Below are 72,089 nucleotides of genomic sequence, written 5' to 3' on the forward strand. Positions count from 1 at the left end.
TTTGTCCAGAACTATCAAGCAGATTTGCACCCTCTCTACACTCTGAATTTTACAGGTTACTGAATAAAGATGAATGAATATCTTATATGGCAGGTATAATTTTGATCTTCATAAAATAAACATGTAGTTCCACCACTGTACACAGAAATGGCACGAACTAGAGTTTGATGTGCCATACAGTATCTTTGCAGAAGTCTGTAATCTCTTGTTGGATGAGGAAAATAAAAGCTCTTTTTAACCAATCCACTCAATCTTTTCTTCAAATTCTGTTTTAACTGTGAAAACTGCATCTGGAAAGTCTCTAACATGTTCATATATAACTGGGAAACGATTAATTTTATTTTTAATGTGATTTCGTGACTACCTAAATAGTCTAATCAATTGTAAACTAACAAGAAATATGTTAGAAATCAGTCTTACACAATTAATTCAGCAGTAGCATTAACTTCTGTCTCTATATTTAACTGGCTGTATTCAACAAACATTCAGGGAGGTCACGTATCTACTTCTCTTGGTTGAAATTGGCCAGTAAGTTTAAAAACCATGAAGGCATTGATTACGGGATGACTGAAAGTCTTACTGAAATCATCATTTTTCTTAAAAAAAACAAAAGACCAACCAGTTTTTATACTGTAAAGTTTTTCAAGTGGTAAAAGATGCTTAAATTTAAGTTGCACAAGCTCAATAATGTATTTTGTAGATTTTAAAACATTCTGGGTAAGCATTGGGCAAATTTACATCCAGAAATTCTGCAAGTCTCAGTTTACCTTCTAAGATGTCTCAAGGCAGGCACCTGAAATAGCAACTACCAGAAGAGACAGCAGACTTTTGAAAATATAAGCTTCTATTTCCAAACCACAGGATGTTATTATTCTTACCAACTTTCAGACATGCAAAAGCCTGAGTTATTCACCACACATACTCAGAACCACATCAAGTTTCTTTGCTCTTGTTTAGATTGAGTTGGTTTCTCAGTGTCTTCATTTCTGTCACTTGAGGCTGCCCGTATGTGTCCTTTTGTGTTCTTTATTAACATTCAAAAAAAGTTGCAGAATTCAAAATAATAAGTGAGTTTTTCAACAGGATTATCTCTAGTATTTACCATTATATTAGCATGAAAAGACCTCCCTGCTATCTAAGGAGTTGGCAATTCTTAGTTTCATAAAAGACTTCTGAATATTGAGGACCTTCTTGTGTTCTCCTTCTGCTTAAAGGGAAATAGTTTTCTAGAGAACTATGAAGAGCATTGGTTTATGAGATTTTAAGGTACAGGCACAGTATGAGATTGGTCCTTATTCATAGACTGCCCATTCCACAGTTCCATGGCTTTTAGGATGTAGCATGTCCTGGGAGTAGGTGAAAAATAAGACAATGACTAACTTTAATACTAACAAACAGCTCTGACCAGAAAGTTCCTCTACACTAGTGGATTATTTATTTATGCTACTGGGAGACATGTCAAGCTTTTTATCCCCATCCTACAGATGGAAACACTGAAGAAACAAGACTATATGGCTTAACAAATCTGTGGGTGGTATCCATACCAGAAGCAGAAGTTCATAAATTCTAAATCAGTTCTTAGGCTACTGGCCAGTCATCTCAAATTGTGATCATGAGCACTAGTAAAAGTAAAATTGTCCATACAGTCCTAATAACTATGCATTTAAATTACAATTTGTTATTAAATTTAATCTGAATTCCGTATGCGTAATAAAATATAGGTCTGCCCCAAATATGTTTATTATAGCAGACTGCAATTTTTAATTTCCTGACACTGTGGATGGTTATTGTGATCCCTATGTCTTTTAATATGCCCTAAAGATGAGTGAATCAAGATGAAAAAATACATGAACCATAGGCAACCTCTTCATACATACTCTCTGTGCTATTCATTTCCTAAGGATTGTTCTATATGAGGGAAATTCTCTATATTCTATGTATGCTGTAGAAGGATAGATCTGTTTTCCATCTGCTACGTTCCCCCCACCTCTAAACGGTACTCCCCCTGTTGGTATAATCAAAAGATGGCCATTTGTCCACAAAAATATAATAAATGTCTACATTCATATATTTCATTCTATATTTTCAGCAAAATACACAAAAATTGAACATAATTGTTAGATATTCTTAAAAAAGGAATTAGGCCTTAACAGTTAGCTACCTTATTTTTTTCTAATATTCAACAAACTCTAAGAAAATCTCTTTTTATACAATCTTTTGGATATGTCATTTGCTATTTATATTTGATGGCCTTAAGGAAAAAAAAAGTTACAAAAAGGTATTAATGCAAGTAGATAATAAAGCTGCATTCTATAAATCTATAGCAGCTTACAGTAATCATTAAAGCATGCAAAACTCTTTCATCTATTCAAAAATATGCAGTGCACAGAATGCCTGCTAAGGTGCATGACAAGTCAGAGTTAAATATATATTAATAAATGAATTAGCTTCATAAATAATAGCCATAATGACATTTTAGGAGACAATAAGTCTGAGGATTGTCAGAAAATGGTTGATGTATGAGCTTCACGTCTCAGTGATTCTTCAAAATGAATAGGCTTTGCGAGATAGTTCAGACCCACGACCAGCCTATTTCCTTGAATAATTTACTTGTTGTCAATTTGTACAGCCACATTACACATGCAAATTGTGCTGCCTGTGCAAACACCACTTGGAGATGATAAAAACAAATTTACGAAGGCTATAGAGGAAGGATTTATTTCACTTTCTCGCCCAGGTCAAGCAATACATGTATCTGACGATTGTGTGTACCCAATTTTGTTGTAATTATATCAGCAAATTATTCTTTATAATCTTATTATTTTTAGCAGTCTCCTTGTGCTTGGGATAATTAGCTTTCTTCACTCAGTGTAAAAACAATTCAACTTGCCAGCTAGGCAGGGCACAGCTCCATTATCTGTTTTGGGTTTAAATTTATTCCCTATATTCTTGGACACTTTGTGTAAATTAAAAATTTCATAGTCCCTAATACTGTACACGCTGTTCATTCAGTGATGAATTAAGGTCCCTAAACCTCTACGTTTGCTATTAGATATCTCACCCACTTTATATGTTAATCTGTGCTAATGAATTCCACAACCCCTAGCCACAGCGAGATGACTAAAATTATTACCACTTACAGAGATATGCCTTTTTCATTTAAAGTTCAATTCAAATTGCTCCCATAAACAGTCTGCCACACAAAGATACCTCCTTTAAAGAAGAGTTACTTACCTGTAAGTAGAGTTCTCTGAAGGTAGTATTATCTTTGGATACACATTCCTCAGACACGTGGCCTCTGGTTTGTGGCACGGGGGAGTGGATCCACCCCTTGATAGTTCAGACTTTTTCCTTAAGGCACTTCATTACCTCTGCAGCTCCTGAGCCTCAAGGGTTATTCGTGCCAGATCCTGGCAACGTAGCTGCCCGTTGCCTTCTCGGTAGGCCTTGAACCCGGCTGAGGAGCCAAGAGGCTCTTCGGAGAAGAGGCTGTGCTGCCGACAGAACGCCTGCACAGCAGCTTTGTACTGAACAAGTTTCAGGTAAGTGCTCTCCCTCTCAAAACAGCCACCTACAATCCTGACATTCATGGGAAGAGTAATAAACCCTGTGAAACAAACAGAAGTCTACAGGAAGCTTACCTGGGTAGCACAGCTATAGTCGCTTGGGCATCAGCTTGCCCATGGTGCAGCTTCGTGAACCTCACAGACAGCCCGGATACACAACCACAATTTTGCTACTCTGAAACTCGTAAATTACTCATTTAAACATTACAGTTTCCCCAATAAAGGAAAATAGCAATACCCTCTGCTGAGCAATTGTGCTTCAAACCAGTAGAGGGCATTGGTACGCATACGACCTAAATAGGTTTGTTACTTTTGCTTGAAAAGTCAGATGTTTTTATATAAAGGAAACAATAGCAGATTTCAAATACTCTTCAGAGTAGCAAAACTAGTCCTTCAAAGTTAAATCAGTGCAAAATAAAACTAAAAAGATCAAGATTTTCATAATACTTTTTAATTATATAGACCTTTATTGAAGTACAAATACAAAACTAATTAATTTTGAACCAATGGCCTTGAAAAGTAAATAAAACTGAGCTGTTTGTTCCACAAACCAGAACAAGGAGAGGTAAAGTGACTTGCTTCAATGCCATATCTGAGTGCAACATGAAGGAACTCCTAGCTGTAAGTCTCACTATTGCGCTTCTAAATCATGTTTAAGTTAATACACAAAGGAAAACTCTTGAAGAAGTCAAGCAAACTGCTTTCTGACTCTTCTTGGGTAAAAACAATCAGGTTATAAATATTTCTTTTAGTGATATGACAGAAGAGTGCTTCTCTTCTATTGATGGAGCAGAGTAAATGTGTCCAGGACTTCAGTACAGTATACAGAGCTCGTGTCCATTACAACAAAATTGGAACTGATGTGGTTGGATCCCTGAGATTTGTGCGATAACAGGAGAAGACCCTAAAATAAGGGTGATATCTTCATTGTAGATGATATGTAGATGAAGATATGTAGATGAATACATGACTGCGGTTCGCATAGAAACATATGCTATATTCAAAGTAACTCATGTAGTTGTGGCAACACAGGAGTCAGGTCAGGAAGCAGCCATCAGGTCCCAAGGAGATGAAGAAGTGCTATGGAACTGAACAAGAGCGGACATTCAGGCCCTCATTGCCCTGCCACTACAAGTACCCAAACAAGTCAGCTCAGGGTTAGGAGGTACGTCTACAACACTTGTGTTCAGTGCACTGTTCCCCATCCACAGCTTCAGTATCACCGCTTTCAAAACCAAATCTGACCTGCTATCAAATCAGTTCCTGGACTGTCATAGTATTCAACAGCAGCATTCGGAATTAATACACCCAATTTATAGGACTGAAAGCTGTGGTGTCTTCATGATTTGAGCAGATATCCCTAACTGAGAGGAAGGTAGCATCTGTTATGAATGCGGGCCCATCAAAAGAAGGCCTGACAGTTTTGGCCTTCCAATTCAGTCAGCAGACAGTCTCTGTCAATGCCCTGAACAGTCCAAGTGGGATTGAAACCTTCAGAGGTTATGACTGCTGAGAAAGGCTGATGAAAGCTGTGGAAGCATTTTAAATTCTATCTTTGAGGAAATAAGCTGAAAATATTTTGCTCGTTTCTCACAGGAAGACTGTGGTTAGGATGATAACTGAACGTAGATCATCCAAGCCCATTTTTCTTCATTTTCCTTCAGAATAGTACTCTTTGTTACATCCTTTTCCATTTTTTGCTTAGTATCCTTGGGACCATGGGAATGAGAATGTGATAGGACTTGGGCCTTAGATCGACTGACTAGCGACAGTGCCTAGTGCACGAACCAACTGAATGCCTGTGCTGCCAATTTGTGCTCTTTGTGCTCTCTTGCTGCACACTCTTGGCCTACTCCAAAACTAAATGAAGCCAATGAAAATCTTTCCACCAACTTTAACAGGCTTCCGATCAGGGCTCAGGCAAGGGCTTGTGTGGGTTAAAGTCTTACGTTCGATGAGGTAAAGAAAGCTCATGTTACAAAACATCATTGCTACTTAGAATATATACTATAGAATATTTACTAATATACTTTAATGTACTGTCTTAGATAACATTCTTTGGAGATTTCCATTAATTTTCTCTACGATGGTTCTTGTAATGTTTGTTTAGCAAGAATTAATTTGGTTCTTATATGGCACAGTATGTGAAAAAAAAACTCTTTAATCCTTTTAACTGACTTTAAATGCTCATTTGAATATAATTATTTAAAGGATTAATAAAAAGTATTTTTAAGTTAGCTATGAATTAAAAGTTTGGGAAAAAAACAGGTTATTTTATTGTCTTTACATATCTTTTTAAAATCATATTAATTTTCCTTTCCAATACTATTTTATTGTATTAAAATATAATCATGCTAGAAAAAATTCTCATTATGTTAGCAAAAATGAATACAAGGTAGATAGTATACTAACACAATGACAGTAATCTGCTAATACAATAAGGCCTTCCTATTATGTTTAAACAAGAATTCAGTTCTTGATCATTTTTAACATATTTCCAAAACAGTGTCTCAAAAGGATAAGAAGTAGCATATTTCCATGCTTAAAGAAAAGTTCTTGATGTCCTCATTTACTGCTAAAAACAAGAATCAGTTAATAATGCATAAATTATGTTGTAGCAAATTCTATTTCTGTATTAGGAAACCATTTGCATATACTTTGTGGAAATAAGCATGGATATGATTACTTATGATTAGCTAATCAAGGCTTCCAGCATGTGTCTGAGAAAACACTTCAGGCTTCCACCGTGTCATGAAGTCCAACAGTCCATGCTCCAGCCAGACTGAAGGAGAGAATTTCAGTCTCGGAACCTGCCCTGGGAAACAGGCAGCTACATGGGTGTTAGCTCTTCTGATATTTGACAAATTTGACTACTGTTGTTAAAGTTACTCATTAAGAGAGTGTTCCAGAAAGACCCAAAGCAATACCAAGTTCTGTAGATCATAATATTTTTTACCCAGAAACTATCAGAACGTTCCCCTTCTGTGCTGTTACAGAAGGTGTGGATAATTCTTCTATCCAGGCTTCTATAGCCTAGAGGATATTTTATGTCCCATGTACAAGTCCTGGGTATGGTGCACACTGCAAAGGTGGTGGTACTTTGAGACACCATCCAAACACTTCCCAAAGGAGTACAAGTAGCACCTGAAGCACAGACTGGTTTTCTGAAAGAATACAGGATTCCTATTCTCAAGCAAATTTGCTTGAGACTACCTCATCATGAGACTACCTCAGGACAGCATGGACTAAAAGTACCGTAGTGCTATAGACTGATTTTTGATTACTCCACAGTATCAATAGAAAAACCAGCCCACAGAGCTTCTGTGATCAGCTGCTGAGCAGACCGTCTATTTTTCCATATAGAGATTCTTGTAGCAGGAACCTGATATTCCTGTTGCCAAAAGACAATACATCTGACCATATTAAATATCAATTCTTATTAGAGAACCTAACCTATAATGATTGGGACTCAAAGTATCATCTGTAAATATCCAACATCAGAAGGTAAACACAAGGAACACAGAAATATAGAAAATTGCCTAGAACCTGGCAATTCATAGAGATCCTGAAACATTCAAATTACACTTGATGTTATAACTAATTGCAGTAGGCCTTCCTTCAAGTAATTTTCAGTAACAGCATCAAAATATTTAGACCATAGCGTCTGTGTTGGACTAATTTGGTGTTCTATAGGAATTTCAGAGGCATGGCTTGTTTCATTCATAATAGTCATTGTTGGCAAGTCCCCAGGATGGGAATTTAAGTGAGAAAGGAAGTTAGATCAGCTAACCAAAAGGCAGTAAATCAGATGATTTGAATATTTGTTAGACAGAAAACTGGCACAAGAATTTTCCTCACTGAATTCAACACTGAAGCAAGTTTTGGACACAGTATCAGCCTTCACAAAGTTTGAGGTAGGGACCTGGGTGCTGGTCACTAGGCAGTGCTCCCTCCTCCTTTCCTTCCCCACATAAAAAGACCCTGTACGCATTGTTTCAACAGCAGCAGCAGCAACAAAACCAACCATTTGAATACAAATGCTTCTGGACTGCTGAATGCCAGGCAGGAGCTCTTTCCAGATCCTTTCTTATAGAAGAACCCGTGAGAATTCAGAATTTGTTGTGGGAAAACCAGTGAATATTCTGAAATTCAGCTTTTTAAATTATATTATTTCATTTGTGTGGACTACCTCTGTCAAAGTGTGTGCCAGAAATTGGATTGTGGATACCAAATTAGGAGCACAACTTTTAGATACAAATCGTGTCATGAAACGAAGCTTACCCTTTTAAAATGTATCCCTTACAAACATGTAAATTTACAGGTCATAAAGATGTCCCTAACCTTTCAATTTTTGGAGGGTTCTAAAATTAGTTCAAACTAAGAAAATATGATGCAGCCTAATGGTCTAACATCTAGGTAGAACAAATGGTAAATGAATTTCCAATATCAATATATTTATCAGTTACCACTTATCTGTATACCAAATACAATCAATTATTAAATGTAAATAAAATAAATCTCTTAAAAATTGATTTCCCAGATGAGAGGAAAAGCTAGTTAGCAAGCTGAGTGTGAAATTTACATGTAGTTCATGAAAAAGTGATTACTTACGGAATTAATTGATTTCAGAAATGAAACTGAGGACATAAAATTATGGCATAGAAAGGAAATGAATCAGAAGATCTGTTTTATAAGAAAGGTGTTTATTTTTCCATTCACAGCCATTCCCAGAAGCTACTCTACACAAGAAATCTCTGCTCAAAGCCATAGTCTCTATTGTCCATCTTTATCTTTCATAGCACTTGAACTCTTGCCCGTTCTTCGTTCCCCCCATGGCTGAATGTTTGTCCACAACTTGGCCATGTCTTGATTTGGTGTCAGCAATTTCTTTCTCAGAGGGCATGATACTGAGAGTTACTTTTCAACCTGTCAAAACGTCACTCCCCAAATGCATCTTCCTGTGGATTATTTCAGTTGTGAACCGTCCTCTCTTTCAGACACATTTGAGTGCCAGCGAACCCTTCATCTCCATCACATCTTTCCATCTTTTTCCTGCAATTTCTCTGTGTCACCTTTCCTGTTGCTCCTTGTATGTGAGATTTCTTGCTGAATCATATTCAGGCTGCTCCTAAATACCTATTTCATCTGTCTCACCTATGTAGGCTGAGAGGACAAAGAAGAGTATCTTCCAAATAACGAAGTACTGTACTGAACGCTCTCCAGAGTTAGTATTTGCCTTTGAAACACTTCATACAGTGTTACTTCGTTCATAGTTCCAGGCTGGTTTCTGAGAGGACAGGTGTCTTTTCCAGGTTCTTGGTGCAGTTTAAGGAAAACTTGAGCTCTGAAGGACTGGGTTGTTAGAGGTTTTCTCTTTACCACCTTCCTACAAGACATTAGGGGGAACTTTGAAAGGATTTTTCCATCTTTGAAGAATAAGGTTGTGGACCCTCATCACTATGTCCCATGGTACCCCCACTTGGGTGTTGTGATAGGACCAGAGGGAATGGCCTCAAGTTGCGCTAGGGGAGGTCCAGGTTGGAAATGAGGAGACATTTGTCAGAAAGAGCAGTCAGGCGTTGGGACGGGGTGCCCAGGGAGGTGGCGGCGTCACCGTCCCTGGGGGTGTTCAAGGAGAGGTTGGACGTGGTGCTTGGGGACATGGTTCAGTGGTGACATTGGTGGTAGGGGGTGGTTGGACCAGGTGATCTTGGAGGGCTTTTACAACCCTAATGATTCTGTGGTTCTGTGACTCTATTCCAAGGCTTAGTGGTTGAACAGATTCTACACTTCCGTCACAGCTAGGATTGCTGGAACAATCCGCTTTCCGTGCAAGCACTGCTGTTCATTCTGGCAGAGGCACCCGAACCGCACGTTTGGGGACATCGGGACCGCCCCAGGGCTCTGTAGGTGAAGCGAACTCGCCCCGTTCCAGGCCCGGGGCCCGCGCACCCGCCCGGTTGTCGTGGAGACCAGCGAGGCCGGGCCCGGGGCAGCAAAGCTGCCGTTGATTGGCTGAGGGGCAGGGCCCAATCGGCGGGCGGGGTGTTGCGAAGGTGCTAAGATGGCGGCCAGGTAAACACGGCCGCTGGCGGCTGCCGGGACTGGGGGACGGCCGTGAGGGGAAGCGGCCGGGGGGGGCATGGCCCGGCCCGGCCCGGCCCGGGGCGAGGGGACGCGGCCACCGGGAGGAGGTGGCGTGGAGAAGGGCTGCGTGTGCGCCCCGGCGGGCTGCCGGTGTTGCTGCTGTGGAAGCTGCTGTAAACAAAGCCCCAGTGCGAAGGCTTTCAGGAGTGAGGGAGGGGAAAAACTAATAGCGTTATGGTCGTAATAGCGTTAATCTGTGTGCTTAAGTCCTGTACGTGACTCCTCTCTCAAATAGCGAGTATTAGCTTTCTAATGAGCTTCTCTAAAACACCTGATGGTAGTTACTTTTCTCAAGAGAAATTAAAATGTTTCTGATGACGTGTTCTGCTGTTTCTGATTCTTATGTAAGCTAATTATGGATTTATCTCAAAACAGATCTGCTTGTGTGGCTCTTTGCGTCTTTGCGATGACTTGGAGTGGCCCCGTTTAAACTGGAAGATGTGGAGCGGGCTCTTGCCCCCAGGACTGAACGAAAGCGATGTGGACTTGAGTTCGGACGATGGAGATGAATCGCGTTGTTCCCCTTCAAAGGAAGATGCAAATGAAGATACTGAAAGAGTTCAGCTTTCTGAATTGCAGGAGAATGGACCTGAAAGCAGTGCCACCAGTGAATCACTTCTGACATCTGTGACTTCTGACACATCTGTGACAGATGGAGAAAACACATCTGAAATGCGCCCTCCTGGAATTTCTTTAGATATGTGGAATGTGGGTATCTGAGTATGCTCTGGATGTTTGGAACCATGTTACAAGTTGAATGGCTACTTCTTAAATTAAAATAACTTCAATTTGGGTATTTTAGGTAGTATGCCGAAAGAAACAAAATACAATCAAAGTGCAGTCACCTTACTATACCTTAAATTTTCTCAAGTAGGGTGGACAGGAATTTAGTTAGGAGTTTAATGTAACTTTTGTTTCCTAGTGCAGTGGTGATTAAATGCATAGCAGGGGAATGTTTGTGTAGCCATGCAGTTATACAAAGACTTGTGGTAGTGTATGGGCTCAGAGCTTCGTTTTTTGTGTTAGTAAGGAATTATATCTACGCATGTTTGTTGCTGTGCTGGTGGTTTGTACCTGTGAAGTAGAACTGTACCCTTCTGCTTTCTGTAGGGGCTAGGTGCAAGCGTTAAGACTCCTAGTTGATTATACCCTATCTTTATATTCCCATGGCATGTAAAGACTGAAAAGATTAAATATAAACAAAGCAGTCTGTGTTTCGGGCTTTTGAATCAAAATAAAAATTGGAAAAAACTAGCTGCTGCCCTCCATCCTACTGTGTAGCTAGTCTGATGTGCAAGGACTGTGCTGTTTAGAATCCTTAACTTCTAAACTACCATTTATGTGATAACAAAACATTGAATAGCTCAAGAGCACGCAACCATCATAAGTGTATTCAGTATCATGTTCCATGGGAAATAGAAGTGATAAAAATACTAGAGGCAATTACAGTTTAACACTATCAGAGTTGAATACTCTCAGTACATACATTTTAGTGTAATGGATACAGGAAGCTACTATGGGTAAATGAAATATTGGGACAGCATTTCTCAGCAAATTATTTAACTTTAAAAAAAAAATAGGGAAAGAAAATTTAAAAAAAAAAAAATGCTGATTCTTGCCTTTTCTTACCCTTGTAGAAATTTTTGGAGCTTCAGAAGAAAAACCGTGAAATGAAAATGCAAGCAAGTCAGGAAAGCAATGGCCGAAAAAGAAAGCGTGGCAGAAAAGGTGTTTTATATAATCCCAGAATTATTTCTTTCAAAATGGAATTACTATCCAAGTACACTGGAAGTGCATTTTTATTTTTGCCAAGAACAGAATGCCTGAATAGATGTCTTGTGTTATCTGGGACTTTATTTCTCTGGCTGCTATGCTTCCCTTCTAAGACTAGGTTGTACAATGCTACTTAAAGTTCAGGTAATATGTTTATTTCCTCAAAAAGGAGGTAGAACTCATTCAGTCAGTACTGGCTTAAAATGGCTAGGCACATTTCAGTAATTTTATAAAATTATTCTTTGTACTCTGATTAGAGCTCTGCAGAAATGTTGTAGGAGGTTCCTCATATGAAAGCCTGGCAGCAGAGTGATTTAAATCCACGTGATCATTGGGAATAGATCCTAGTGTGTTGATCTTGTAAAGGAAACGTGACCTATTAGTAATCTGTTAACTTTGTTGGGTGCCATAGGGTATTACTGTGTAATCCTGGGTTTCTTTTTCTTTTCTAGAAAAACTGAAAAAGAACTCTAACGAAGTGACTAAGAGGTATAACCAGGTCAATGTGATTATCTGAGGTCTGTTTTTAATATCAGGCAAAACTGGTAAAAGCTTGACCACGTACATAGCCAAATGCTAGCTCTGAGTGTCATGGAAAATATCTGCTGAAGTTGCTTGGTGTCTCTGTCACACAGGCTCAGTTTGATTCCAATTGAGTTTATTGCTCGATTTAAAAACAACACAATTGGTTATTTAATGCAACTTACAATGAACTTATTGTTATTCTTGATAGTGTTTGGCATAAAATTGCGTACAAGCTTGCTTTCAAGATTGTGACATTGCAATTACAGAGGGAAAAGAGTAATTTCACTTGCATTAAAAACTGTCAGTGTGTGAAAAAGGCATGTCTGCCCAATAGAAAAATTTCTTTTAGTTTTGAAAAGAGCATTACAAGTTGTGGGAAACAAACTGGTTATATTTATGTTTATTTTTGGGGGTTTTAGTGTTCAACAGTTGGCCTGTGAAGACCAGTGGAAAGAACTTACACAGTATTTTGGAATCAATGATAGATTTGAATCACCTGTGGATAGCAGGGCTCCACAAAAGGTAATTATTGTTAACAAAAGAAATGTCCTCTTCTACTTGGTAGAAAAAAAAAAGTCAGTGTTAACTGAGATAAAAACAAAACTGAATCTAATTGAAAGTAGGCAAATGACCAAGTCACTGTAAGGAAGAATAATTTTGTGAATTTTGTCCTAGGTTTCACATAAATTCTACTTTGATCAAGAGGTTACTGTGCATTCTTTTGGGACAATATTCAGGTCTATTTTCCTGTTTGGTTTTGTATTCTATTGTTTATGAGAGGCAAGAGACTTGATATACGTTATTTGATTATAGTAACTTTTTTTTTAAAATCATGCTTTAACTCCAAAATGTGTCAAGTCAGCCCTTTAGTTGAAACCAGTAGCTCTTGGAATTAAGAAACTGAATCTGCCGTACAGTTTCAATGGATTTATAACATCCTGTTCGTAAATATTACTGTAAAGCTAATCATATTTGAAGTAACTGCTACAATATAACAGACAAGTTACAGATGTATTATATCTTGAGTTTCTTCTGTAGTTTTTCATTTGCATAATGTAAATGTCTGCCTTGACACCGACATTGGTAGCTTCTGTCTGAGCTCTCACTTTTAGTGGGTGTTTGCTTGTCATTAAGCTGTTCAGGCTAGCTCTAGAGTAAGGCCTAAAAAGTTAACAGGAAGCTGCTGTCCGTGTAAGTCAAGAGACTTAATCGCTAGTGCAATGTCTCGTTAATTTCAGAAAAGGCATCTAACAGTTAGGTATCACTGCAACTTTCAGCTGTACACTCCCTTAACTTCCACATGAATAATTAAGTGTGGTGTTTGCAGATCCCTGTTTCTCAAGAATTGTTTTTTTCTATTTTCTTAAAAAAAGTATATGTTTTGAAACCATTGGAAGTGTTTTCTGTAGCATCATTACTATTTACCTCTAGTGAGGCTACAAACTGTGTGCTGTGATGAATGAATGATCTTCTATGAAATTCTGAAGTTTCCAGTTATAGTTTCTGTTAAATGTTTTATTGTTGCTTTATATGTAAAAGTCATTTGATGAGTTGTTTTGATCATAAAGGTTGAATTTTGAAGTATTTTCTCGGTTTTCCATAGGATAGTTAGAATTCTGAATGTGTTAGTATTGTGGAGTGGCACAATGCCAGAACTCAGTTTTTGGTTAAAGATAAGATCTTAGAACTGTAACGATACAGTGGTAATTGCCATTCTTCATGTTACCTGACACATATATTGCACATTTTGTTTAGAAAGCTCCAGGGATGGAAGAGATAAGCCAGATCTTCAGATGAATTTTATTGTGACAGGCATAAACTAGTCTGTGTAATTTTTTTAACCCGCAGTATTATCCTGCACATAAGATGGAACTAATGCAATGATTTGTGCTCAGGCAGCCTTTCGGTGAATTCTTAATTATGCTGTCCATTACAATACATAGACAAAGTGATTTGTGTTACGTAGAAATTACAGGTTTATGTACTGTCTTAAAATGAAGAATTTTATTAAAATATTTTTAAAAAGAAGATCCTCCCTTTTAGACATATTATTTCTGTTTATTTCCCCTAAAGATATTTACTTCTCTTTTTCTAGTCTGGCCTTGAACTTAGCATAGAGAAGTCCGTGGCTGAAGGTGACATTGATAAAGCTGAGGAGCTGAGTGATAGATTAGCCATTCGTGAGGTAAGTGGACTACTAACAAAAGCTTTTAGGAAAAAATCAGTACATCTGTGTTGTTTTTTTTTTTAAGTTGTAACTAAAATAGCATTGAATGTTGCTTGGGGCATATTTTCCTAACCAGGTTTTTTTCAACGATTGAGGTATTTTGCTGCTGACCCAGTAATGGTTGGCCAACTGTAGCTATGTATAAGAATTGAAAATACAACTGTGAATGTTCCCAAGTAACCTTACCTTGAAGCCTTGATAAAGACTCTGCGAGTCAGAGTTGTCACTAACTAGCAACCTGTATTGAGCTTTTGATTTTTCTGCACATTGCAAGCCCAGAAAATAGGGATAGGATGTTCCCTTCCTGTCAGTTCCTAGTGCATCAGATTTTTCTCTGCATTGCCTCAAAAAGCTTGGGAAGCCTTGCAAAAGATAAGAGATTGAGGAAGTTTAGAGCGTGATCTATCCAAATAAGGACAGATTTACCTAAGCTGATGATGATGGTCAGCCCTTTTTTTTTTTAATTCCTGTGTCTTCATGTCTTCAGGTGTTGATGGCAGGAAGAATTCTAAAGAAGAATGGGAGCAAATGAATGCTAAACATCTTTCTGTAGCTTTAGAATTATGTTTATAGAATGAAAGGATATTTTTTCATCAAAAGCTAAAATTTTTGAGTATAAATGCATATCTCCAAATAAATCCATGTGAGAGAAATGCCATTTTCCTGAAGAGGCTGTATTGTTAGTTGATGTATTTGAGTAATTTTATGATGTTTTTTTGTCTACTTGCTGCAAAAAAATGGATCCTTTAAACTTGTGTGTAGTGCTGTGTGAATACTTAACCTGCTAAAGAATCACAAACCTCTGGGAATGGATATTTCTAAGGGAAACAGTGCTATTGCTGTGTAGGTGGCAGCAACAGAAGTATGTCACTGAAATTCATGTAGGCTCTTGTGCCCACTGCAACATGTGCATAGGGGAGAAAGTGTGAAGGAAGAAAAATGAGGAGATACAGTTGGAATAGTTTTGAAGCTAGTTTAGAAAAAACATCCTAAATCTAATGCTATTTGAGATGAGTGGAAGAGCTATCCTTTAAATCATCTGATTTATATAATTTCAACAAGGGTTTTACATTTTCATCTACCTTGCGCACTGTTCTATGTTCGCAGAAGTAATTTTGTGCTCACTGCATATACCTGCAAAATTCAAAGGTATTAGAAAAGCATTTAAAAAAGGCATTCTGAATGCTTCTCATTATCATGGAAATACTTGGTGTTTCAGTTAATCTTTAATGTAAAATTACAGGTTTAAATTTGTTTTAATGCCATATAATACAATATTTTGATGACTTTAAAAAAGAGATGGCTTTTGAAATGAGAAATACAGTTCTTCAGTTTCCATAAATACGGTTAGGGAAAACTAACTTCCTCTGTGCATGTTCTTATACATTCGTTAGAAACTCCTATGCCTAGTCACTCAGGGCAGTTTTTAATTACTAAACTCAGCCTTTTTTACTTGTGATCACAGAACTTCACAAAGGTAACAGCTACTGACAGTGATAAAACATAGCCTAATGTTCCCATTAAGCCCAGCCGCCTTCTCATGGTGATGCTGTTATATTACCTTTTGTGTACAGCATTAAACACTCTTGCTGTTCTCCTTCACAAATGTCATTATTCCATCTACTCTGAAGTGGGTAGAGTATCATAATCAATAAAACATACTGAGGTTCTAGTGCAAGTTGTTTGACTATAAAAACAAATTAATGTAAGAAGTTTTAAGGTTTTGTAATATTTATGATAAACTATTATCTGATTTTGGTAGCCATGGGATTGTACAACATCTAGCATATCCCAGGTGCTACAGCAATATAATATTATTTGTGGAACATTAACTCCAAATTGTTGACTTTCAAATATTAGCATGTTGTAATTCTGAAAACAAAATGCTTGAAGCGTTATTAGTATTCACAGCCTTGACTTGGTTTTGGTTAAGTGGGTTTATCTGAATAAATAGCATGCTGGAAGAAGGAAAACTCAAATGACTCTGACTTGATCTCATGAGGAGTTCTGTGAAGGCAGAAACTCAGTGAATTCACTGGGGTTCTCTGCTGGTTTAAAGATGTGCTATGTAGCCTGCTGCAAGATTTTATTTTTCTGTGTGATCTTAAGAGCCTGTATTTTATATTGTTTAGTGGATCTTTTAAAGTACTTCTTATTTGAAGGAGATCCTTCTAACAGTGGCTAATTCTGATTCAGTGAAGAGCTATAGAAAAGGATTCAATTATGGGAGAGGCTGATTAAAACATCATTGTTTTGTGCACAAGAACAATTAATAAAATGTCTTCATATTGTGCAGTATTGATTCAATCACAACTTTCCTCCTCTCTTTGCAATTTAGAGAAATACAACATTTAAAAGTCATTTTATGAAATACTTTTAAGAACTGAGTTTAGTTAATTTTTAGTGTATGTGGTTATTTGTGTTTCTAACTTCCAAGTGCAACACAACACTGGGCAAGTCAGGCATGGAACAGTACGATGACTGTATTGAAGTACAACACTTCTGAAGTCTAGAGCAATGAGTGGATGAATTATTGTTCTTTTATCTCAACCTCATCTTTTTATGTATGGCTTCCATTTTTCTTGAGCAATGTTGCGGGGTTATGGGTATGTATGTGAGAAATAGCTGCCTTCCGTTTGGGGTACAGCCCCCCTTGTAGCCATGTGAGAAAATGTTCAGTGAGTAGGTGTTCTTTTTGAAATCAGGTGTATGGGTTTTTAATCGGCACCATTTTCTTTTGCAAGAAGCAGTGACTGGAACCTGCTGATAAAGCTTTTGCTTTGAGGCACAGATCCCAGAGTTCTTAAAGCCGTTTCCTGCCTTAATAAGTGAAACTAATTTTTGATGTATAACATTTATAAGCCTGTGAAACTGATAGGGCAGCTTCAGTATTTAGAAAAATGAAGCCAAAAATAAACAGATGACTGAGAATGGGCAGGAGAAGCACGTCCTGAAAAGCAAAGGAATGCCAAAAAGATGCTGTCAATACACTATCATTATGACATGGTGAGAAGAGTTTTTTTTTTAAATCAGATTCCCTTAAAATCAGTGGTGATTTGGGCAATGTGCATAATCTAGCAGCTGTGAGTGAATCACTGAAATGTATATCCTTAAAACCTGAATGATATTGTTACAAGACTTTAGATGTTTTGGTTTCCATTTGGTGGTAGTTGCAGGTTCCTTAAGGAAGATGTTACTGTACTGATGTAAATGAGGCTTTGGGCTATGTGCTATTTGTTGCTTTCTTCTACTTTGTCAAATACACCCAAATGCTGACTTCAAAACAAAGTGTCTTCATTCGTAGTGCTCAAGGTTTTCAGCTGTGGGAGGCTAGAAGTTACAACTCATCTATGTTGTGCACAAGGCTCTGTGTTTACTGGTGACACGTGGATTTGTATGGAGCTTTGGAGTGTGGCTAAAAATGTAATTGCCGGAGCAGGGCTAACGCACATCTATTAAAAAAGAATTGTACATCTATGATAGTCTAATCCCGTGGCTAACCTCACTGCAAAGTATTACCCCTTGTCTCTTGTTGTCAGCCCGGTTTGTAGACTACAAAAGTGACCCCCGTTAGTTTGGATGTTATCAAGCTAGCAGATATCTTTTAACTATAGGACCCTGGGCCATCCCCACAGTATGTCCTCTTGTGAGGTGTTCTGCTTTGCGAAGGAGTTGTGGCGGTCCTGAAATTCTTGATTGCGTTATTTGTGAGTGAAATTATTCCTGAAAGAACATGGGGTATGTCTGCATTTACGCTGTGCAGAATAACTTGGTCTGTCAGTAACTCCCTGCCTCTTTGACTAGACTGCTTCTAGAACCTGGTCTAGTTTGAGCGTTTCTGTGCTGTGGTGCAGTTACAGCACGTAAGATCAGCGTTCCTTTGATGGATTTTTGTTGAGCATTCACGTAATGCAGGTAGGTTGTACTGCTTAGTCATAATGCACTGTGGGTTTTTAAACATCCTGCTAGAGTGGAAGTTCTTCCTGTAATACCTATATCATAACACTATTAGTATTAAATAACTAGCAATTCAGCGCAGTATGTGTGACAACACACAATTAAGGTTCATTATTATAACCTGGTTGCTATTATCTTTTTTTATATTGTAACAAGCCAGGGCGTTCTGCTTTTTAAATGGGGAATGGCATACCTAAAGCTCTGGTTTGAACACTGTGTTTAATTACAACTTGCTCAATTTGAGAGAGATCAAGAAAAATGGTAGTAGTAATATAGGAGTTGCCCAAAAATCCTGAACCTTTTAGAATGAAATTTGTAGTGACGTTGAAGCTTGTGTACGCTTAGCTGAATTACAATAAAAATGGCTTTCTTGGGAATACTTTAGGGTAGGCTAGCTGAGATTCAGTGGTAGCAAGTACTTGAAGGTGCATGTAGGTGGGAACAGACACTTATGTGGACTTTTCTAGCACTTTCAAAAAAGCTTTTTGGAATAATATCTTCAATTGTACTTGAATTGTTCTTACTGTGTTTGTGGGACTTTGTCCAGATTTTTTTTAAGAATGAAAGTTGAGTAGTTAGAGCACAGTGGCTTTGTAGTGTGAGGTGTTTATCCTTTTGAGTAAAGACAGTATCTGGAGATGCCTGGTAATTTTACCTTCCTGTAAATAGAATTCACTTTGGAGTGATACCTTATAAAGTTCTGTTCCTTGTTCAACCAAATAACTCTCAAACATTTGCCCTATATCCCCAACCTATAGACCTGAAAATATTTTCCAGGCTTTTTTTCCCCAAAGAAGGATTTTTTATTTGCGCTTTTTTGACTCAGATTGTTGTGCAGGGTCTCAAGAAGCAGCATGCAGATTTCTTATGGCTTTGATATTCTGAGAACTAATCTGTCTAAACCTCAGAGTTTGCATTTGGCTTGTGGTTTTTTGTGTTACTGCCTGGTAGGTAGGTGCCATATTGTCTAAGAGCATGTTAGCCTGGGGACTGTAACTTGAACACCATAAAATAATCTTGACCACGTTAGATTTACCTGTCAAAACGAACTTTAGAAACATTTTGTAATTTAGCATGTTGAATTGCTGAAGTAGTTGTCAATCTCTAAATAGTGCAGGCTTTTAGACAGCACTGTTCCTATGTACTTAGCTTGTGGCTTCTGGCGTTTCGGCGAAAGTTTTTTTTTTTTAAATGCTTCAATTTACAAGGAAAGTATGGTACTGTAGTCAAGTTTAAATGAAAGATCTATATCATAATTGACCAAATTAATTAGCTATTCACTGGCACATCATTCTCATGTTACAGCAAAATCGGTTTTGCTGTTGTCTTCAAAATTTGTGTTGATCAATTTTCACCATTTTCTAGTGTTCAAATTACCGTGGTTTGTAGTAACTTCTAGCCATATCATTTAGAATGGGACGTGCACGAGCAAGGTTGTATGTCAAAACCATCAAGACAGATTCTGTAAGCTGTTGCTGTCGTATTGAAAGTCTGGGTAGGATATGGACGATCACAAGGTTGTACACAGAGCTGTTTCAAACAGGTTCTAGGGCTGGATGAGTTGGCTGCTCCTCCTTTGGTATCATAGTTCCATTTCTAAATTCTGTGCAGCCTTCACAGTATATCATGGTACTTTTAGGTACCTGAAGAGATTGATACAGCTTTATGCAGAATATGACCAAGCACCAATTAACTTGGAAGTCTTGCCAGTTGAAGGACTTGGGGGGGGGGGCGGGAGGGGGAGAATTTATTTTTTATCTGTGAAGGATTTTATTTCTAACACTTAGCAGAGGTGCTTCCAAATACCTCTCTTCATTGAGGTTGTTTTCTTTTAACCTTTGGAACATGGCAGGGTTATCACCTAGAATTACATTCTTCTGCTCCCTTAATTATGTATATCTTTTCCTTAACAAACCTTAAAAAAAGATTTCAGATGTTACAAGTCTAATTAAAGAGACAGACAAAGCACAGTTTATACTGTAGATTTTTTCTGCAGTTCAATTAATCAGCATGTTTTCTCTTTTAATTAAAACCATTTTAGTAAATTAAAGCCCACAGCAAAACACATATATAATTTGTTTGTAATTAGCTCTTAATTGGTGGTAGTTGAAGCTTAGCACCCTTGGTTTCTTTCTTCATGATTGCCATTTTATTAGCAGCCAGTCATTAATTAATCTTTTTTTCTAATTAGCTTATAAAACTGTTGATGGCACATTATTGTAAATGTGATTTTAAGTTCAAAGCTTGTTAATAAGCTTTCTTACTTAGAAGAACAGAGATAAAGAAATTGCTGAAAACAGTACTACAGTTCTTTTTTTAAAACTGCCTTTCTTATAAGGGGGCTGTGTAAAGCATCTAACAGCTTATGGTTAATTTTTTAATGCTGTGTTTTCTCATGAATGGAAGAAGTTACTAGCATTTAAATGTTTAAATCTAGAGAAGAGCTTAATGGTATAACAGTGTTCTGTCCTTGCTCCATTACTGTGTCATCCAAATATAATTTGATGTTGTAATACACAGCATAAAAATACAACAAAGGTATTACAGAGTATTTTACAGTGGAAGTTGAGCACATCATTGAAAGGGGACAATTTTCACTGCAAAATTCACTCGGTATTCTTGTTTGCTTTATATATTTTATATACGTCAGCAATGGATAACATTCCATAACATAAAAGGAGAAAATCATTGCTAAAGGCAAGCCTGAAATAGCTAGATTCATATTTGATGAGAAACTGTAACACTGTATTAAAAGGCTGTTTGGCTTCTCTCCTATGATCATAGGATATTTCAGGACCTGTTTGAATACAGATGTTTTGTTACAGCTTCTGTGGGTTTAGCATTTTGTGTATCATACCTAAATATTTCTGAGCAGTTCTTGAATCTGCTGGCTCGCTCATTCAGCGTTTATATCGCGTGGTGTTATTTGAATGAAATATATTTACAGTGTAGTACTTGATGTTAAATGTCTTGGTTTTTTTTAAGGAAGTTTTCTGAAAGTTAGGTGCTGGTGCAACTTGACAAAAATGTTTACTCTTCTGCCTGAACTTTCCGTATTATTTCAACTTCATCCATTTCTTTGCTTGTTTTAAAAGTGTTTTATGATGCTGTGCAAGAAACACTAGAAAGGGATAGCTGACAAGGAAAAAATTAAAAATTGGATAAAAAGTAAATGAATAATGTCATATTACTAAAAAGATGAGAGGCTAATTTGTGCCGACTTTTTGCTAATTTTGTTCAAGCCTCAAAATGAGGAGCTGTCACCCGTTCTGTGTAGCACTGATGACAGTGCCAATGATCCATGAAATAAGCTGCCGCTGGCTTTGTTCTGATAAGAATGAACAAATCTGCACAATGTACGGCTCCCAGAATCTCATTTTCATACTTGCATGCAGGCTAAAAGAAATAAGCTGTTTGCAGGCTTGATTAATCAGACATTTGAGGGTTTTTTGTCTCTTTGATCTCTTTCGTCTCCTAGGTAACTTGCTTGACATTAATGTTGAGCTTGAGTAAAGACAATCAGGAATTGTAGACCAAACTGATATAAAAATTAAAGACCTTAACACTTTAAGTACTCCAGTAATGGTTCCGCTTTACTTCAGAAAACATCTGTTTTCATTTAATTAAAGAACAAAAGAGAAAGGCATAAATATTTTTCATAGAGACCTGTTATTCCACAAAAAAGTTAAAGTATGATAATTGGTATTTTCGAACAGTTTCAAGGCATTTATTTAGAAAGAAGCAAAGCTTCAGAAATGTTACAAGGTAACAATTTCAGATGAATAGAAATATTATGAAAAATAATGGATGAGGAATTTCTCACTTATGCTACATGAAACAGTTAGAGGAAGATACTTGACGGATTATTGGTGAACTTCGAAATGGAAAGGTCTTTGCCCTGTTAGAAGCTAAGTTGTTTTATTTAGTTTGTCTTAAAAATATATATATTGTGTTACAGGGATGAACCATCATATCAGCTTTACTACCCAATATGATTTACACACTTTAAACCTGTAAAATTGAAAGGAATTTAGAAAAAAAAAGTGTCGCAGTGCGTTTGCTGGAGGTTATGCAGACGCTTTTACAAATCTTCCAAGTGGCTGTAAAGATGAATGCCTCAAGGGTCTAGCCAGGGCCCTGCTTTTCCAACCAGCTAAAGCCCTTATCTTAAATCCAAGCAAAGTACCATTAATCTTTTTGAAAGACCTTTTATGGCTTTTAATATATCCCAAATTAGAACATTTTACACCCTTGGTTCCTGAAATATGGTGATAAAAAGCCTTTAGAGCTTAATTTTCCTTACTGCGTGCTCTGACCAATTTGCAGTTCTTTGTGATAATGTTTAGACACCTTAATTAAAATGCAGCAAAATATTGGATGTTCTATATGGAAAATGCTGATACTTTGACTACACAGGAAATTGTTGTATATATTTTTATTCATGCTTTTTTACTTCTTTTAACATTGTAGTTTAGGGAGTTATCTGATGACCTGAAATGTTTTTTAATGTAAAACCCATTGACCAAGCTTTTATGGTTTTCTTTTGGGAGGGGCACTGAAGATGTATGTCTGGGTGTGGGTGGGAGCAGAAGACATTTAATCTGACTGAAATATTTATGTTTATATGCAACATTTGTTTTCATGTCTTGCAAATTTGGCTCTGTGTAGCCTGGACATGGTAACATTATTGCTGCAAAATGCTTTTGCTTTTACTTCCACATACACTACAGAGGATCTTATTATCCCATTTTCTGTACTTTTCAAAGATGGAAGAACTCGTTCTGGCTTCCAAGAAATACAGATCAAAGGATTTTTTTTCCTCAGCACTTGTATAGATCTCAGTAGTGTATATCTGTATGTGTATAAGTGTTCAGTAGATTCATAGAATATATTTTGAGGGACAGACCATTATTCATCACATAGTAAGAGTTCATTTTTAGCAAGTGTATTAGGAGGTAAAATGAAATTCAGAAATAATGAAGGCATGGTTCTGCTGATTCTGATGGACTTCATTCATCAGATTAGGTCAAAATATAGAGCCTTTCTCATCAAGTAATCATTTTTCTAAATATTTTAGGTGAGCTTTTTTTGAGCGCAAGTATAATAACATAAGGAGTTGCACCTAAAAATCAAAAGACAACATAAAGAATGTTATCCTTTGTTAGTCTTTCACTTGCTATTTGGTAGTTCAGATGTTGACATCGAATTACTGATTATATAAATATTGTTAATGCTCAGAAAATTACAGCTAATAGAAAAGTTTTGAAACTTCACATCATTTTGTGCATCTAGATGATTTCATAGGTGTATATTTATGACCCCATAACAAACACATGCATAAACTAGATTGGAAAAAAAAAAGCTAGCATGAGTCATTGTGCACAATTCCTTTTGGGGGGGGAGGGAAATCCTATGCTTACCTATTAACTGTTTGTATTGCCAGTGCTTAGAGCCTCAAGCAATGCACAAAGTAATGTTTAATGCCCGATAGGCATGCAGGCTCTCAAACTCACCTGCAGAAAGTTTCTTTTTTTTTGTTTCATGAATACTGAAAGGACCTTAAGGTAAATAGTTTGTAGTGATGAGGGAGATTTCTTTTTTGTGTGAACAAAAGTGATCTGGATATCAACCTACCTACAGGGTAGTTGTTAGGTGAGAGAATTGTAGATGTCAGCTCAAGAATGCAGATGTACTGTCTCTCGTCTTATTTCAGTAAACCTTTTATCAGAGTAAATAATTGCCTGTACAGGTGCAGCAGATTATCGAAGTATATTACTGTGAATAATGGTTCTTTTGCGTGGGTCTCCCATGCCTCTTTTATTTGGTGGTTCCATGACTTTCAGGGGAAATCTCGAACATCCAAGTGTATCTTAGTTGTAGGTTTTGGACTGGATGGAAGGAAAACCTGTTTGTTCACATCACAGCTTGCAGCAGTTCTGGCTAAATGAATTGCTCGTTTGTCCTGGAGAAAAGTGGTAACTTCAGACATCAAATTCTTTCATAATTTAACAGCAAATAACATCCAAGTCATGATGGCAATCACAAAATGTAACTAGAGCGAACAAGTTATGAATGCTGATAAAGGAAAATAATCTGGTCATAGTTTGTATCAACCTTCTTCCATCTTTTTTCACCTGCTCTATTCTTTTTTCCCTCTTGTCGTGCACTAATATGAACTTAATTCTCATGGTGTAAATAAGATTACAAAAGTAAAATAGTATTCACCTATAGCCTATTAGGACCTTATTTGGAAAGCACACATTATCACACTAATAATCTAAGAGCTGGTAATGTGAAGACTAAAGGCCAGATGGACTCTAAGGACACTGTTTCATTTACTTCTTGGACAGACTGATTAAAACATGGCTACTGGTGCTACTGGAAAATGCGTGGTAGTGGTAGTTCACCCAAAAGGACAGTTGTATACAGGAAGCTTTCCATATTGATAGGACCTGATGATATTTTACTGCAGTTGAGGTCACAGACTGGTCTTAGTAACTGAGAGAGGGAGGGGATGTGTGTGTGTGTATATATCTCTCTATATATATACTTTAAAAGGGCATAGTGGGAAAGGCACAGTTAGTGCCCTTTGCTTTTATCCTTCAAAATTAAGGAATTGGGTGAAAAGGATTGCTTGACACAGGATCCCACTACTTTGTATACTTCCCAAGAGACATTTTTGTCCATCTAATCTTACAGTACAGCTTCAGCTTAATATTGGAAAGATATTTTAAATATTTATTGACCTTTGGGAAACAATACCAAACAAAGTAATTTGTGATGCTTACATTTCATATGAGCCATTTGCTTCTATTCAGTTTTCCTTTGTTCTTTTTTATGTCTTAGCTTGGTGTGAAAATTGCCAAAGCCGCCGCTTGCCGCAACTTTGTAAAAGCCAAACAAGAAGCAGAGGCTGCCCAAGAAGCTCGGAAGAAAAAGAAGCTTGCTTGGGGGTAAGTCATTTGAGAATGGAATTAAACATTTGTGGTTTCGTTGGCACTAAGTGTATGCAATACAATCTCAGTTGAATGTTTCCTTAGTTAGGCTTGTGTTAATCTTATTTGTTTAGTTTAACCTTGTGTCTTTTTTTTCTTCTGAGCAGTGTGAAAGACTAAGGATGCTTTACCAGGATTAATGTATTGGCCATATGGTTAAATTGCATTGTCTTAATTATGGTTTTAAAAATAAGTTTTGATTGTTGTCATTATTGCTAAGAATGTGGTTGAATACCTGATGTATGTATGTTCACGATTCCTCATGGTTTTTTTTCCCTCTGTTTCAGATTTGAAGCTAAGAAAAGATGGGAAACAAAAAGCAACATGGGATACATGTAATCCATTGTATTTTCATCAGGAGTTAAATACCTGGTTTTACGTGAATCTTTCTGGGTGACTTTCTTAAATATAAACACAAAATTTAAAAAAAAAAAATAAAAATCACATAAACCCTAACACATCAAATTCCTTGTGTTTCAGTGCCGTTAAATTACATTATCTTGTTATGTCACTCTTACAATGTAGCACAAATGCTATCTATGCTATGTTACAGCATTTCTCTTCAAAATATAAAAATCTAAGGTAATCTATTGTAGAATGTGTTTGGAGTCTGGAAGGGAGCTCTCTAAAGATGGAATAAAATACTTCATCCAAATGTGTTCTCTGCTTCATTGCAGTTGCCATATACCCATGGAACGGGTATAAGGAGAGGTGTAAGGTTTTCTGTGTTTTTCCCTATGTTATACAGACATAATTAAGTGCTTTTTTCTATGATTGCTTGAGAGTTTAGGGTGGTGTTATGGGGCTGAATAAAGAAAAGAACACATTACCTGTTTAAAACTGTTATTATTTATGTATTTATGGACTTTGTAAATGCGAACAGAAGTTGGCTGAAAAAGCCCATCCTTCCTCTACTGGGAGGATCTGGTACTATTCATTACGTCTTGGTGCCGTGTTTTTCAGAATGCTTCAAATCCTGTTACCCTTTCCTTCACAAGAACTCAAGTTCTTAAAGTCAGTTTCTTTGAGTAGATCAAGTATAGAAACATGTAAATCTTCAAAAATACCTAAGATTTGTTATATTTTACAGTTAGCTGCACCCAAGAGACAAATACAGATTTTATTCAAATATTTTACAGATAAATTAAGATTTGAATGCTTACAAGAATTATAGCAAGAATTGATGATGATGTTTCCACAAAATTGTTCTCAGTGAAAAGTAAGGACACATTCAGAACTAATAACTTTTCTCCCTGAAGCTCTTGCATATATGTTTAGTCACCACAATGCCTGAATTGAATTGGTAATGTAAATGTCAGGTATTGTTAACCAAGATTAATATGTTTCAGGCCAAAGGTATGGTATTAGCGTAATGGTGATTTACTGTGTAAGTACTTGAGGCTAAAACAACTTGCCAACAAATAGTAATTTGAAGTTTTACGGCATGAATTCGAAGAGGCTAGATTTGCAGTCTAACATGGAATAGTGCATTTTTGTTCATTAGCCCTCAGGATGTTTGATTTTTTTTTTTTAGTGGAACATATTTCTTTCACAAAGATGAGAGTTTGCAATATGGTAATCTGCAGTTAGCTGTAATTAGTTATGATGATGGAGTTGAATACAATTGCCAGGACTGTAAATCAGGGGCTAAACAGGTTTCTGCAATAGAACATCATAAATCTCACACTATGGTTTACAAAATACATTAGCTTTAGAAACTGGTATGGAAGGAAGTGATATCTCTTAGTAAAATGTTTGCAAAGGTAGGTTGCATGCTTATTGTTGTAACGAAACTAGATGACACCATGAATGTTTCTCCAGATTTTTCCTCATTGTCTATATTTTTCCTCAGTCCCAAAGAAAGTAGGTTTGTACAAAACATTCTTGTCCAAAACTTAACAGCCACTCTGCCCATAGTTTCTGTTAGTTTTTTTAAGCACTTGGCAGATAGGTGTTAGGTACAGCCGACCTTTCTGCTTATGACATCCTGAAAAGCAGAATGATACTAATAATTTTGTGCTGAAAACATAAGTGGTATTCCATTATATAAACACAAAAGTACTGTATATTAAACATGCTATACATCTGCTCATACTACTCTTAATAGTAACAGTTAATATACGTTGATCAAATAAAGATCTTCATCTAATCATAAGGATCAGTGTGGTTGTTCAATTTGAAAATGGGTTATAAAAAATCCAAACCCTCAAATAGCAGCTGTTGTCTGAGAAGGTGACACGCTATTCGTCACAGCAGTACAAACCTTCATGTAATATTTTTCAATTTCACTTAAAATGACTAATTAGTTTTATGTTAGGTTGTTAATAATGTAATTATTTGGGAAGTATGCAAAATGTTTGCTTTGGGTTCCAATATTTGCTTTGGGTTCCTTATGTGATGAAATAAAAATAACCCATTTCAAGTATTTTGATATATCTAAAATACTGACTTAATGTTATTTAATTCCTAGAATTATACAATGTTCAAAAAAGCCACTAATTACTAGGGAAAACCTAGGAGCCTAATGCAGCTGTATAGAGATTATCTGAATGCATAATAAATGCATGCATAATTGTACCTTAATAAATGTTTTCCTGAATTACTCATCTGATTCTGAGATGTTACGTTCCTGGCTTCTGTAGAGTACTTTTCTTCTGTGCCAAAGTTCTGACCATCTCTCAGAAGCCTCAGGAAACCTAAATCCATGAGCGAGTTCTGCACCGCTTCTTTTCCGCACCACAGCTTCATATTTAGTCAAACTACAGCCGTGAGATTCTTGTAAGATACGCTGAGTAATCCTACATCATGGGGGGGGGGGGGGGGGGGGGGGGGGGGGATGAAGCTTGTAGTTTTTTTGTAGACATCTCTCAAGGGCAAAACTAACTTTGGAAAGGGGAATGTCCTTGTGCAATTATGCAACACTAGTTCAAAGAACAATTTATCTTGAGATCTTGAGTTATCTTGAGCTACCTGGCCTGACCAGAGCTGTGTTAGGTGCCCAACTTTGCCAGTAAGGCTTCTTGACTAACTATTAGCTCAAGTGCTATAACAGAGTGAGGTGGTTAGATTGCTTTTGGTTTTACAGTAGGCTTGGCCAATGTCAACTTAATGGCTCCACATTTTCTCTAAGCAGTGTTAGATGCTTCAGTATAAGCTGCTCGCTCACGTGGGTGTCATGCTTTTTTATTTCTGCTCCATCTGGAGGTAGTCCAGACTCATGTTCTTGTAATTCTATTGTGTTATAAGGCCTGAACAATTAAGAAAGAAATTGTTTATCAAATCCTGGGAGAAAATACAGTTTAAAGTTTGACAACAGCATGCTAATACAATTAACAGTATTTCTAAATACCACATTCCTGAGCTCCTAAACCAAAGAGTGGCTGCAGGGACAGTTTGACAGATAAAAACATATATATAGTTGTTAGTTTTAATAGTTTTTTGCCTGCAACCATAATCTGTATCATTATTTTTTAGTTTAATTCTGTTGGACAAGTTTCAAAGATAAATATGGTGTGTAATAAGCCTTTGCAACCTCTAATTTGTGAAGGAGTGTCTGTCCAGTTAATACTTGTTCATTGAAGCAAGGGGTTTTGAAATAGCTGGAGTACGAACTGTAATTACTGATGTCTGTTTCCTATTCACCTATGGGTTCTGGCATTTGATCAAAAAATGTAATGTATTGCTTAATCTCAGAGCATTCCCCATTTTCAAAAATATTTACTTTATGAGAATTGTACAGCGCTGAGTGACCTCAGCAAGACCAGAGCAGATTTTTATTTGGCATTGATCGTATGGCGTGAATCCAAGTTTTATTCCTGTTACTTCTGAATGTTGCTTATTCAGATAGATACCTATTTATAACGTACCTCTAGTTCAAATTCAAAGCATTTTAAAAAGTATTTAATATATTACTGCTAGTGTTTTTTAACTTTAATAGGAGCTCTCAAAAGAGGAATACAAATGTTGAGCAATTTATACGAGGACAACCTGCAAGTCGACAGCAAAGTGGCAAATGGACGTTATTCTCTGTTTAGTGTGTGGTTTGTCATAGTTGGAAATAACCTGAAGTCTTGAGCAAATGAGGTAGGTTTCTAAATCTCTTTGAAAGCCAATGGGAATTAGGTACCTCATTGCCATCTGCCCTGCGAAGAGGGCAAGAAACTGGGACGTTGAACGTGAATGTTCTAAGCGTCATAAGAGGTAGTGGAAGCCCTAATTTCATTCAAGAAAAGTTGTCATCCTTCTTGTCTAAAAATGGCTGTGTTGTTTTGTATCTGCCTACAGCCGTGTTTATTTTACCATCAAATCTTGTCTTTCCAGTTTCCTTGGAACTGTGTGTGGTGGAACTGAGAGGTTTTATGTTTCTTTGCTTAAAATCAGACCTGGAACATAACAATTTGTTCTCAAAAAAAAAAAAAAAGTATAGAAATAAAAAAATAAACGTAGAAATTGGTTGGTAAGAAATGCAAACAGTCAAGTTTGCACTCTTGTTCTGATGTTACCTGAAGACATGCTGTACTCAAGGGCTCCATGTTTTAGTCTGACAGTGCTCCTCTTGAAATCAGCCTTCATTGATTCTGATAGCAGATGATAGTGCTGGATGACATTGTTGCATGTGATTATGGATTTGAAGTATAGAATTACTTCATGTAATTCATTTTCTCTTTTTTTTCTGGTTTCCTCAGAAAGCCCCTGCTCTAGCAATATGTTGCCAAACTCTTTCATCATGAAAGTGGCATAGTTTAGCTACAGCCTAGGCTCTGGGAAATCACTGGTTAGTGTATTCCGCAGTCCTCAATCAAAAGAGCAACACCTTTACTCCAAAACTGGTCACATTGGAACAAATGAGGGTGATAGTATGCGTTTCTTACAAATTCTGGTCTGGAGATGAGGACCTGCATTTGTTAAGGAGAACAGATACTGGCTTGTATTTCAATGCTGAGTAGAGAAGAGGTTGCTTGGTTTAGAAGGAGGAAGTTCGTGGACAATGTGAACTGATCAGCTCACCAGCTAGAATAATGCAGTGAGGGTGTTTCTGTACTCCTGAGGGGTTTTTGAATCTCCCTCTGGCCATGCAGTGTTGCCATTAAAGCTGTAGCGTAACCTCTGCTTGTCATGTCTGAGCTCCCTCTGGTGTGGAGAGAACGGGTACTGCTTGCACAGATGTGAACAAAAGATGACTTGAGGGGTAGTTTTAATTTTGTTGGTGCTTATTCAAATGTTATTCATTCTGGTCATACTGGCTGTGTGCACAAATCCTAGTTAGGACTGCTGGCTCGCAAACGTCCAAGTATTAGGGTAAATGAACATTGTTTTGCTTCCAGGGATGCCCAAGGATGTTAGGAGAGGGGGCCAAGGCGATAGAGAATTTGACAGAGACCTGATCTCACATTAATCATAACAGCCACAAGCAACCTGACATTTTACTGTTATACAGTAGGAACCTGGCAGCAACCTTTGTGATTCACAAGTAATCTGTCATAAGCCCCTATTTTATACTGCTCATAACCATTAGGTCTTAAAGAGTTTGTGTTTGCCCCGGACTGAATATTTTCAACTCAATTATTGTCGTAAGTAAGTGTTAACTAGAAATTACTGTGCCATAATCACATCTGGGATACAAAATTTTGTTGAAATAGGTTTGGGGGAATAATTGCTGGAAATTCACCATTCTTTCCACAGTATTTATTTGTTGTGAAATTCATCCATTTTGATGACATTCCAAGAGCTGTATAATCCTTAGGGCGCTGATTTGCAAGTGTGGTATGCCATAGACTAAAGATTTTCTGTACCAAATCTGAACAGAAGCTTTGTTTGATATTTTTTTTCTTTTTCTTTCTTTTTTTTTGGACAGCCTAGTATTTCAGGTTCAGCATAGTGGCATTGCAAATGTTGATGTACCTCAATTGGTATTTACAGCACTGCTCAGCAGTGTAATTCATCATATAAGCATAGAATTCTACTTTTGAAAAAAAAAAATAAGTATAAGTGCTTAGATCACATACACTCCAACAGAAATAGGACATCCATCTAATAATAGAAAAAAAATGTGTGAATTCCTCCTGAGGATAAGTGGGTACAGCTCTATTGAAGCGAGTGGTCTTTTCATATAAGTGGAGTTGCACATGTTTTCTCCGGGGATCAGTTCAGTCCACTTTGCCTTTGTAGTCTGTGCTGAAATTCTTCAAGATAGGAAAAAACTTGTGGAGTATTTGCATGTACTAAGTGCCTGGCATAGATCAGAGTCTTTATTTTTCACTTTTGCTAGCAGTACAATCACTTAAAGAAAAAAAATAAAACAAGTAATTAATCCTGTATGAATGTTCAAACATTCTGTTACTAAGAGTTATTTTCTCCCCCCAGACTTAGGACTTCCTCTGTGCACGGTCCAAGAAGGCTAGTAAAAGTCCTTTCCAGAAAAATACAATTTTCAAGTACCGTGATTGTGCTATGATACTCGCTCTACCTGAATCTGTTTAGATAACAGGCATCATGCTGTCTTTGGTTTATTTATCTGTGATCGAAGAGCAGGGGAACTAGGAGAAGCAGTCAAGGAACATATTAAGGGGGTACGCACTGTTTGTGGTAGTAAGATCAAGCAGAACTTGTGAGGAGATGAATTTTCTTCATCTAGAAATTCAGCTGTGCTCAAAATAAGATTCACCCTCGCAAAGGGAAAAGAACAATCTGGAAAATCTCTCTCCTCCCCACCCCCTTGAAAGGGCAGCCTGATATTGGTTTAAAGGTATGAGTTGGGACTCTGGATATTTTTCCAAGGTCTTTTGCAGCCAGTCTAAGATCATCCTGCCCACAGTCCAAGCTGGCTAGCACCCGGCCAGCTCCTATCCCAAATCTGCGTAGCTCTATTAGTGCAGAGCTGTGTCCACTCCATTAAATCTTCTGAGAGTCCCTAAGCCTCGTTTGCAAAAATCTGGATAGACATTCCCCAGAATTAGTTCAATATCCAGCACTGGCACCATTTCACTGTGAAACCTTGGAAAAAGTGCCTCGAGCCAGATTTTAAACACGCAGAGCCATCCCAGAGCCCACTGTTAAAATGCCACTGATCTTTTAAGAGACACTGCTCAGTTGCAATCTCCGTTTTTGCCAGAGGGTATATATAAAGCCACTCAAACTTTGACACTGCCTCTCAGGGAGGCTGTGGATGTACTTGTGCATTAACCCATAAGTACAGGCACTCTCTTTCTGATCTGGTAAAGAAGCAATTATTTATACAAACTGACACGACACAATTAGGATCAATCATCCTCAGGATACCCAGGGCCTCAGTGGCTGGGATATTTCCTCAGCCGTGGGAAAGGTGTCCTCTAGATGTTACAAATTTGATAGAAACAATCAAAATAAAATCTTTAACTACCCTGAGGGTTGCTTTGGTGATAAAGTTAGTGCCTGGTGAGATGTCCAATGCTCTCCCATCCACTTTATTACAGATAGGAAGTGCAAAGTTCAGCTGCCAGGATCCTCAGGAGGGACATCCTACCTGGGCTGACAGAAGTGCTTGTTTTCCACCTCACAGGTACAATCTCAAGCTACTCCCTCCGCAGTTCAGCAGCTGTGGCCCTCTCTAAGCTGGGTGGCAGCGCGGGCACCACCGCACGGAGAGGGCGTCCCAGTGCTGCCAGGCTCAGCCTTGCAGCTCTGCAATAGCCGAGTTGTTTGGGGGATGCAGCCATCATGTTCTCACCGCTGTTTTCTAATCAGGAAAAAAAGAAATTACATTTTCCCTTTCTAACTCCTCGCTTGTGTTATCTGTTTATAGCTAAGTTCTTTGCTGTGTTTGCTACTGCATTCAGATCAGATAATGCATAGAAATCTGATCTTAACAGTGCCCTATCCTGCAGAGGGGAACAGCTTTCCCTTGTCATTACTGAAGGAGAGAGAAAGGAGAGACTTCACCCAGGCAGGCAGGTGGTGGTTGTTCCCATGAAGGTCTCTGTGCAGGAGCCTCCCCTGGCTGCAGTATATCTGTGAATACACACGGACTCTTACCAGCAACTAAGCCCTCAGCTCTTTCTGATTCAAAATACTCCTAGACAGAGCTCTGTGTTACTAGAAGAATAAAGGCTTTCATCATCTGATCATAGTTGCTTCCACCTTCTCCCACTGGACAATTTCCTTCTTAAAGATTTTTTTTTTCCAGAACATCTCTCTGAACCTGGTGCTTCAAGTCTGGCCAAAGCAAGCAGCCCGGCTCCTTTGGCAAACATTTTTTATTGTATTGGTGACTGTTCCTGCTTTCTTTTCCCAGGACAGTAAGTGGTCCTCTTCTTCTCATCTTCTTTCTTTTCTTTTTTTCCTCATCTTCTTTCTTTCAGGTTTCTCAAATGGTGTGGTCAGCTTTGCTTGTGTTTATTATTCTGAAAGCAACCATAAGGGGCAGCAAAGCCCAAAGGGATGAAGAAACGTGGTGAATTCTGCTGTGATTTACATGGAGCTCTGTGTAAGACAGAGGTGCAGAGTTTTATGCAGTCAGGTAAGTAAAGGTACATGGAAACCTCAATTTCCAAATCCTTTTTGAATGAGTTCTAAGAAGACTACTTCCAAAGCCACACTTTTTTTTTTTTTTTAAACCTAACTTGTAAATTTACCCTAGTTAAATCTTGGCCTTCCTCATGTGGGAAGAACGAAGGTAAAACTACAAGAACAATTGTTAGCTTCTCCCATATCATCATGCAAGAAGTACCTCTGAAGAGATCTGCAGTCAGTTTAACAGAGGCGTGTGCATGTTCATAGGGTGTACGTCCAAATTGTGTCGCAAGCTGGATTTGAATTTTGTCCTGATTCTAAGACAGGAAGACTAACAAGACCATCAAGAGAGTCATTTGCAGAAGATATTGGACCCGTAGGCTTGTTTCAGAATGTTTACCTGATCTCTTTATATTTCTTTAACAAAAGGTATGCGTGGGTTTTAAGGGGATGAAGAAACCTTTGAAATGACCCGCTTTTGTGAAATTTGGCTTTCCTTCCCCTTGGTGGCCTTTGTCCTGAAGAGCAAGACATTTCACAGCGAATAGCAGGGACCTATTGAAGGGAAGGTGGGGTGAAGAAGCAGCCAAATTTTTCCTTCAGCCTCGCTGGAAAGCAGCTATGAAAGGAGAAACAAAGGCTGTGGCTGGCCACACCTCGTGAGGACGGCAGCACCAAAGGGGCCGTGGCAAGCTCCAGCTCTCCCCTCCCTACACCCGGCACTGGTGCAGAGCGCGGCTTGCCCGGCTCGGGCATTGTAATTCTGCTACAGCCGCGCGTGCCATCGGAATTCAGCTGTCATATTCTGCGAGCTGGAATTCATCAAAGCGTACTCACCGGCCTTTTAATTAGTGTTAGATTAGCATTTTAAGATATGGGTAAATTCCCAAGTCTAACTTTGTTTAAAGGTGCGTATTCAATACAGTAGCCAGGAAATCATGTATTCTCATGGACTTACTACCTTAGTAATGTCATGCTGTGAGGGAAAGAGGCAGATAATACTTCCGACAAATATTAAATGCTATTTGTATAGCTACTGCCTGTGAATTTAAACAGAAAATCGTTCCTCACGCCTTGCCATGAAACACACGCAAATTTCTTTTGTGGCTTTCATGTTTCATTAAAGCTTTGTATGTGGAAGAGAGGAAAATCTAAATTGCTACTTAATTAAAGGGATACTGTCAGATTAAGTATATTTTGAAGAAATGAACTTTGCTTTTTACCTGGGTTGTCAGTAACACCTAGGATTATTAAAAATGAAATGTTTTTTAACATCTAATATACTTACCATTTATCAACCTGAGTCTGTTCTTCTCTTTGGCTGAAACTGAAACAGTCTCTTGCTTTTCCCTGTAGTCAGGTTCATTGTCTGGATCCTATTAACTAACTCAATATTGGAGGTTGTAAATACCAGGAGGTGCAGCTTACATACAAACCAAAAATAAAAAATAAAATAAAATAAAATAAAAAAAATAAAATAAAATAAATGTATGGCTCTTGCTTTATTCCATTAAAACATTTCTCTAGACCTGAACATCATGTAATATATGCTCCTTTAATCACATTTTGATCACCACACAGCATGTGGAGTGTGGGTTAAATTCTGGAGAATGCTGAGCAGGGTTTTGTGTGAACTTTCCACTCTTTCTGAAGGCAGAAGGTGCTAGGGTCGCTCACCAGCAATGGAAAGGGGTCAGAGAGCTATGCTGCAAGGTGCGGATGTGTAAGAGCCCAGTCCCACTCAGCGAGCTCCCCACTGTTGTCCTTACAGTGAAGTTTCAAGCTAGGTCCGTGGCAGTGTTTGGAAGTATGTGGGTACACCTGACAAATGAAGGATGGGAATTGTTTCAGAGCCCATCCACGCCTTCACCTTTCCAGAATGGATGTGTGATCCTGTCTAGACTGGCTGACAAAATCTTATTGTGGCAGGAGCCAGATGCAGCTGGAAAGAAAACCAAATTCTGCCCCAGTGGTTTTGTTGTTGATTTTACAGAAGTTGCAGAAAGGGCAGAGAGGGTGTGTATTATGTGCTAATATTATTAAACTTTGAAATAATGCCATATTCCACAATCCCAGAACTCTGCAATATCAGAGAGGGCATTATTTATAAAATGGCTCTATCTACATACACCAGTGATGACTGTTTTTGCAGCTCCATATTAATGCACGTTAGCATCCTCGTGAACCTATCTGATACCACTTCTACATGGAGACTTAAGCTCCTTAAGCAATGTTCACACCTCCATGAAAAATAACCCAGTTAAGTTCTTCCTTTAAATAAACTTTCTAAGCAAGTCTATTAACAGTTATCTGCTATCTGCCACAAGGGGAAACATGTAGACAGTGCTGTAGTGTGTTATATATCTTGGGCTGCTGAGTATTAGGTAGTAAATTAAATGAGAAGTGAGAGCTCCTTTCACTGGATCCTCCTACTTCGTTTTACCACATGGGAATGTTTAAGTTGAGTCCTAAGGAACCAATCTGCATTCCCAAGAGACATGTTCCTGCGTTCTGAAAAATAAGCCTGACGTGTAAAAGGCACATCAAAATGCTTTCGTGGTAAAGATTTGCCACGGCCTCGAAATATAAAAGCCTGCCTTGGTGTCGTACAGAGATGTATCGTTTCAACACGGGTATGTGCATAGCGAGCCTGCTCATAAAATCTGACTTCAAGTATCTGGGGATGTCCACAGTCTTCAACAGCAAACAATACCCTGTGGTTTGGCTCCTGCTAGAGAGTTGAGCAACTGGAACTCAGTTCCCAGGTCAGCTATTTCCTCTGACTGTGAGCAATTCACTTCATCATCCTCTGTTTCACAGTTCCCTCTCATAAGGGATGGTGAGGGGAGTCAAGGAACCCATTCCGACCTTTGCGATGGCTGGGGTGGCCAGAGGTTTCTGTGGTGGAAACCACACAAGTCACTTAGTGGACAGAGATTCTGGACAGGGCCGTGAAAGTTGACAGGAAATTCTGTCTGCTCTGAAATACTACCAGGTCATTAAAAAACACCCTCTAAAGAAAGGATGTAATTGCAAATGAACTTCTGTGGACTTTTTGTTTTGTGTTGAATACATTTGTGTGAAATCTTACTGCTTTCATCGCATTTGTTGCTGCGTGGATTTCCCACAATGGCCCTGGAATTTCATTTGAACAACAACAACAAAATAATAATAATGAGAAACTGGAGGATTTGGATCCTAACCAGAAGTTGAGCTAGATGGATTTATAATATGCCCTGATAAAGTAAGAATATATAAACAGGGAAAGAGACGTACAGGCAACAGAGAACACAGATATCTCCTTTTCAGATTAAGCATATGGCCAGCAGCTGGCAGACCTCTGTAGATCTCTATGAAACTTAACGATAGTATAGACATCCTTTGCTGCATGTTCCTGGGTGACAATATCTGGTAGGAAGAAAAAGATTGGCCATTCATTTAGTGAGACTTTTAATTCCATTTTGAAAAGGGGAAGGAAGAAACGTAAAGGCAGAAGCTTCCTGGAAAGTATAAGCCTGCATAAAGGACAACAATGGGAAAAATAGGCTTTTATTTTCTTTCAAAGAGTTTAAATTAAACAGAACTTTCCAGCATATGTTAGTATTCATAGCTCTTGCAGATCATGCATCAGAACGAACAACTTGTGATGATTATTAGTTCTCTGTATTGCGGTAGGTCCTAGAGATCAGGGTGCTATTATGCTGGTTGCTCATAATTAGAGATTGTGTACTCCCTGGAGTGGTGACTATCTCAATAAACAAGACAGAGGATGAGAAAAAGGAAGTACTATTGTTCTCATTTTCCAAACAGCACATGGAGAAACTGGCAAATTCAATGATTTGCCAAGTTTATGTAAGAAATCTTTGGCAGAATTTGGTAGACAAAGGTTCATGCTTTGTTTGTCTTCTAGGAAAATGGCTGACATTTAGGTATGGAAAGAAAATACTGTTTTAAATGTCAAAATAATTTCACATTTTAAAAATAAATTATTTTTGATACCTTCCAAATCTGTTATAGGCATGTGCCTGTAAGCTTTTTATTTTTGATATTTCAGTTTTCTTTTCAATTTCTCCAGCTTATTTCCATCTACCTTTCTATTTAAAAACATGTTAACAGGAAAACTGTGAGAGAAAAGAGTTGAGACACCTGGTGAGGAAAAACAACGAACCAAAGTTTTGATAAAAATAACATAGACTCCCCCATGACTTCAAGTTTCACTAAAAAGCTCTGAAATTTTTCAATATAGAAAAAAGAACTCCTCTTCACAAGAGACACAATTCATTTACCCTCTTACACTTGTTTATTTAACAAGTTTATTTACTTGTTTATTTATTATCTTACACTGTATATTTAAGCCTCTAAAACCCATTACTGCGATGAAGCCAGAAGAAATATCTGGCCATGCACCCATGAGATTGCACGTGGAAATCAGCCCAGAACACACTGCTCCTTCGCATGACCGACTCTTTGACTCTTTTGGGCTGAGCTCTGGTACTCCCCTGCCCAAACTGGCAAGCTGGGAGAGATGCTGGAGTCACGAATAAGCCATAGCTCACAGCACATTTGGAGATGGAAGAGGCTTTGCTACACAGAAGGGTTAGGGTCAGCATGAGGGTGAAGGAACTGAGGGCCTCCAGCACTGGCTCTTTCTGTTGTGAATGTTTTGTGACATTCTGTGATCCAGAGCTCTTGTCCAGCTGTTTTTAAAGCCAAAATTCTGTCTTTTCCCTATCTGTGTTATAGGTTCTAAAGTAGGCTTCTTGGAACATCTGTAATGTCTGCACCCAATGAAACCTGATGTATTTCACTTTTCCAGTTCTTCGTGTGGTATCAGGAGTCCAGAATACCAATTAGGATCTTATTCCTGATGCTTTTCTACATGAACACATGAAGTGGAGAAGCTGAAAGCTCAACAGAAAGGTCACCTCTTCCATCTTTTGATCCGTCCTCTTTCTTTCGGTACATTGGAGATAATTACGTAGTTTGTTTCTTTTTGTCCTCATTTCTCAGTGCCAGGAACACCATGGAATGACTTCTAGGCTCATACTGAGGTCAGGAAGTTCCCCCCAAAGGCGATGATGGGAGGCCTTGGACATCACCCTGGAATTTCTTGTAACATAAACAAGTTCTAAACACACTCTGAGACCTCCTGTCACTTGAATGGTTTTGAACCTGATATTGATGTAAGATTTTGTAACTCCAGCTTAAAAAGTTGAAGGAAAAGTAAACTATAATGAAACAAAAACCATTGCTAAAACTTAATACTTTTTGAAAGCTAAGTTGCCATAACAACTTGATGCAAAACTCTTTGGTGGTAACTTTGTACTCAGTCCTATTGAGGTTAAAATAACCTTACCCTTGTGTTAATACTTTGCCAGCATAGTAAATACTATTGGTTACAGAAAATTAAAACTTTTAAATAGTGAAACTACTTTTACTGAAGTAAAAGAAACCTCTTAAATCTAAGTGTTTTTCTTCCTTTAAAAAAGCATAATTTGTCAGACATTAAAATAACAAAAGGTCTTTGAAAAAGGATTATGGTTTCTGATGTTTCACTACGAGAATGGATTTACTTTATATCCTACTGATGTTGTAATCTTGAATGCTGAGGTAATGTTTTAGCCCTTTCTTTTCATATAAATAAAGATTTCAATGATAGCACTTCATTTCTTCTGTAGAACTTTATTTTTCAAACTACTCATTTTCTCTCGCTTAAACCATTTCATCAGAATAACATACAAATTGGATGCTTATTAGGAAGTGCTTATTAGGAAGAGGGGAACAGTTAGAAATGCAAAGCATTTCAAATCGACACACTGCTGACTGCTAAGTAGATTTTAAATGGAGAATTTCCATATTGCTTATATGTTTACCTTTTCGGCGTACTTTTCAAAAAGTCTTGTTTTTAAGATTTCCCTGTAAAACATATACATGTGTATTTTTGAGTGTATTTTTGTTTTTCGTATTTTAAAGTCACACGAACTTTCATTGTTGTATGGAGTACAATTGTTTTCCCTCAGTACAAAGCACTGAATTTTGAGAATGAAAAAGCATATTTTAACTTGGCAAATCATTTGCTAATCAGACTGCCTTCATCCCCCTTTGAAAACCAGTGCTGTATATCTCTTCAGGTAGCATAGATTTTAATTAACATTAAGAGTCTTTAAAAAGTAAAAATTTCCCCACCCTCTCTGAAGTTAAATCCACTTTTTTACACTCAATTGGGCTGTTTTTTTTTGTTTGCAATATCCTATAGGGGACTGCTGGGGACAGCAGAATATCTTTAAAGGATTATTGTTTACTAACAGGGGAACAAAGAGCCTTCTACACCCTTCCAGCTCAGGGAGGCTCCACAAGAGATTTCCCTCCAGCAACTTCACCGTTATTAGCTTGATTGCCAAATAGGGACCATTCTCCTAATGCTCACCCTACAACCTGCCTTTGAAAGTATAGAAAAAGTGGTGTTTATATACCAGATTTTTTTTCTTTATTATGTATAGTGCAGTGAAGGCCAAAGCCTTTCTGCTTCAGCAGAACCAGCAGGGAGGAAATACATGTAGTAATTACCTTAAACAAGCAGGCAATAAAGGCTGCCTCTCAAGCCATGCGGTTTAAGGACATGATGAAAGGTGGAGGTGTCAGCACTCAGCCCGTAACAACTGCCTCGCACCGCGGCGTCCCCAGCTCCTCCAGCTCCTGCCGCCGGGCAGGGCCTTGGCTGCGGGGCCATGCCGGGGGAGCCGAGCGGACCCCTGGAGCCAGGGGACGGACGGCTTTGTTCAGGTGAACGGCCCCACTGACGGAAAAGGCATCCTCAAGTGAGAGAAACTGGTCACAAGAGGGATTTGCAGATATCCAAAGCACCGAGGGGGTTTCTCGCTTGAAAACTGATGACAGAAAAAAATGGGTTTGAGTTCAATCCTGTCAGAATTATTCTCTGGAGGAGAATTTTTCAGTCACCTTTTTTTTTTTTTTTTTTTTAAGAACAAAATACATGTTTTTTTCCCTGTGCCACTGCAGCCAACTCCTCCCATGGTAAATCAGAGAAACTTTGCTGACGATAAGTGCTGGCAGGGACCTGGGGACGAGGAAAAGCCTGAGAGGTACAAAATGGAGGATGCGGTGCTCAGGGACTGGTGCTCTGATGTGGTGCTCTGGACTTCCAGCAGGCCATAAGGCTGTGTCTTAAAAGAAAGTGAAGAGACCAGCCAGGCCCCACTTGAAGCCTTGCATGCCTGCTGCATGTCGCCAACAGCCATTGCAGACAGGCCCTTTCTGGTGCTCCATGTGGAGCTGCAGAAAAGCTGTGCTGAGGACGCTGTGGGTGGAATGGGATGGCACTTGGCTGCACTGGGGAGGATGGAGCAGGGGACACGTGTCCTCAGGCCGTGCCCTGGGGCCTGGCAGGGCCTGGCCGAGCATGGAGGAGCTCACGAGGCTGTTGTGGGCAGCCATCTTTGGGGCAGCCACTGGGGCACTGGGTACACACCGCCTGCGGCATGCTGAGGAGAACTCATCCCCGCTGCCCTCGGTGTTATCGGTGGGGTTTCTCAGCCTGTCACGCAACTCTCTCCACAGCCCCAGGGCTGGGGGCTGCCCTGGCTGTGTACCCAGAGTAGAGTGGTGCCAGAGCCTGGCAGGGCAGGGCAGGGCCATTCTCCATCAGGAGTCACTTTCAAGGCTCCCACCCCGCTCAGCCAGATCTTCTTTGCCCTCTTGAGATGTGTAGCAGATTTATTTCTACTAATTTTTAAATACCAAGTGTATCTAGTGTACTTATTAGTCCTAATTAATGTGAGAATAAAGAATCAAAGAGGGTATTCCTCCAATGAGTTGTTTTTGAAGAGTGACAAATTAATCCCCTTGGATATGGCTGAAGCCAGGGAAGATCTTTTTGTTCCTCTAAACAACTGCAGCCATTAGACGTTCAAAACTCTGCTTGTGATAAATAGATTTGAACAGCTATTTCTTTCCTTGTGTACGCCAGAATCCAGGGGCTTACTTGCCAGAGCCAAGCTCTCTCCCAGGTAACCAAAGACTGAGGAATGTGTTCTCAGTGGCTAGCACCTATGTGCACACACTTGGGCTAGCACACCCATGAGATGTCTGCCTTCAGGGCTGTGTGCTTCCCTCTACCCACTGTATTCGTTATTTTCTTATGGTCTTGTGAGCATTGGTCCAAATCCTCAGTGGCCTGATTTACTTGTGCTGTTACGGATATCCACTTGCCCTGAAAGTACATTCAGAGCATGATAAGGGAAAATTTTATGGCTCAATTTTTATTTTATTTTATTTTTTTTCATATGGTTCTCCCTGTAAATGCATCGTGACATTTCAAGGGGATACTTGTAATCTGTTTTAATGGGGATCAGATGGCATTTACTAGAACCCATGCAAACTTCATGGTTACAACTTTAAAACTTCACCTGCTTGCTTGAGTCAGAAAGCCTCAGTGATGCTTGGGGGTGATAAACCAGGGATAAGATTTTGACAGGTGCCTTTTCCAATGGGATCTTGAGATAAGTGGATGGGGAGATTTCCAACCTGAATTGCTCTCCAGGTCCTAGTACTGGGCTAGGAATGATGGCGACAGGGAAGGCGTGGAAACCACCTTTGTGCTCAAGTGATCAAAGCAGGGGGCTGACGGCTGCTTAAATGCTATCAGCCCGCGACAGGCCCCCGCGGGACTCCTGCACCTGCTGGCCACCGCTTCTTTATGCTTGTGCTGCATCCTGCCGTGTGCTCCCTTTACCCTGGGGTGACGCAGAGCTGACTGTGCCGGCGGGTGTGCGCTCACAGCAGGGTAATCCTCAGCTGTTTATTCTGGCAGTTCGGGAGGGACAGCAGCTGCTGCTCTGCTGCGGAGGTGGGGCAGTGGCCATGGAAAAGGGTGTACAGCTGAAGGCAGCCGTGCTCAGGCCCAGCGTGGTTGAAAGGTGATTTTCCCCCCTGTCCTATTCCTGCTATGGGCCTCACGCAAAGCTCCTGCCACCAGACATGATCTATGGAGTAACTGGAGCCTTCAAAGTTTAAAAGCCTTATCCACGGTGCTGTAGATGACCCTTCCGTTGTTCTAAAATTTGTGGCTTGCCAAATATAATAAACCTAACAAAATGTGCTTTCCAAGGGAACATACAGCTCTCTTGAACACTCAAGGCAAGGAAGATAATGCTTCTATTTCACTTCAGTCAGGACAAAATAAAGTATAATAAAATCCCTCCACTGTGTTCAGCTGCAGAAAAAGTGATATTTCACAGGCTTTTTCTCTTGGATATCAGACCTTTTTCAAATGGAACCAGGCTGTAAATAGCTGTGAAAATCATTGCGAGGGGTGATCTTTATGAGACAGAGTTTGTGCCACAGGATGCCACATGAATGCAGACAACGATGTATAGATATGATTTTTTTTATCTCATACAGTACATTTTTCAATGTCTTTTTTCATACCCTCAATTAATAAGAAAATTTTCAATTGAATTCCATAATGAAATTCCAGAGTTAGCAGAAAGAACAAAGAGGAAAAGAGCAGCTCAGGCAAGGAGTAAAGTGATGCAATTTTAAAAGAAATGAATAATTAGCGGCATGGAGTGTTAAGACTGTCTCCAGCAGCAAGATTTGCAACACAAATGGTGAATGGAACAAACAATTATGATAGCTTAAGTTGAGGATATACCATATCCAGTGCCGTTGGGCCAAACCTGAGCTCCTCTGCCCTGGAAACCAAGATAAAGTTTCAGGATAGGTTGGTGTGGTCATTGTTTTTTGAGTGTGAGGCTCAAAAACAGCCCAAGTGGGAACTGGAGAGGTCAGAGAAGAAGGAAATCACTTTTCAGACCCAAAGAAATGGGTGAGGCACAGATGGAAGGGCCAGCGTTGTGTGTTGCTGGGGGAGGAGTGAGAGATGGTGGAGACAGCCAGATGGTGAGCAGCACATGGGAGACAGCATAAGCCCTTTTTCTTCTTAGGAAACCATATTTAAAGAAAATAATTTGCAAGAGTTCTGGAAGCAGATTTTCGAGTGAAACACCAAAATATTTAAACTTATTTTATAGTCATGGAAGGAAAGAGTGCTCTGGTTCGGATCTAAGGCCAAGCAGCGCCAACTGTCATCTCCTCCGCTTTCTCAACTCTCACTATCTCAGGCCCACATCGATTTTCACCCAGAAATTATATAGAAAGGGTTGCACAAATCAAGATTTTTTTTGCTTCTTTCTACTTCTTCCCACCTGTGGCTGCTGTAGTTCACACTGGCCTTGCCTTTCCCTCAGCACAAAATCTTGCTGCTGAAGAACATGGCTAGACTGCAGCGCAGACACTTATCACTTTATTTTCTCCTATGAGCAAGGAGTGGGAATGTCTCATCTGGCGTGTTGAACTCAGATCTAAGTGCTAAAATGTTTACTGCTTTCAATCCACCCAGCAGGATGCTCTGAGCAAAAGTAGTGGTTGGCAGCCTGCTGCTGATGGTACCATCCAAGTCACAGAGGCTCCCTGCAAAACTTGCGCAGTATCTAAACATTAGACTTCTAATTATTTTAGGGGTTTCGTTCCACGAGTGCTTTAGATGATTGTCTGTTAACATCTGATGACATCTCAGCATTTGAAATATGCTTAGTGAGACTGCAGCATTTAGTCTGTCATCAGGAACTCCCGATCATATTCTGGCTTCCCTAATTAATGCATTCCTGCACCTACTTAATGGCATTCATGGCAACAAATAATTTCTGTTCTTCCCTAATGATATGCACCATACCTCGGCACTAGAGTGTGGATAAATACATATATGTTTTTGTTATTTTAGAAGAAAAATCCATGTGCTGTGGGTAATGAATTGAAGGTTAAGTGACGATTTTTCTTTACAACCACTCATGTCTTACAGTCTGTGAACTGAAAACTGGATTAACCTTTAATTACCCCCCGTGATCTCTCAACCCTGAAACAACATTACCACTCCTCCTAGTGTTATTTGCATACAGCATTTAATGAGAGAAACATCTGTTTGCATATTTGGTATCATTAATATTATGCAGATGAGCCGAGTATTCATGTTGCAATAGGCAATTGTGCTGAAATCTTCTTTTCTCTCATTTTTGCTCTATTTCCCTCCTCCTAACAATTCAGTCTGACTTGTATTAATTAGAAAAAGACCTGCCTGGTGCCAGTAGTCTTGCATATATAATGCACAGCTGCTATGTGATCTGAATGGCAGCACAGCAATATCCTGATGAATTTATAAAATACAGAATATCTGGCTTGATGTTATTAGGCAAACCTGTTGATATATTTTTTTGGTTAATCTATCTTTTTAATAAAATATATTACTATGGCTAAAAATTAAATGCATACAAGTAAGATGGCTAACTTTTTTTTTTTTCTCCAAACTTTATTTATTTCTGTCTAATAAGATAAAGCATACTCATTAAGTACCTGATCCAGCAGTCATTTGATTGGCTGGGATTTAGTTTAGAACTTGGTATGTGTATCTGTTCTCTCTGGCAACCTGAAATATTTCTTATGGCCCTACGATGAAATCTTTATTCTGTTCTAATCCACAGCCATTAAAACCTAACGGGCCACTGCTTACAATGCGTAAAAAAACAAAGGTCTGGAAAAAGATCTATTTTTTTTTTCTTCAGAAATTAGTTTTTTTTTCTTTTGTTTATCTTGAAAACTCTTTTCTTAAATGTGTTCATCAGAAGAGTCTAAGTCATTGCTGATATATATATATATACTTAAATAAAATTATATATAGAGAGAGAAGCACAGGGGGACTGAACTACTAAGCAGAATTGTAGGGGGAAATAGAATATTGATTTCTAGGCTGCAAGTTCAAATTCCCTAAATCTCAGATGTTACCATTTGCTGAATGTTTAGTCATCTTGAGATGTGAACAATGTCCCATGTCAGTTCCTAGTAAACAAGGTCCTTAAAATCACGCTTTTAGAAGGGAAGCTAAGGATTTGATTGGACTTTTTTTTTTTTCCCAGTGCTATTTTTGTTGTTTTCTGTGGTAATTTCCACTAATTCAAAGGTAGAAATCTTGTCCTACAGAGAGATACGCAACATACATTCTGTAGATCCTAAAATGTTCTGAGTCACCCCAAATGGCATGGGCTCACTCTTCTCTGTTTGAGTTTAACCAGTCAGCCAATGTCAGTGACTACTGAAAGTTTGCACAGCTTCAAGTGATTCTTTATCTAGACTTCCATGTGGATAAAGATGAGTCTTATTGCCAAAAATTACATCTGAGCTTCATTTATCTCTCTAACCATTCTTTTGTTGAAGAGAAATGAGCAGAATGGCTCCATGGTGGCCTATGTTTATTTGTTCCTGATAGACAGGGAATTCCTACTACTTGCTTGGCCCAACCTGCCAAAACAAACCCGTTTGAGATACAGTAAGATTTTCAGGCAAGGACGGGATTTACATTCTCTGCTCGAACGTGTTTTTTCCCAGGTGGACTTCAGCTAAAAACAAAATTGTCTTGTGGTGATGCTGTCCATCAGAGACACTGCTTCTGAGCTGCTCATTGGCATCTCCAGTCCTTCCTCATGGACGTTTGGGACTTGGCTAGCTTTGCACAAGGGAAATCAAACTACTTTTTAGGTTTGGAAGTAAATTCTCTATAGAGACAACTGATGATCCAAACTGTTGAAGTCTGGCTAACTTTCAGTGAAGAATAAAACAGAAACTTGCAAAACATAGGTTCATCTGCATACCAAGAAGTCAGTTTATTATGGATAGATGGGATTATTCTCTATGAGGGATATTTATACCCAGATGGCTTCTTTCCAAAGAAGTTCTGGTGATCCAGGACTCTGTAGTCTAGGATTAGCTGTGCCCACCTATTCCCAAAATAAGAGACGAATTATAGATAAAATGATGCATAGCCTGGGACTAAATTCAAGATTAAATATGGCTGATCAGATGGGCGCTGAAGTGCTTCAAAATAATAAACCATACTTTAATTCATGATTTAAATTTTACAGAAGGAGTTTTTTTTTTTTTTTTTTTTTTTTTTTGTGATGTGAATCATTTTCATGATCAGTTACAGAGATATTTGTGAGAACACACATTTCTCAAAAGCAGATTTCCATAGTTTAAGAGCTGCTTTTTGTGAGTCAAGCTTGTATATCTAAAGGCCTGACTTGCAGGTAGAATTACTGCGGTTTTGTATACAAGTCATTACATGGCATCTAAAAAAAAAAATAATCCTTAATGTATGCAAACCGTAGTGCATGCAAATTATAGTCCTACGCATGGGATTTAGGCAAGCAGGTGAGCACAATACTTCCCCCATGTAATTGCCTGACTCCTCTGCAAAGTCTCAGCCTCCTGAGCACCTGCAGCTGCCTGGCCAGCTTCTGAGGCTGCCCTTCCCAAATCTGGATTTCTTTGGGCTGACAGGTAGTGTCGGTGGAGATTGAGCTTTATGGAGGCATAGCAGTTTATTTCTGAAGTCCTTACATTTTAGGAATGTATAAGGATGGGCAGAGAGAGACCTGGAGAGGTAAATGAAATCTAGGAGAAGGTCATATAAAGTCTTGACAGAGTTAGGGAATAGCGTACTGCTATCCCAAAGTCGTGTTTTGTAGTTCAGCTATGCAAACAAATTCTAGGTTGCCAGAAATTTTGGATAAAAAAGATTTGAGTCTATCACGGCAAGCTTTGTTTATGTGATGTTATCTAGGTATTTCAGATGTAAAGCAGATGGTCTTAATTCACTACAGGGTCCATTTTGTGGGCAAAGACTATCCTTGAGGCCTTGCAGAGGACAGCAAAGTTAGGAAAGCAAAGGGGGCTTTTTTACACCTGCCACAAACTCCTTACACATCCCAAGACTCTGACACTTCCAAGGCAACATTTATATTACCACTGAATGCAACGCAGTGCCATCTGAATGAAGAAAACATTGTCGGTTGAGCTAGTTAAGAAATAATACCCTCGATTTTTCAAGGGCTTTTGTCAAACACAAGGTTAAATAAATTTTTGTTGGCGTCGCTGTAGTTTTACACACTGTGACCAAGAAAAACAAAACCTGTAAGAGGTAGTGTCTTTGTTCTCAGCACTGGTTGGACTATTCGTGCTAAAATAAATGGCTTTTGTGCCAGAATTTAACTGACTGCTTGGGTACTTTTAGTGGATTTTTGTTGTTGTTGTTGTTGGCACCTGGTAGGCTGGTGTTCTCTCTCACTAGTTTATGAAGACATTTTCTCTGTCCTTGGAGTGATATCAGACAAATATCTGTACTTCAGTGTGAATGACATTATTTTGGAATCAGTGAAACACTTCACCAGTGAAACATTTATTTTTTTCCACTTTGGCATTCAGCTGCTTGCCTGAAAAGCTTACCTCCGTGAGGCAGCTCTGCGTGTTCTGTTTGCATGCGTGTTGAGAAAATTGCTAAACAAGAAAAACAAGAATAATATCAGTGTCGTAACTGAGTTTAAATGCAGTGCAATTTGTGTTAATGGAGGTTTTTATAGGCACTATTATATAGTAAATTAAATTATATCTTTATTCTTATATCTAAGATAAACAGTAAGTATGTAATATATCAGTAATAGAAAACCCTTGGCATTTAAGAAAGAATTGTGCTTTAATGTAAGGACGTTTTTATACCTCAGTAATAAATTAACATTTCAAAAGTACTTTAGCCTGCTGAGATGGATCATTCTATGAGTATGGGTAACACCACGGACTCCAATAATTAGTGTAAATTGCCTTTGAATAATACAGAGCTGGGAACAACTTTCAGTGCTTAATGCCCCTTGCAGTACATGATGAAGAGTCCTTAATGGAGCTTGGAAAAACAAGTAATACCTATAAATCAAAGAAGAAAAGCCGTTTTTGATGCGTTTGTCTGAGAGTGTGAGTTTTAAACCAAATTGTTAACACTCCTCCCTGCTGAGGGTCATGGATTAGCTAGGGTGGGAGTTTCTTATAGGATCTTTCACACTAACCAGCAGAGGTAGGGGGTTTCAAATACAAATGTTTTCTTAACCCTAATCCCTGCCTCCCTGACCAGTAGAGCTCTGAATTTCTCTCTAATTAGGTGGAGAATTAGTAGGTGGATAAATGTGTTAGTGGATGAGGATGAAGTGATTAACTTGCCCCAGACTATGATAGTGAGTTCAAGGCGCTACTGAATTCATTTTGTTTCTAACAACTTTCCTCGCGTATTCTAGTGGCACCACGGCATGAATTTATATCTCCGTAATCTTACAGCAGTATGTTCTGTTGCCTCTTTCCCATAGCTTTATCTCCCCCATTTAAGCAGCAGCAATGCAGTATATTTCCCAGTGTGTCAGTTCGCATTTGTGTGTACTGCTTAATTACCTGAACAGCCTTGTAACGCAGTAGAGACATACCGATGTTCCACTAAGACTGGATATATGAGGGAAGCATGAAGTTTTTTATAAGTTAATGAGGCTGGAATACCTTCTTCAGGTGCTTGCCAGCTGCACTCGGCGCACAAGTAAAGGCTGCTGCCTTGCTGCCGCTCTCTGTGCCACGTGCAGGGCGCTGCGCTGTTCGGGGACACGCAGCGCAGCAGCACTGTGGCCCCGGACAGGGCTCTGCTCACCTGCAGCGATGACATTTTCTGTCACCTCGCTGATGTGTCCCTGCTAACAGGGCAGGGGGGGATTTGCTCTGCCCTCCTGGCAGGGACGGGGCCTGGATGTACCCGTTTACAGTAAAGCTGAATCATTCCCACTCACCTTTTTTTTCCTTCTTACTCTCGCCTGCAGCAGTGCCTCAGCTACCCCAGCACGTTCCTGTCCCTGTGGTCTCTGACTTGCAGTGGCCTGCTCAAACCTGTGAATTCGCTTGACCCCAAAGAACAAAGCGTGCTGTTTGCCAAGCAGGCAGACCCGGCCGCCAGAGGACGTTTCCCAGGCTGGCTGAGCGACGTGACTCAAGCAGGCTGCGACACGGAGAAGACCTTTCCTGGAATGAGTCAATGAGTTTTTCGGGCTAATTCAGAACAAGGGAGGGTGCTAGCCGATGCCACGAGTAGAAGTAGACTATAAATATGCATTTGTGGGGAAAATGGACTGAGACCTACAACTCATGACACCGGATACTGATCTTAACTAATTATTAAAATTATTTAGCTTCTTACAGGAAAAGATCTGGAGTTCCCTCAGCTCACATGTTGAAGGCGAGTCAAAAATACCTTGTGGCAAGGCCAACCACTGTGGTTGGTTTTCTAATCGGAAAAAAAAAAAAGAAAAAAAAAAAGCCTGCAGGACACAAGGAGTAATCCTTCAGGTCTGTCCAGGGTTGATAAAGCCTCAGCTGAAGCACCACGTTCGGAGGCATCGCACTTCGAAAAAAGGTGGGGAGGGAGAAAAGAAGCATGAATGAGCAGGAGTCCAAAAAACATGACTAAGGAGGTAGTCACGTAAAAAACGTAGTTCTGGTTAGCCTGTGTTGGAAGGGAGGTGCGGTAACGTTTGTGTGAGCACACAGGTGAAAAGCAGAGGTGTGTGCATGTAAAGAGGTAGGTAGTAACCTACCATCCATGTCCATGGTGTATATATAGGACAAGAATTGGATTTCCCTTGAAACACACTCCTTCCTGCTATCTGCATCATGGATATTTCAGCTGAAACAGGGGAGATTTGGTGTAGACAGTAGCTGAAACTTGCTAATGGGAAAATAATGAAGCAATGGACTAATATGCCTAGAGAGGATGGAAAGGCAAAAAACTGAGTGAATTAGAGAATTCTGGTGTTTCAGAGTCTTGCGTGAGGTTTCAGACAATGGTTATTCTCTTTGAGAGCCTGGAGTTAGTTGTGCCATTGCAAACCACGCTGTGTGAGAAGCCGGGTCAGCGAGAGGCTTGGTGGGTCAGCCTGGGTAGCTCAGCTTGCATAATTGAGTCATTAGACTGGGTATTGTGTGCGTATCCAATAACTCAGGCAGGCAGGAAATTTAAAGGGAAGTATATTTTCTATGCAGAGCAATCAAAGTTGATTTTATCCTTATCTCAGTTGCTCGCTCCAGTGAGCACCAAATGCCTGATTCGACACTGGAGGGGAGGAGGCTTCTGAGAAATGTGAAGTCTAAAGGGGACGCGGGGCTGGTGCCAGACTAGCAGAGAGCAGCCCTCGTGCCTGGCAGGCCCTGTGCTGGGGCTGTGGGTGCTGGGTCCTCAATAAGCCAAGGAAACTCAGGAAATCTGGGCATTGCACAGGCACCCAAGGCTGACCTTTGAGTGAGGACCCAGTTATCTCTGTCCCAGATACCCGAAGACTTCTTCCCAGACTGCCTACAGGTCAAAAGCAGCATTAGCTTCAGAGATCCTTAGCAACACCTCTTGTCCTGAACAGACTGCTCTTTTTCTGTGTTTTTCTTTCCTTCTGGCCTTTTAGCCCGTAGAAGCCTCTGCCTAAGCGTCTGACCAGTAATAAAGCTCAGACCAACACATTTGGGAAGTAAAATTGTTGTTTCGGAGTGTCTGTGACTGTGTTTTGCAAACGGTGATGTGACTGTTTCCAGCAGGGTATAAAGAGGAGCTGTACGGTTCCGGTAAAACGCCTCTTTTTAGGCAGTGACTTGCAAGGCTCAGCATGCTTGGTAGGCAAAACTCGAGAATGCCATTTCGGTGCAGGTTTAGCTGTGAAAAGGACACTTCCCTTGCCAAAACCTCCCTGGGTGTAAGGATTGTCTTTCTCATGTTCATCTCGCATCACATACAGCACACACAAAGTCATTCCGCATTAGCCGGGATTATGTTGCCTCTCCATCTTATCAGGTTTTGCTCTGCAAACCACAAACCAATCCCGGCTGGTGTATGCAACAAGCCAGGTATCTCCGCGGGAAGCAAGCGCTTCACTGGCCTAAATCTGAAGTGACTGATGCTATCTGCAGAATTTATCTTCAGTTTTAAAAAGAAGTACAAATTCATTAAAGCATTGGGAGCCAGCATTTTGCTGCAAATATAACTTTTTTTTTTTCACTAAAAATGTGAAAGTGGCAGTCGGAGAATTATCTTGTTTTCTTTTCTAACCGGCTATGCTACCCCTTGAAATAGTTTTATATATTTAAACGGACGAGGATGTAAATTGTACTTCCAAACTATTAAAGCCAATAGCACACATTATAATATCCTGTGAAAAGAAGATAGCTCCGGCCAGTAACTCTTAAGCCTAAATGAGTTTCTCCTAAGAGGAGAACAGCTGCTTAAAGTACATATATTTAAAATTAAATTTCTTTATTACAAGTTACTTAGCGTATTTTGGACTTATATGTTCTCTAGCTTAAATCTTTTTTTTTTTCATTATTTTATTTTATTTTAATTGCACAAAGCTGTGGAAAATAATTGGAAGCTCAGTTAGAATTACAAATTGAAAATCAGAAATTATACCAATTTCTTTTTTTCAGGTTCTCAAGTTACATAGGTGTATTAACCCTCATTAGTCATTGTGTGGCAGTGAGAGATTTGAAAACAGAATTCCATTACAGTATTTGTGGTCAAAATCTGATATGATCAAATAATAGGTTTCCCAATAGAAATGTCTATGTGCCATGTAGTAAACTTGATAATTGTAAGAATACATTTAATGCAGTAGGACTGAATACCGAACCAGGAGATTAACATTTCTGTTATATAATTACAAGTTCAAGGAGTTCAGCTTCTTATCATACTACAGTAAGTATAGAAAGTAGAAGTGATCCTCTTTAATTTGTAATTATTTAACTGAAATAGAATGTCTCCCAGTCTTATTCTTACTCTTCTGCACTGAAGGCATTGGTATGCAGAAACCATGCACTAAGGAATAGTACACTATCAGAGTAGGACATGTTTGAGTATTCTTTAAAACCAACTAAGAGAAGTTAATCTCATTGAACTTCTTTTTATTCAACAAAAGAGTTAGATGTTTCCAAGTCTAATGTGACTATAATGTTCATTAAATGGACTTCTTTACACCTTTAAATGGATTAACTGTACATCTTCACACTCTAATTATTATACATGTCGCTCACAAATCACAGATCTAATTCAAAGTACTGTAAGAGCTCTGTTTATGAGCATTAGGAGAGGCGATACAGTGAGAACGGAGAGTTATATTTATCTGGGTCACATGAAGGAATACACCTCGTCCACATCAAAGTCCAGAAACGCATCTACCTTCACTTGTTGAGTTTTCCTTCAACTTTGGCCATACGATAGCCGACTTTTGAAAGTTAAGCCGTGGACTCCTTTGGCATCTACACTCCCTCATTTGTCTGTAACCCAGATGATCCCCGGCGAAGATACCCTCCGTGCAGCTGAGCTGTTAATAATGTCCAAAAGACAGTTGCCAGTCAGATAAAGGATGATATACAATTTGGCTAGTGTAGTTTGGATATTTGGGAATAACTGTGATTTAGTTTGGTGTCTCAAGCTAGGTTTGCTTATCAGAAGACACTGTGAGTGGGGCTCTAGTGGTCTCATTTCTAAAAGCAGCTGGGTGCTTAACACCCTGGTGCAATCAATGTTTAAACACTTTAAATAATAATAATAAAAAAAAGCCGTCTCCTGCTCGGTTTCCCGTTTGACAACTGGTGGCAGTGGTACAGTCGCTTGTGTTGGGCAGCACAGCTCCAGCCTCACTGGATCATCCAGAAGCTGCCATGAATTACAAAAATCAACACTGCAGCCTCAGTGCTGTGATTGTGCATTGCCAGTGTGTGTTGTCCACAGCTGCAAACTGTAGAATTTAAGTAACTGGCCCTAAAATGAGTGAAGACTTTGAAAAAGGACATTTCAGACACAGGGGGTGGTTGTTTATCCCTTACACATGTACCTAGGATCAGCTACAGCTGACCAACTAAAATGGATCATTGCATTTGAGTCTGAAACTAACAACTAAAAATAAGGCTTTTGGATCCTTCCTTTGCTATCACCTGCTTCTATTTCACTCTCTTCTTCACAAAAGCATTTTAGTTGATAAACTAAGTAGCTACCTTCAGGACTCCCTGCACCACTGCCTCTTCTTCCCCCAGATATTTTCATGCTTTTTACAGTGATTTTAAATAAACGTGTGCTCTGCTTTCCTCTGTGTCCCAAGCGGCAGGTGTGTTGGGTGGTCCAAAACCAGGTGTTCCCCCTCAATTATTTCCTCCTTGGCAGACGTGATGGCTGCAACATCCACAGTGATTTACCTGCTGCTGCCAGATGCTCCTGCTTGCAAAGGCTGAGTGTCTCAGGCTCCTGGGGCCAGCACCGGAGTATCCCGAGGTGTTAACAGGCAGTTTGGAGGCTCAGCTCTGAGATTTTGGGGAGAACCATCCAGCAGGCCTCTGCAACTGCAAATGTTGTGGCTAAATCCATTGCAAGGACTTAGCTGATGGGGTCTCCAAGAGGTTTGCCTACCTGTGATCTGAGGATGCAACTTCTAAAGCTTCCACCCTTCCATAGGCTTACGCTGCGAGGGTTCATCTAAGCATGGGACATATGTCCCATCGTGGTACGGCAATGTTAGTGTGGATTTTTTACAGCAGCCCAAAGGTGCTCCCAGAGGTAAATTTTGTACCTGTGTAGCAACATACTGTCTCTTTGAACGGTTTTACTGTTTTTAGGATTAGGATAAAGATGGGACCTTAGACAAAATGGATAAAATAGCACAAAAGCTTTGTGAGATGGATCTTAGTGAAGGGTGGAAAGGATTTTTCATTTTACTACTGTCTATCTGAGCAAATGGCTGGATGTGATTCCAGCCTGCTGGCTGGTCCCCTGACACCTTCACTGAAGGAAATCCATTTCTTGCTCACTGTGCTCCTACAGATGCACGGTGCGTGGCTGGGACTGGGGTAATTGCAGCGGATTGGATTTGAAATGCACGGGCTTTTGGCACTGGGCACAGAAGGCAGGAAAGCAAGCAGCACAAGGAATTAATTTTTTCAGTGCTCCTGTTCTGGTTCACTCTGCCAATTATTATTTTTTTTTTCCACTATACCCACTTTGGAGAAGGTAGGCTTAGTTTGGTTTTGTTCAGATTTTTTGTTTTAAAGATTTTCTTTAGAAAAATAATATATATATATTATATAAATATAAGTTTCCTACTGGGCATACCAAGTTGGAGAAAAAAATGACCTTTCTCAGCCCACTGCCTGATTTTTCTTACCTTTTTTTTTTTTTTTTCCTGTGAGACACTTTTATCTACACAGCTAAGTAAGCAAACAACTTCTCAGGTAAGTAAGCTTACTCTCTGTGACTAAGCTCACGCACAGGGCACGGAGCCAGCCTTTGAGGCAGCAGGAGGGGTACGCAACCAGACCTCTGCTCTGCAGCTGTTGCCACTTTATGCTCACGCCTTCACAAGCATCCTAGGAAAACTGGACTCAGCTGACAGTGAAGCCTCTTCCAGAGACCAAGATGTAGGGGCAAAGAGCAGAGGGCCTAGTGAAATCCAGGGTAGGTAGAGGTTCTTCAAATATTTGGTTAAAATACAAAAGAAAGCCTATGCCCAGATCTGCCCGGGGTCCAGGTCTCTTTCCACGGAGGGAGACACAAATGAGTCAGCTGGCAGAGGATACTCCAAAATGTTTCTTTGCTGTTCATAATTCTTGGTCTTCTGACAAGCCAAATTAGGGTCAGTTTAAGGTGAAATATTGACTATGAGACATGTTTGTTTGTTATAAAGCAATGCTGATTCTGGAACAATGTATGGGAATAATCTGTTTTCTCTGCTGCATAAATCATACCTTAAAAACATGAGTCCTAGGTCACTTCTGCTCTACGTGATACTGGCTCTGCCTCTGGCTGTGTTAACCCAGGTGGTGTCTTTATGATCAAAATTCAACTACAGTTACACAAACTGTTAAATAACTTGAATCTTACATGTGTAACCGATCTCAACGGAGATGCCAATTCTATTAATATTACATAAGGCTACCCACAAGACTATGCTAGCACAGAGCTGATGCTCCAAGTCAAGCCTGGGCTTGTGGTCTGCTACCTGACAAGGCTGAAAAAAAAAAGATGAATACTAAATGCAAGGTAATTCCATTAACTCGTTCTTGCCCTGAAGGCGTTTTCAAATGTCTTGAATGCTGGGAGTCCTGCTGGCAAACTTAGTGAACATTTCACCCTGACTCATCACCTGATGTTCAGAAATAGCTAGGAGTTTGGGGAGCAGCTGGAGATACTCAAAATCACTGGTCATTTTGGCAAACCTGGATCTTGTGCTAGAATTTTATATATTTTTACCCGAAGTTTCCTACAGCACTGCAAGTGAGGGGAAAAAAAGGATCTAATTTTCTATCAGGAGCTTTAATACCAACTGAGAAAAGTAAAATTTCTTAGAGTTATGGAGGTGGAGAAAAGGCAGAGTGTGGAGGAAAACTGGAGGGAGAAGAGCACTTCTTCCTCTGTGTTGGCTCAAGTAGGTCTCAAAGTATTTGGCATTCCTGAGCCACCTGCTCCTGGTGGGGCTTCACTCTGGGAAGTTGTTTCACCCATCGTACTGATTGTACGGGAACAACCTAATGGATGCAACTGTAAATACCGAATGTTTTCTTCTTATGTTGTCTGACAAGCAAAAGAACAACCAGTTCTCCCTTTGTAAATAACAGCCTGTGGATCTCAAATACATTTGTCTTTCTTGCTGACAAGCCCTACGAGCTCTGGGTTTCTCCTAAAGCTTGGACTTTAAGTGTTTGAAAGATGTGTTTGCCTTAAGATAAGGGTGCTGCTTGGATGTGGTATTAAATATGACAATGTTAAGGAAACGACAAAAATTGGGACCTGTTATCTGGGAATTGTTATCGTGGTTTATAGACAAGGTGCTCTGTTTCCTACCACCCCTGATTTTTGTTTTCCAAGTGTGACTGAGGATTGTCCTTCACCCTTGCAGATCTTGGCCTTGGTGGCCTCTGTCTCAGTGGCTGGTTGGATACAAGTTGTTGGGCTTGGATTTCTTTTTTTTTTTTTTTCCTTCCATTTTCTGTATTATGATGAGCTGCCTTCTAGCTGTTTTGTCAATAGGGTTTTTCATTTTGATATGCTAATTGTGTTGATAAAATGTTTTATCTTTTGACCTGACACCAGACTGGCAGAAGAGGTATCTCTCCTCCTGCCAGAGGAACTTCCCATGCAAGACAGAAAATTCTTTTAAGGTGAGAAAAATTGATGAAGTCCCAGGACAACTCATAAAAAATCATTTCTTTTGGCTCCTGAATTTCTGGAATAAAAGATTATAAATTCTTGTTGTCTGTTGGATCAATGCCATAATGATTTGAATGGCAGATGGGCCATAGATCTGGAAATCAGTGATTTTTTGCGTGATTTTTGAAAAGCCCCATATAGCTGACAGACACAGTTACTAGAGACTCCAGTTTTAGAGTGATTTAAAGTGTCTGGTGAAGACTTTGATTTCCTTGTTAATTACTTTCCTGTTTTGCATTGAGCGTGAAGCAGTGTCAGTGCAAATCTTCCAGTGACTCATGGGTGCCTTAAAAAAGCTTAAGGCTTAGTTTCAGTGTTGCATAGCAGCTTCCTCTGAGCCTGTGCTTGCTCACTTGTTGGAGTTTCATGAGTGTTTGGAAAAGATTCAGAAGATTTCAGATTATATTCAGATAAGTGTGCAGTATATTTTTCGGAAGAACCTATATGGTACCTGTAGGTATCCAAAGACTTTTGCAAATTTGCCTTCTAGGCACTCCCTGCCAGGACGTCAAGAAGCTGCATCAGGTCGGTCTCTAATATGTTCAGCTGCTGCCTAACCCTAATGGGGAGCCAGGGCTAGAGGTTGTATCCTAAAGAAAATAATCAAATAATCAAGGTTTTGTCAGTGTACCACATGGAGTTACACCTGCTGTTAGTACTTTGAGCTTCAAAAGCCAGAAAAACATTATTTTTTCTTTTCCTGTGCAACACGTGCCAATTTTTGAAAATGTAGCAGTATTGGTGGGATATGGTAGCGTTCAGAGGCCTCAGAGTTTGTTCCACTGTAGTGTACTCAGCATCTTGCTACCTATGCCCTGGAAATGTTAATCTAATTACAGAGGAAAGTTTTATCTCCATTCTAGTAAGTGAGGCACAAGGAGATGAAGTAATAAGGCCAAGTTCTGTGACAGAATTGGTGTTCCTCAAGCCTGCTGATTTAACCAGAAAAGTATCTTTCTCGCAGTGGATTTACGTTTCTCTGGGAGTCCCATATGGGTGTCTGTTGCCCATGTTCACAGTAAACACACAGTGACATGGTGTAAGGGAACACACAGTAGCACCCCCGGATTGAAAAGAAAAACCTGCGGCCTCTGCTAAACTGCAGGTCAGGATGGCAGACAGAAAATTACGGAGCACATTCATCGGCGGCCAGGAAATTGGTCTTGCTGGTGGCTCCCAGTTTGATTTATGGTGCCCCTAACTGAGGCAGGATTCCTAATTGTTACTGAAACGGGCTCCCGAGACGGACTGGGGGTGGGGAGCTGTGCTCTGGGGCAGGAGGCACAAGGGAATGGTGCTGGGGACTCTCAGAAACCCTGGGCCAGCCCTGCCCAAGGCGATGCAGGCAGCCCTGGAGCATCCTCGCTCCCCTCCGGGCTGCCCCGCTGGCAGCAAGCACAGCGTGCTTGGCTCTGACCAGGGGAGTGAACGGCACAAAAAAGGGTACAGCACTTGAGGGACGAGAAAGAAAGTTGGTGTCTCTCAAGTTTTGGTCCATTAAGGTAATCCTACACTCTGCAACTGAAGCTATGGGTCAATGAAAACAAATTACAGTTCATTCCCCAAACAGAAAGATTAAGACACAGGAAGCTGCCGAGTGCTGTAGGCACCGGCCTTGACTTCACAGCCTAGCCAATTTGTGCTGCCTGTGGGGCTGCACAGCTGTCGGTGAGAAAACAAATCTTCTCATACAGAAACTCCTCCTTTATATCATATTCCTCCCTCCTTTTTTTTTTTTTCCCAGACACCAGCCTTTGTTTCTAGAGGGAAAAAATAAAAATAAAAAAAGCCAAAATGTCTTTTGCATACCCAAAATGCAAAGGCAGTATATGTGCTCCATATTAAGGCTGTCTCAGTTATTACAAACAAATGGATTTCTGAGTGGTGAAGAAAACCAAGTGCAAATCCATCTGAAACGGGGAGGCTAGGGAAATATTGAATATTTCTGATGATAGGAAGTACAAACAAGCTCACTGCAGGCTAGACCACCTAATGTCAGCCTTTCTTCTCTGGCACTGATACTCTCCACACCGATGAGTGACAATAGCAGGCTGATAGGTGCAGGATTTTCAAAGGGAAAATCCAATTTGTAAACAATCAACATCCTACCGAGCTATAAACAGCTGTCTTAACTTCTAGCAGAGTTGGTGATGCTTGAAGGGCTAAAAATCACAATGTTATCCTAAAATCTTCAGTAATTTGTGGCCTGGTATTCATTAGGACAATAAGGCTTGGGGGGCTACTTACTGCTTAGTTTCCCACCCCCCCCCGGCTGCAAGCCCAGGTTCTGCTGGTTTTGAGGATGGGTGCACAGCTCTGGAAACGATGCCCATCACATGGATGTGAGGCAAGGTGGACATGAGTGCCTAAAAGTAGAACAAACAGAAATAAGGGCAGCGGAAATAAATGGTTGGTTCCTTCCACCCCAAACAACAGATTATTTGTCACTGGTGCTTCCAGAAGCTGTTGTCGTTAAATAAACTCCACACTGATGCTTCCGTCCCATCCACGTGGGAAATCAAGGAAGACAAGACAAGACTTGCCCTAACCTAGAGAGAATTTATGGAATGGCTGGACTGGTCCCAGTAAGTGACAGCAATAGATAAACCCTGTACTGGAAACACAGACTGGTCCTTGGGGTGGAGGAAGATGGGGAAGCAATTGGGTAGAGAGCAATAAGCACCTGTGACACTGGTTAGCACAAGCCATTTGCAGACACGGCTTTGAGAGCAGCAGCACATATCCTGAAGTTGCAGATCTTGCAAAGCGCTGTGAGAAAGATTCAGCATGCTTTAACTTCACTCAAAAGGTAGTTTTAATAAATTATAGAGGAGGAAGAGGCAATGCTGTGTGTGCGTGCTGAAAGGTGAAGAAAAAAAACAAAGTCTGAAGAGAAATATGGGATCATTTGTTTTTCCAGCGTGCCTTAGGTAAACAGAAGTTTTCTCAATTAGATTTCTCCTTTCCAATCCATTAGGGTTAATGCAGTTTTAATTAGCACTTGATTTGCAGTCTGTGAGGTATGGTTTAATGTGCCTTTTAGAGATTCCCAACCAAAGTACTGCAAGGAATTGAACACAAATGAGCAATTTAAAGTTTTGTTATACCCATTTTTTGTTTGTAGGTGATTTTGCTGCCAGCTTTTTTTGTATAAAGGTGATCTTAAAACAGAGATCTTGTTTTCTTTGTGGAAGAGACAGTCAGTGCAAAATACTCCATAAAAACTTTGTTGAAAATCTTTTGTCTCCTCTCATGTACAAGCCCAGTCCTGAGCCCCTGTTAGCAGGTGCACTGCTTGGTCTTATTGCTACGGCCACTTATCTTTCCTCATTGGAGCTGAAGATAGCCAGATCTGCAAGAGTGACCTTGCACTTGTGCTCAATAATTCCTTTCCCCAGCTATGCCATAATTATCAACTTTGCAATTGAATACAGGCTTACAGCCCAAGAGTTCCCCATGAATGCAAAACACAAGGAATTCGGCATTTGCAATGAGTAAGTCTAAAGTAATCTGCACAGGTGGTTCTTATATTGCACCTGTCATCGTGGTATCTGAGCTCCTGCAAAACTCTGTGATTGCATTGGTGTTTCAAGTTTGGAAAAACAGACTCCTGCATTCCTTTTGTACTTCTGAAATATGTGGAAATAACAATATCTGGGGAGAACATTTTTTTAAAAAGCCAAAACAAAAGCTGCTAAGAAGCAAGGACACTCTGTCCTGAATGTTATCTAATTTGTTTTGAATAGAAGCAGATTCTTAGACCAAAATTATCATAATAAAAAATAATTTTAAAACAAAAATGAATAATTCTGTCACAAACCCAGAAAACAACTGCCCCCAGGGCAAAAGGCAATTTGAAAGTTGAATATGAAGTTCCAATATTATGTTTGAAGTCGTACAGTCACTGTCACTCCATCGGATTTGTAGCTAAGATCTTTGAAACCTCAGTGCATGTCACAGGGTCTGCTCTGTTGATCCACCCCTGTGAACCCCTGTTCACATGGACAAGTTAGGTCTCCTGTTGGAAGGAGACTCTCCCCACGGTACGTTCTTGGCACAGGAGCATTTCGTGCAGGTGGAGGACTGAATGCTTCACTCTGGCCAGATGGCCGCTTGCCTTTCATGTTGATGAGACTTTATTATGGATTATTGATGTAATGCTGCTACTCACTCTGCACAGCAGGACCTCATTAATGTCAGTGGAGCTCTGCACAGGGGTCCCACTAGCTGTAAGATCAGCGCCTATATTTGTAAATACTGGGATAAGATGAATGAGGCTAAATGTGATGGAGGATAGCTTCAAGCAAGTGGTTTTACTAAGTACTTGGCTAGATATGTCTTAGTCTTAACAGGCAATGTGTTGGTTAAGGAAAGAGTCCTAGTGGGTTGAAAAATATAGTAATTCTGAAAATGTGGCACACTCATGTTCCCAACAGGTGTGAGATTCTCTTGGTCCATGTAAGTATAGTGACCAGCCCATGACAGCCCTCTGAGCTGGTGTATTACAGCTGGCAGTTGCCTTCAGTCATCGGACCGGAGCTGGTCCCCACAAAGGCAGCGCATGGCACAAAACATTTGTCCCTTCCTGAGGATACACAGCTTGGTGCTGGAAGGGAGTGGGGTTAAAGGAGTCGGACTCCACTCCACAGCCCCAAGACAGGACAGACGTGGAGGCCTCTCCCTGTACCTTCACCCAGCAAAGCTGTGCCAGGGCGTAGTTGCAGCTTCTGCACAGGGAAATTTCAGTCTTGTATCTCCTGGCACCATTCTGCCCACCCGTGAAGCCAGGGATCAAATCATGGCCTTCTGGCAGCCTTCTGGACTCCCTGGGCTTGGTGCTCTTGGTTCTCTCTGTGACTTTGTCATGGAGCCCACCAATGCAGGGCGCAGGAGTGTGCTGCCCGGGATAATCCCTGCTCACAGACACCCAGCCCAGCTTTCTCTGTCTGCCCCTTTCTCACACACCCTAGGGATGTGTCCTGACACTGGGTTTGGTCTCTGGGAAGGCCGATTTGCAGACAGAGTAAGCCAGGATTTGGGAACATCCTTGTCAAATTATTGCACAAGTAGAACTTAGCTGCAACAGCAATTTAGTTAACTGGGAAGCATTGTTTCCCATGTCACTCCCTCCTTTCCCAATACAAAAAAGATTTGCACTGAAAACAAAAGCAAAGCGTCGGTTTAATAAATCTGCAGGCTTTCCACATAACACGCCGGCGCTGCCACCGGCTGCGCACACGACAGGCCCTTTGCTCTGCGGGTCAGGCCTCGTCGCTTAGGCCGTGTTTCTGAGGGAGCTGCTTCGCTTTTCCAGCAGCCTGAGAACACGGCTGGACCTTGGTGCTGCCGGCTGGGAAGCAGCACCTGCCGTGAACGGGGGGAAGGCCCGAGGGGCCTGGGGCTGGCGTGCCCGGGAGCCCGGCCTTGGCGAGCCCGGCCCCGGCTGCACTTCGCCCCGCAGCCACTAGATGGTATTTGGCACCCGCTTCTGCAAGAGCCGTGCCCGGCTCCGAAAGAAGCCCGGCCGTTTCGCCCTGCTTCCAGGAAAACTCTTCCCGTCATTTATTTTTTTATTTATTATATTTGTACAGCGGCAGCGTGCAGGTGAACAAAACAGCTGCTGGGCTGAGCAGCTAAAAGAAGACCAAAGGTTTTGGAAGGCTAGGTGCTACGGGTGTTGGCCTAGCTCAAGGAGAAGCACCCCCGCATTGCTGGTGCCAGGCCATATTTGCCCTCCAGGATACTCTCGGAGTGTGTTTTTTCTAGCACACCCAAATAGTCACCTACCGATTTGTAAAACAGACGTGAGGACAGCGCGGCGTTGAGGAGCACGAGCGGCACGGCACCTCAGCGAGGGGTGTCGGCATGGGGTCCGTGGGTGACCCTAACGAGACATCCCAGTCGCTTAGAGCAAAACAAGGAATAATTCCCACCTCTGGGAGCAGAGGGAGACGCTGGAAGAGCCAGCTTTTAGGACCTACCTCTCCATATTTCAGAGTCAAATGAGAAATTGTCTTTTTTTTTTTTTTTTTTTGGTTGTTGTCACTATGAAAGATGGACAGGGCTCTGCCTCGAGCGGTCAGACTCTGATCTTTCCTGCTTTAATTGGGTGGTTAGTTGTATCTTTTCTTTCCCAAATTATTTGCAAGAAATTGCGATTTAATCCATTCCGCACTTAAGAAATTTAATCAATCATTAGAAATAACTGCCAATGATAGGAAAATATGGTAGTTCATGTTATTTTTTCAGACAAAGCACTGATATAAACAAAACATAATTAAACATGCCCTCTTTATACACTTCATAAAAAGCCACAGTCCCTGGGTATTTTAAATCTAAACTTATTTCTCTGATCTCAGGGCATAAAATGTGTTCTGTGAATTGTGTTACTTCTTGTAGGAAAACACTGATAATATTTGCCTTGCAGGCAGCATAAAACACAAAATGTAAAATAAAAATAAGTTATTAATCAGACTAACGGGCAACTTAAATGGAAAGCTGTCTTCTATGTCACATTAAAAATGATAATGAGCAACATTTCACAAGGCAATTTTATTAAAAAAAAAAATCCATGTTACACACAGCCTTCTCAAACCATATCTGCGCTGTAGTCTCCAGGAAGCAAACAAGAAGGACAAGTTTTGTAGCTGGTTTCCATGGGTATGTTGCCCGAGGAATACCTGCATTTCAACATTCAACATGGCCATACCTAAAACAGGTGTTGCTTTTTTATCTTGCAGCTAACCTAGCCTGCGGCAGCCGTGATCATGTTTTTCCAAATTTGCATCTTAGTAGAAACAAAGTTTTAGCTCAATTAAATACCTGTCAGAGAGGGGAGGAAGGAGTAGGAATATGTTGTGACGCATAAGAACATGTTGTGTTTATGAAAGCGGCCTGGTAAGAGCTATTTTTTTAATGATCTGTGACAAAAAAACAATGCAAGAAGAAAAATCCTGCCCTAAAGGCCTGTATAGTTGCTCTTTGCTTCTAACTCGGAAACTGAGAAACAGAATGTTTGAGGGAATATCAGAGTGAAGTCCATGATATAAAAATATAGTAGGTCCCCTAGTTTGTCTCATAGGCACCTGCAGGTTACCTTTGCTAATTTCTGCAAGATGTGGGCCTAATTCCTCATCCCTTTTCAGCATAGTTTGCACTGAAGGTTGGATTATGTGCAGCGTTCTTATAAGTATTTCCACAGGGTGGTTAACTCAGGTGCTTTCAAAAATTGCCAAGTGCACTGTGTAGGCCGGTATGTTATGAGTTCTATGTCTATCCCAGAAATCTTTGTCCGTGTCATCTGCCCATGCTGAGATGTTGAAGAGACTGCGCTGGGCAGACAAACGTGCCAACCTCCTCCTTCCAGAGCCCAGCATCACCTGCCAGGGTGGGATCTGTAGGACAGACCGACCTGAAACAAGGTTTGAAGACCACCTGGATGCAGCTGCTGTCTCTCAGGCTGCCCTCTGGGTCGGACAGCTAGTGTGTGGCTGACATACAGACATACATTTAGCCTTGAGACTTTTACCACAAACATAATGTGCAGTCACTCTAAGGCTTGACACTGGCACCACGTCACCGTGCAAGGCCTCATCATTCCTCCTGACTGGTGCGCTCAGGCATGGCTTCACTAGAGTCTGGTCCTGGAAGGATACAAGAGGTCTCTCGTTATGAAAAATCTTAGCAAACATGCTTGTAGGTGTATTAAGAGGCATGCCCACTGCTGGAGGTGTGCTTCTACTTCTTACATGTAAAACGAGATGACAACGCTTCCTTCTTCTGTCTAGTTTTTCAGGACAGATGTTGTCTCATCAGTGCGTAGATGGGTGCTCAGAGGGTGAGCGAACGGCTGTGTGGTGTTTAGCTGCCAGCCGGGTTAAACCACAACAGTCCTGGCATGAGAGGATCCACCTGACAGTTGGGCCTTGCAGAGTAATTACATGGTCACCAAAACAACACTTGGAGACTCAGGACATTTCCCTAACCAGACAAAAATCCTCTCCTCACAGTTCACGTGGAGCTCCCAGTAAAATCTGAAGGCTGATGCATTCAGGGGTGTTCATGGTATCTCTGTGGGATGAGCCAGGTGCTGCTCAGGTGCTTTTTCAGCTGTAGCTGAACTTATATTCAAAGTCAGTGAAAATTAAGAGGGCTTACTGCTTCAGACTCAGGCGGAAAAACGTTCATGCTCTATGCTAAATCTCTGTGGCTGGGGCCTCTGACGTCTCTCACACTCTCTAGGGGAAAAGAAACAAACAAACAAAAAGAATGTCAGAGAAACCAGAAAGGAAAAAGAAAAAGGTCTGGGGAGTGCCTGGGAGAGACACAGGATCTGTCTCTGCCTCTGCTCATCAACAGAACAGCTTCTTGTCCCCACCGGTGCATTGCAGTGGGTGTTATATATCACACAAGCCAGTAGTTACCTTTGGGGGAAGGTATGTGCAGAGGACAAGAGTAGCTATTTGGGTGCTAGGTCTGTAAGTGAGTGAATGTTATGGCAGGTATAAATTAAGGGTCTCAGGCTGAGTGTTGATTTACACAGTCCTTGAAGGGAATCACTCTGGACCCAGCTTGTAAGAGACATGCCACAAATCTGCATGCTAGTTTGTGTTTCAGGCAGAAGCAGAAATTCTTTGTTTTGTTTCTGGTTAAATAGCTGAATGGGACTAGAATTGACAAAAATGTATTCACTGACATTTTCTTTCTAATTAGAACATAGCTAATGACCCACATTTTTAATCGATGAAAGTTATGCATATTTTAATGAAGAAACAGGGTTGCCTGATCAATCCACCCCTTCCCCCACCATCCCTAAAATCTGTTTTTAGTTGGGAGATTTGGAACATGGACTTTCTATATATACATACGCATGGCACAGAACATTGCGAACTAAAAATGTTTTGAGGGATGAGGTGCTGAAAGTGTTCAGCTTGCTTTCTTGATAGTCCCTCCCCAAGTCATCTTGGGGAGATGTCTTCCCTATATCTTTTTCATGAGTTTTTCTTGAAGAACTTATGTTTTTCAGGCAAAAGTAGTAGAAACTGGTTCTCCTCGCTCTGATACAGGCTCCTAAAGCAGTCTAAAGCAACTCTGAAATCCTGAGCTGAACATAGGAAGAACTGGCCCTCAATACGATTTTTTAAGGATGATATAATTTTAAGTACTTCCTTCAATTTCAATGGGTAGTCCTTGGATATGTGTAATTTTGTCAAATGTTATAAAACATAGGGGGGAAGTGATAATCCTGGTCCCATTGAAACTAAGAGATCAGGAGCTAGACAGACAGAATATAGGTGTTTTGCTCAATGTTGGTAAAATTAGCAGTGTGGGCTGTATCAAGCCAGAAGGCTAGAATGTATGAGTGCAAATTCAAAGTGTTTTCAATCACATGTTACTTTAGCTTTCTCCTCACTTAGCACAGGTCTGTTATCACAGTTTCTAACTTGTCCTTGGAACTTGTCCTTTTCACTTTTATTCATTTTGTTGTTGTTTTGTTTTTTGGATTTTTTTTTTCCAGTGATCTTACAGCACTGTTTTTTTAACACTTTTTATTCCAAATCAGGAAAAGCAAATTAAAAAGAATTAAAGAGAAATGAGTGAGAAATAAAGATGATTTGACTTTAAAGGAAAAAGAAAAAGAAAAAGAAGAGTGTGAGCTATAAATGAAACGTAGACTCCACCAGTGATGTACCTAATAAAAGGCTCAGGCCTGACTGATCCGCAGCTACAGAAATGTGCTTCTTGAGGATGAAAGAAGTGAAGAAATGAGAAGGACTTAAGTCCTCAATTAGTTTAGTGATTAAGATGTTCAAGTAAGGCAAAAGAACTCTGTGCAAGTGTAAGATCAATAAATTTGCAGCAGTATTTAGAATTAATGTTGTTCATGTTTTACTGCATCTTCTCCCAGGCACTGAATATACAGGGGCCCTCTTTTTTACTGCTTATGTGTGAAAATAGCTTGTACCCGTAATCTTTTTGTGTTTAATAAAGAGCAAAAACAGATAATCTAAAACCAGGGGAAGTAGAAAATCTGAACAACGTGCTTCCTACTCTTGGGACTGTTTGTAGAAATCTGCGTTTGTATTACAAAAGCATATTTTTTTATTATACCAAACTTTTTGCATTGAATACTACTAATGCATTTCAGTTTCTCCTCCTTTTCTGTTTAAGTATTACCAGCTCATTTAGCATTTGCTGAAGTGAAAGAAGGGCCAAAGCATTTTGTCTATGGTTACTTGTTACCAGGCCATTGGTATGGAGTGGAGGTGGTCACTGTGAGAGCTCCGTGCTGGCACCCCACGCCCCCACGTAGTGGTCTCTATCACTGAGCTCTTGTTGCAATTTCTTGGCCGGGTAAATTGGTTTTATTCCTTCAGAAGCATCACTAAGCCTTTTATTGCCAGACCAGTTACCTGTTTTTCAACTGATGACTTGTATAAAAATCCATTTTGTCACTCAGATTGGAGAATCCCAAAGGTTTTCCTGAAGGAAAAAGCTTTCTACGGAACTGTGTGGGTTGTCTTGGGTGCTGCTGCATCCCAAGGGTGATTTATAGATGATGTGTACTGTAAGGAGGTACCTGGGGGAAACGTGAGGCTAACTGGTGTGTCGAGACATAAGACATGAGACTAGGTCTTGAGAAGAAGTGAAGGGAAAAAGAGAATAAGGAAACGATTTTTATTTATTTATTTTTCAGAAAAGAAACTATCAACATAGCAATCAGAACCCAGTGAATCATTACAGTAATCTCTATGTCTCCCACTATAAAGGACTGTATGGGTCCCCTGGCACAATGTGCAGATTGCTCTGTTAGTACTGCTCGTATGCTTGCATGCATCGGTATTCTGCACAGGTGTGCCGACATGCAATATCTAGGTCCTGCATGGATGGTTTCTCCAGCATTAAAGGGAAAAAAATATTTTATTTTTTATTACTTATTATTTTTATTTATACTGCCTCTCTCAGCATTGAACTGGAGCTTTCCCTGAGTGAAACACAACAGCATCTACTGTAGGTGAACCATCCAGCAGCTACAGTAGAGAAACACATAGTGTTTAGTGACACGGTAAAGAGGAATGGGACTGAAAGCAGGAATGAAAGAAAGAATTAGGTAAATCCTTTGGGACAGGATTTTGCCAGGATCACCACTTCCTGTAGCACCTGACAGTGCAAAGAGCAGAAGAGTTTCTCTGAGACCACAGTTACCTAGAAACTTGTTGACGTATCCTGTTCTAACCCAACATAATTTAAGAGAGATTAGAAGCAGCTTATTCCCATCCACACTGAAATTTGGTTTCCTTGGTTTGGATAGTTCATGTATTTTGCAAGGCCTGCGTGGATGCTTATCTACTGCTGAATGAAAAACAAGATGCCATTTCAGACTCAGATACTGTGGTTGATGTGTCACGGCTGAAATTTTGTGGTTCTTTGTGAAGGTTTTTAATGTTCTGGTTTTGGAATTTCAGTCAATGGAAAACAAAGTAAATTTATGACAGCAAAATTGGAGTACTTCCTAATTTTAGGGTGCAAGTTTCCTTGCTAGCTGTATCTGAACAGTGGAGCAAGTTGTGGAAATCCTTTACAAGTAGTTTGGAGGATAAAAAAACAAACAAATGTATAAAGGTTCCTGTCTTACAGGAGACAGCTCATCTAGCTTTGAAAAGCATTCCAAAAAGAGACAAGTAATTGTCCGAGTTGTTGCAATTAAGGAAATCACCAGTGTTGGTTCTGTGCTGAACAAACGCTCCTGCAATGGGCATGCTTGCTCAGGGTTTACTGGTGTAATCCCCATTTTCCCTCTGGGAAACCAGAAGGATTTTTGAAAACACAGAAGAAATCTTTCAAGCAAAGCCACTTCACATCATATTGGAATAAAAAGCTCCCTTATCATACAAAAGGTAATATTGTTGTATTGTGCTTTGGAGAGCTGAATAGCTTAAGGATATAGGGCTTCTTTCTTCTTCCCTCGCTGGTGTACTTCTACTGACGTCTATAATTTCATCTGATTTCCACCGCTCAGTCCCAGATTTGTTTGTGCTGAGTCTTACCAATTTCTCCTGCTTGTCGACATGGGGCTGAGGAAAAGACGTTTGCCGTGTCGTCAGCATCTTCAGGCAGAAGCTGCAGGTCTGCATGGGTCCACCTGAGCCACCGAGGTGCACAGCGGCCACCCGTTCATCCTCCCAGACCCAGTCCTGGAGGCAGGAGCCGTGTCACCACCGGCGCTTCCCACAGCTACGTCCCATTGAACAAGAAAGGGCCCCGTGCTCTAATGACGGCTAATTACATTTTCTCCTATCTTTCTATCAATTAACTGGAAATGTTTCATTGTTTAAATAATTGTCTTTTGGTAAATAAATGCGTAAACACTACTTAAAGCATTTTGGGGTCTAATTATACTTATCTGAAAGTTAACAGATCCAAGATGTGATTTGCGTTTTAATTGTTTTAATTTACGGTAAAACATGGTGTTGGGCGCTGATTTTCTGTACAGGCTGATCTTTATAGTAAGGAAATGAGAAACTATAAACGATTCTCTATCAAGCCAAGCTACTCACTGTGCCTGAGCTCTGCTTGCGTTGGGCTGTGTTTGCTTTTCATCCCGGTCAAACCAGCAACACATCGAGTGAAAAGGCAGAGCCAAATTTTAAGAACAGCTTAAAGATGCCCAGGCCTGGCTGTGGTGTGCGGCGTCCCCATCATTTGGGACGTGAGCCACGGAGATCACAGGTGGCTCACGTGAAGTAGCTGACCCAGAGGCAGGAGAGATCACAGCTAAACCCCCGTGACCCGAACGTACCGGGCTTTTGGATCCACTTACCTTAGCCTCTTTCATCTGCCCGCCCTCTCTCATAGCGGAGGAGCGGGGTGTCACGGCGGTTTGTTATTCTCATTAGTTCCCGTTAGCCCTAACACCGGGGGCTTCGTCAGGTGCAGGCAGAGCCTCTGCCCAGCCCTTGAAGGGACAAGGTGCACCCCAAGGCTGCGGTGAGGGGCGCTTCCTAGGGCAAATCCAGGGAGAATGGGAGAAGAGGTGGGGGACCTTTTGTGGCTGAGCAGCCTGGGGATCGTCTCTGATCCAAACACGCATTATGTCCGTGATCGTGGGCATCTCACATCACCTGCCCTCTGTCTTGACTTTCCTCTCTAAAACCAGGGTAATGGCTCCGCAGTTCGGGATGCTATGCGGAGGCTGAAGCTGCAAATCTCGGGAGGGAATCAGGCGGCACAGAGTAAGGACAGCAGTAAAAAGAAAGAGTTCTCTGCTGTTTTCTCCTTACATGAAACTTGTTTGTGGGATTTTCTCGGTTAGGCTTCTTTTTCAAGATAAGGGAAAAAAGAAGGAAAGGAAGAAAAACCCTCCCACGCATTCAAACAGAATTTGCATCCCACTGCATTAATTTTTTTTTTCTTAAATTGCAATTAAGCAATAAATCTTCCCCAGTTGCAAAAATAAAGAGAGTGGGGTGGGGGAAATTTATTAGATAATGTAATCTTTCAGGCATTTTTTAATTTCCTTCTAAGATCTAGAATATCAGTCAGAGTCCCAGGTAAAATAGGATTCTAGCTTTCAGCCACAGGTTGCGACTCAACGTGCTTAGCTAAATTAAACAGAACAGATGTGAAAAATAAGATGAGAGCCACGCATACAGCGCTCAAACAGCTCCCTCACTGCCCCCATTGAAGAGCCGGGGCTAATTCCCCTTTGTTGACCAAAGCCTGCAATTCGATCCTAAAAGCTTGTCAGAATTAAGTACAATGCTTAATATAAGTTTACATTTTAACTGTTTTTCTTTGATATTTGACAAGGACGTGGGAAGTAGCTCCAGAACTTTCTCCTGAGCCAATTTGCTCAAGGTTGCTGTGAATCACGCTTCCCTTGGGCCGCTTGCCCCGGGGACTGCACTTGAGACCTGGCACCTGTTAGCGGCCAGAGCAATTAATAATTAATTAAACAAATAGCCCCCTCTATGTGGCACTGTGAAATCAAAGCCTCAGCGTAAAATAGAATTTTATCTTGTAGGTTTCCAGAGGTAACCTCTGCCCCAGCACTGGTGCGGGAGGTGGAGGGGCAGACTTTTGCTCTTAGAGAAAAAAACAAGGAGTAGTGACTTTTTATAAAAAGATATATGGGAAGGGAAGGGAAGGGAAGGGAAGGGAAGGGAAGGGAAGGGAAGGGAAGGGAAGGGAAGACAAAGAGGAAGGGAAGGCAAAGAGGAAGGGAAAGGAAGAGGAAGGGAAAGGAAAGAGGAAGGGAAAGGAAAGAGGAAAGGAAAGGAAAAAGAGTCAACCTTGTTACATCCTTTCTAACAAACACCACTTCACTGCAATGACATTGGCCAGTGCCTGAGCATTCTACAGCCAAAGAGAAAATGAAATACTCTACATTCTTCTGGGAGGTGGGATCACTGTAAGCATTCAGCTTAAATTGCTTTGTGCACCTTCTGAGATGGAGCACAGTTTGTCTTTCTGCTGGCATTTTGGTTTCATAGATGACAAGGATAGCGTGGCATTTTTTTTATTTTATATTTTTCTAAAAGTAGCTGCACGGTAAGGAGATAAGTGGACTTCAAAGGGCTAAATACCAATCAGAAGATGGAAGATGGCCACACATAAAGCTATGCTGCTTCTGCAAACCCCTTTAGTAGCCAGACAAGGTCACTGATCAGGGTAATTTGCAGGAAAAGTCAATTTCTCAAGTACCCAAGGCAGGTGTTGTGCCATTCTGTGACAATTTACTGAAACTAAATTGAGGAAGTTGAAAAAAGCAAAGGTCGTGAACCATGGGAGAAACAAGGGAAGCAAATCTCTTTGACTGTAGTTTTAACTCCTTTTCAACCGAAGAGTATTTACAAACTCCCGAGCCTGTTTCCACTTTAAATAAAATCACACGTTTGTAATGCATAACCCATTTATGAAAAACTGGGCTAAAACCACGTTGCACAGTGAGGGACTGTGAAGGATGGCTAAGGAAAACACACAGTGATTCATAAGCAACGTTTACCGCAATAAAAGGGAAATGAAGAAGCTAGCGCTTTCACTTGGACACATTTCTCACTTTTCGTGGCGACAAAAAGCTGGATGGGTTTCCTTCCAGCCCCAGATCTTGCCACGAGCTTTTTTTGGGACGTGGCTGGGACCTGAGCACGCCTGACGGACAAAGTGGGCGCCGTTCCTGGGGTTGGCAATTCCTTGTGTCCTTCCAGCCTTGGTGATGCTGATTGCTCAGCACCGCTCTTCAACAAAGTGGT

The 72,089-nt window shown here is 40.2% G+C and overlaps 1 protein-coding gene and 1 long non-coding RNA gene across 4 annotated transcripts; both read left to right on the forward strand.

Moving 5' to 3' along the window:
• Positions 1–9,490: 9,490 nt before the first annotated feature.
• Positions 9,491–27,339, forward strand: FAM204A (family with sequence similarity 204 member A). Of its 3 annotated transcripts, XR_010832766.1 has the most exons (9): positions 9,968–9,990; positions 10,089–10,421; positions 11,351–11,441; positions 11,939–11,975; positions 12,431–12,533; positions 12,687–12,748; positions 14,107–14,196; positions 25,042–25,148; positions 25,478–27,339. XR_010832766.1 is itself a non-coding variant. In XM_013195613.3 (8 exons), the coding sequence occupies exons 2-8, from the start codon at positions 10,152–10,154 to the stop codon at positions 25,527–25,529; spliced, it is 750 nt and encodes a 249-aa protein (XP_013051067.1). In that variant the 5' UTR covers positions 9,491–9,641; positions 10,089–10,151; the 3' UTR covers positions 25,530–27,339. The 3 variants fall into 3 exon arrangements, 2 of the variants coding, with proteins under 2 accessions (XP_013051067.1, XP_013051068.3); XM_013195613.3 differs by lacking the exons at positions 9,968–9,990; positions 12,687–12,748 and adding an exon at positions 9,491–9,641; XM_013195614.3 differs by lacking the exons at positions 9,968–9,990; positions 12,687–12,748 and adding an exon at positions 9,838–9,859.
• Positions 27,340–28,036: 697 nt separating this feature from the next.
• LOC125182156 (uncharacterized) lies at positions 28,037–35,140 on the forward strand. The gene is made up of 3 exons (XR_010832864.1): positions 28,037–32,727; positions 33,527–33,684; positions 34,107–35,140. It is a non-coding gene; the product is annotated as an uncharacterized lncRNA (long non-coding RNA).
• The last annotated feature ends 36,949 nt before the right edge of the window (positions 35,141–72,089 follow it).

The sequence above is a fragment of the Anser cygnoides genome, chromosome 7 (genome assembly GCF_040182565.1).
Source record: "Anser cygnoides isolate HZ-2024a breed goose chromosome 7, Taihu_goose_T2T_genome, whole genome shotgun sequence".
Classification (NCBI taxonomy): domain Eukaryota; kingdom Metazoa; phylum Chordata; class Aves; order Anseriformes; family Anatidae; genus Anser; species Anser cygnoides.

Coding starts and splice junctions, on each gene's coding strand:
- FAM204A (XM_013195613.3), top strand. CDS start 10,152: ATGTGGAGCGGGCTCTTGCCCCCAGGACTGAACGAAAGCGATGTGGAC. Junction 10,422..11,350: donor TTTCTTTAGATATGTGGAAT/GTGGGTATCTGA, acceptor TTACCCTTGTAG/AAATTTTTGGAGCTTCAGAA. Junction 12,534..14,106: donor ATAGCAGGGCTCCACAAAAG/GTAATTATTGTT, acceptor CTCTTTTTCTAG/TCTGGCCTTGAACTTAGCAT.